We start from the raw sequence: 72,089 nt of genomic DNA on the forward strand, positions 1-72,089 counted from the left end.
GCGGTAGGAGTCTTTCGGAGAGGAATCAACCTTTGTGATTACCCACCGGAAAAGTTTGTGAGGGTTTGGAGACCACCCCATGGTCTACCACTAGTGGTTGAGAAACGCCTTCATGGTGTTGTCTCGAAGGGAGAATAGGGTGAGCCTTCATGGCATTGGTGTGCCTTCGTGGTAACATCCACCTCTCTAACGGTGACGTAGCTTCCCTCCAGGGAAGTGAACATCGGCATACATCCTCGTCTCCCGGAGTTGCAGTTATCCCTAACCCTAACTCTCTACTTGTGGTTACTTGTCTCTTAGCACTTACTTCATCACTTTGTATTTGCCTAGTTACTACTTGTGTTACCTGCTTAGTACTTAGTAATTCACTTGCAATTGTTAGGCTCACTTTCACATTCCGCATTATTGCCTAAAAATTGTTAAGTAACAATTAAAATTTGTAGTTGTACCTATTCACCCCCCCCCCCTCTAGGTCCAACTTTATCCTTTCAGCAGGGCGCCTGTCAAGTGGGCGAAGCACGGTGTCGACAGAGCGCAGATCGACGGAGGGGAGCTACGGCGCACCCCTACCTGGAGCGCCAAATGTCGGATGTGGGGTTCCAGCAAACCCTTAAGGTTCGAACACTGGGGTGCACGCGAAGTCTTTTCCTCCCACAATCTACGCCCTAGCTCGCTAAGATCTCGCAGACGAACTCGACCAACTCGCAACACAGAAAGACACAAGATTTATACTAGTTCGGTCCACCGTTGTGGTGTAACACCCTACTCCAGTGTGGTGGTGGTGGATTGCCTCCAGGGCTGATGATGAACAATACAGGGGGTTGAGGTGTTGTTGTGCTTGGCTAACTTTTGTGGTTCTGGGTGGTCTAAAAATGATCTCCCTGCCTATGGTGGCAGCTAGTCCTATTTATAGAGGCCTTGGTCCTCTTCCCAAATATTGAGCGGGAAGGGAGCCAACAACGGCGGGAAAATTTGAAGGGGGACAGCTAGTACAAGCTATCCTGACAAAGGCAGTCTCCGGCTGCGAAAGGCTCTGGTGGTGCTGCCATCTTGGGCTCCACGATGACGTCCGTCTTGCCGTCCTTCTGGTCCTGGTCCTATCGCACCGATATGGCAACCTTTGCCTGATGCCTCGGTACTCCTCTCCTGCGTAGACCTCCCTAGCACCAAAGAGGAAACAAGGACGCTGCACGCGCTGGCGCCCGCCTGGTGTCGATCGTTATTGCTCACGTCATGAGAGCCTCGTGAGGTTTGCCTTGCCTTGATATCTCCGCTCCTCGTGAGCCTGCCCGACTAGGCCACTCCAGAGGAGGTCTTGTGTCATCCGCCTCGCGAGGCCTGGCCCCTCGCGAGGGTCTTGGATGCCTTGTTGACGAATATGGGCCATACGACCTGCTGGCTTAGACACGTAGCGGGCGGCAGGCAGGCATGTCTGGGGACCCCCGTTCCCAAAACGCTGACAAAAGGGTCCTCCCAAGGGGCCGAGAGCTTGTGCTGGCCAGCTGTTCGCTGGATCAGTCGGAGCACATGGTCCCCCTCTCGGAAGGATCATGGCCTGACCTTCCGGCTATGGTAGCGACGCAGGCCCTGCTGGTAGATGGTGGAACGGCTGAGTGCCATCAGGCGGCCCTCTTCCAGCAGGTTGGCGCTGTCTTCTCGCACCTCTTTCGCCTCCGCCTCCATGTACATGGTGACGCGAGGCGAGTTAAACTCGATGTCAGTTGGGATGACGGCCTTGGCCGCGTATATGAGGAAGAAGGGAGTGAAGCCGGTTGCTTTGTTCGGCATGGTCCGGAGACTCTACAGGACGGCCGGCAGCTCTTCGACCCAACATCCGGCTGAGCGCTCTAGCGGCTCGACCAGTCGGGACAATTCCGGATAGGATGAGGCCGTTTGCTCGCTCCACCTGGCCGTTTGACCGCGGATGGGCAACAGAGGCTAAGTCCAGAGAGAAGCCCTGCGTCGCGTAGAAACTGGACAAGGCGCCTTTGGCAAAGTTGGTGCCATTGTCGGTGATGATGCTGTGTGGTACGCCATACCAGACGGTGATGTCCGTGATGAAAGTCACAGCAGTCGGACCATTCAACTTTTTGATTGGCTTTGCTTCAATCGACTTGGTGAATTTGTCCACGGCGACGAGCAGATGGGTCAAGCCGCCGCGTGCCGTCTTCAATGGACCCACCATGTCCAACCCCCAGACGGCGAATGGCCAAGTGAGGGGGATGGTCTTGAGTGCAGAAGCCGGCAAGTGTTGCTTGGAGCTGAAGCCTTGGCATCCGTTGCACTTCTTGACTAAATCATTGGCAGCGTCCAAAGCAGTCGGCCAGAAGAACCCGTGGCAGAAAGCTTTGGCGACAAGGATCTGGAGGCCGCGTGGTGGCCGCACTCGACTTGATGAATATCTCTGAGGATTGCTTTGCCTTTCTCTGGCTCTATGCAACACTGGAACACGCCAGTCACACTGTGCCTGACAAGCTCTCTGTTCACTATTGTGTATGCTGCTGCTCGGTATTGCACATGTCGGGCCAAGGTGTCGTCGGCTGGTAGCTCTCTTCTCACCAGGAAGTTGAGGATGGGCTGCACCCATGATGGTGCTTCTACCACTGTCTTCACGGCCACTTGTACTAGGGTGGTTGGGTTTGGAGGCGGCAGGTTGGAGTCGGCCACCGCTGGCTGTGATACATCTCCAACATATCTATAATTTTTGATTGCTCCATGCTATATTATCTACTGTTTTGGACATTATTGGGCTTTATTATCCACTTTTATATTATTTTTGGGACTAACCTATTAACCGGAGGCCCAGCCCAGAATTGGTGTTTTTTGCCTGTTTTAGGGTTTCGAAAGAATGGAATATCAAACGGAGTCCAAACGGAATGAAACCTTCAGGAACTTGATTTTCTCAATGGACAAGACCCAGGAGACTTGGACCCTACATCAAGACACAAAAGAGGAGGCCACGAGGTAGGGGCGCGCCTACCCCCCCCCCCCTCCCAGGAGCGCCCTCCACCCTCATGGGCCCCCTGTTGCTCCACTGACGTACTCCTTCCTATATATACCTACGTACCGCCAAACGATCAGATACGGAGCCAAAAACCTAATTCCACCGCTGCAACTTTCTGTATCCACGAGATCCCATCTTGGGGCCTATTCCGGATCTCCGCCGGAGGGGGCATCGATCATGGAGGGATTCTACATCAACACCATAGCCCCTCCGATGAAGTGTGAGTAGTTTACCTCAGACCTACGGGTCCATAGTTATTAGCTAGATGGCTTCTTCTCTCTTTTTGGTTCTCAATACAATGTTCTCCCACCTCTTTTGGAGAACTATTCGATGTAATCTTCTTTTTGTGGTGTGTTTATTGAGATCGATGAATTGTGGGTTTATGATCAAGTCTATCTATGAACAATATTTGAATCTTCTCTGAATTCTTTTATGTATGATTGGTTATCTTTGCTAGTCTCTTCGAATTATCAATTTGGTTTGGCCTACTAGATTGATCTTTCTTGCAGTGGGAGAAGTGCTTAGCTTTGGGTTCAATCTTGCGGTGTCCTTTCCCTGTGACAGTAGGGGCAGCAAGGCACATATTGTATTATTGGCATTGAGGATAACAAGATGGGGTTTTCATCATATTGCATGAGTTTATCCCTCTACATCATCTCATCTTGCTTAAGGCGTTACTCTGTTTTTAACTTAATACTATAGATGCATGCTGGATAGCAGTCGATGAGTGGAGTAATAGTAGTAGATGCAGGCAGGAGTCGGTCTACTTGTATCGGACGTGATGCCTATATACATGATCATACCTAGATATTCTCATAACTATGCTCAATTCTGTCAATTGCTCAATAGTAATTTGTTCACCCACCGTAGAATACTTATGCTCTCGAGAGAAGCCAGTAGTGAAACCTATGGCCCCCAGGTCTATCTTTATCATATTGATCTCCTACTACTTAGTTATTTCATTTGCTTTTTTACTTTGCCTTTATTTTACTTTTGATCTTTATCACAAAAATACCAAAAATATTATCTTATCATATCTATTAGATCTCACTCTTGTAAGTGGCCGTGTAGGGATTGTCAACCCCTATTCGTGTTGGTTGCAAGAATTTATTTGTTTTGTGCATGTATGAGGGACTCGCGCGTAGCCTCCTATTGGATTGATACCTTGGTTCTCAAAAACTGAGGGAAATACTTACGCTACTTTGCTGCATCATCCTTCCTCTTCGGGCAAACCAACGCAGTGCTCAAGAGGTAGCAAGAAGGATTTCTGGCGCCGTTGCCGGGGAGGTCTACGCAAAAGTCAACATACCAAGTACCCATCACATACCCTTATCTCCCGTATTACATTATTTGCCATTTGCCTCTCGTTTTCCTCTCCCCCACTTCACCCTTGTCGTTTTAGTCGCCCTCTCTCTCTCTCTATCCTCCATCTCTTTCTCTATTTGCCTCTTTTTTCCCGCTTTGTTTTTTGTTTGCTTGTGTGTTAGTTTGCTTGCTTGTCACGATGGCTGAAGATAATACTAAATTATGTGACTTCACCAATACCAACAACAATGATTTTATTAGCACTCCGATTGCTCCTCTTACCGATGCTGAATCTTTTGAAATTAATACTGCTTCGCTGGATCTTGTGATGGAAGATCCGTTTTCCGACCTTCCTAGTGAAGATGCCGCTACCCATCTAAATAGCTTCGTTGATTTGTGTGATATGCAAAAGAAGAAAGATGTGGATAATTATATCGTTAAATTGAAGCTATTTCCTTTTTCACTTAGAGATCATGCTAAAGCTTGGTTTTCGTCTTTGCCTAAAAATAGTATTGATTCATGGAATAAGTGCAAAGATGCTTTTATCTCTAAGTATTTTCCTCCCGCTAAGATCATCTCTCTTTGAAACGATATTATGAATTTTAAGCAACATGATCATGAACATGTTGCACAAGCTTGGGAGAGAATGAAACTAATGATACGTAATTGCCCTACTCATGGTTTAAATTTGTGGATGATTATACAAAATATTTATGCCGGATTGAATTTTGCTTCTAGAAATATATATAGAAATCACTTTATGGAAATCACTTTATGGAAATCACATTAGGAGAAGCTACTAAACTCCTAGATAATATTATGGTTAATTATTCTCAATGGCATACTGAAAGATCTACTAATAAAAAGGTGCATGTGATAGAAGAAATTAACGTTTTGAGTGGAAAGATGGATAAAATTATGAAATTATTTTCTAATAAGAGTGTTTCTTCTGATCCTAATGACATGCCCTTGTCTACTTTGATTGAGAATAATAATGAGTCTATGGATGTGAATTTTGTTGGTAGGAACAATTTTGGTAACAACGCGTATAGAGGAAATTTTAATCCTAGGCCTTATCCTAGTAATCCCTCTAATAATTATGGTAATTCCTACAACAATTCTTATGGAAATTATAATTAGATACCCTCTGATTTTGAATCTAATATTAAAGAATGTATTACTTTGCAAAAGAATTGTAATGCTTTGATTGAAGAAAAATTGCTTAAGATTGATGAGTTGGCTAGGAACGTTGATAGAATTTCTCGTGATGTTGATTCTTTGAAACTTAGATCTATTCCACCTAAGAATGATATCAACGAGTCTCTCAAAGCCATGAGAGTTTCCATTGATGAGTGCAAAGAAAGAACCGAGGATGCGTGCTAAGAAATTAGATGCCTTTATAAGAGTGTGTTCTTCTAGCTCATATGAAAATAATGATGAAGATCTAAAAGTTATTGATGTGTCCCCTATTAAATCTATGTTTTGCAATATGAATCTTGATAATGATGGGACTGAATATGATCCATCTTTACCTAGAAGGCGTCCCAAGAATTCGGAATTTTTTGATCTTGATGCTAAAATTGATAAAAGTGGGATTGAAGAAATTGAAACCCTAGATGTTGCTAAATCCACTATTATGGATTTCAAGGAGTTTAACTATGAAAATTGCCCTTTGATTCATTGTATTTCATTGTTGCATTCCATGCTAAATTCTCCTCATGCTTATAGTCAAAATAAAGCGTTTACTAAACATATCGTTGATGCCTTGATGCAATCTTATGAAGAAAAACTTGAATTGGAAGTTTTTATCCCTAGAAAGCTTTATGATGAGTGGGAACCAACTATTAAAATTAAAATTAAAGATCATGAATGCTATGCTTTATGTGATTTGGGTGCTAGTGTTTCCACGATTCCAAAGACTTTGTGTGATTTGTTGGGTTCCGTGATTTTGATGGTTGCTCTTTAAACTTGCACCTCACGGATTCCACTATTAAGAAACCTATGGGAAGAATTATTGATGTTATTATTATTGAAAATAGAAATTATGTGCCTGTAGATTTTATTGTTCTTGACATAGATTGCAATCCTTCATGTCCTATTATTATTGGTAGACCTTTCCTTAGAACGATTGGTGCAATTATTGATATGATGGAAGGAAATATTAGATTCCAATTTCCATTAAGGAAAGGCATGGAACACTTTCCTAGAAAGAAAATTAAATTACCTTATGAATCTATTATTGGAGCCACTTATGGATTGCCTACCAAAGATGGCAATACCTAGATCTATCCTTGCTTGTTATACCTAGCTAGGGGCGTTAAATGATACCGCTTGTTGGGAGGCAACCCAATTTTATTTTTATTCCTTGCTTTTTGCTCCTATTTAGTAATAAACAATTTATCTAGCCTCTGTTTTGATTGTGTTTTTTGTGTTTAATTAGTGTTTGTGCCAAGTAGAACCGTCGGGAAGACTTGGGGAAAGTCTTGTTGATCTTGCTGTAAAAAACAGAAACTTTAGCGCTCACGAGAACTACTGCCATTTTTATTTGGAAAGTGCTATTGTAACGCCCCAAGACCATTGCGCCAGGTGTCTTCCAGTTATTCGCTGTTGCTGCCTTGTCAGTTGTTTGTGCGTCATGCATTTCATATCATGTCATCATGTGCATCGCATTTGCATAGGTGTTGGTCTCATGCATCCGAGCATTTCCCCGTTGTTCGTTTTGCAATCCGACACTCCTATGTCCTCCGGTGCCCTCCTTTTGCCTCTTTTCGTGTGCGGGTGTTCAACACTCTTGTATTGGACCGAGATTTTCCACGCGGCCTTGGTTCGCCACTAGTAGACCGCCTGTCAAGTTTCGTGCCATTTGGAGTCCGTTTGATACTCCAACGGTTAACGGGGAACCATAAAGGCCTCGTGTGTGTTGCAGCCCAACACCCCTCCAAAGTGGCCCCAAACCCATCCAAACCCCCTCCATCCTCTCGGTCGTTCGATCACGATCGCGTGGCTGAAAACCGCACCTCATTTGGACTCTCGTAGCTCCCTCTACCTATAAATAGGTCCTCCCCTCCATTTTTTCGCGGATGAACCCTAGCCCTCTCCCTCCTCGCGCCGCTGGACATGTCCGCCCGGCGGCCGGACATGTCCACCACAGCCCAGCCACGTCGCCCGACCTATCACCGCGTGCCATGTCACCCTGGCGGGCGCTCCCGGCCAACCGGAGCGCGCCACGTCGCCTCCGCCGCGCCGCACTTCGCCGCGGGCCCGCCAAGCCCATACGAGGCTCACTCGGGCCCGGACGCCGCCGCCGCTCGCCCGCGCGAGCTCGGATCTGTTACACTGCCGCCTGCGCGCATCGGCGACCGTGCCCACTCGCCGGAATCGCCGTCCGCCCCCCGCGCCGCCTCATCCACTCCCACCGGCGCTCGCCGCGTCCCCACCGCCCGACGCACCGCCACACGCGCAATGCTCCACTGCCGGCCGCCGCTCTGCCGCGCTGGCTCTGCCGCCACCACTACGCTGCCCCATGCCTAGCTCCCCGCCGCCTCGCCGTGCCTCCCGCGCGCCGCCTCCGTCCGCTCGCCGCCCGGCGACCCCCGCGGTCCGTCCCGTCCGAATCCACCACGAGGTGGATGATATCCACCAATCTGCCCATCCAAACGCTGGCCCCATCCCCGGATCTCTCCATCCCGGTATCTCCTCGTCTGCCCGTTGACTTTTGCCCTAGGTGCTATTTCACTAAGTCCCTGAAAACTCACATACTGGTGCTATGTTTGACCTGCCATACCTCTTCATCCGTAGCTCCGTTTTGCATTTATGATATATTGAAATCTTCATCATGAGCTGCTCTACATTTCATTCCATCATGCCATGCTTGTTTGAGTCCATCTTGATGCCCTAATGACTGTTGCAAGAGTGCTTCATAATGTTAGTTCCTGATTCTTAGCAGATCCTGAGCATTTGTCATTTTTGCCATGATTGTTGTAATGCTATATTTTATGTATTGTGTGAAGTGGCTATTGTAACCCAACTCTTTATCCCTCTCTTATTCAGTACATGGAATGTGTAAAGATTACCCCTCTTGCGACATGCCTACTATGCGGTTATGCCTCTAGGTCGTGCTCCGATACGTGGGAGATATAGCCGCATCGTGGGTGTTACAGCTATTTAGTTAATTCTTTTTGCAAATGATTAATAGATAAATTCCTCACGTCCAACAATTTATTTGAGAATTTTTGGGGGTCCAGATCTTGCGCTAGCTACAGATTACTACAGACTATTCTGTTTTTGACAGATTCTGTTTTTCGTGTGTTGTTTGCTTATTTTGATGAATCTATGGCTAGTAAAATAGTTTATAAACCATACAGAAGTTGGAATACAGTAGGTATAACACCAATATAAACAAATAATTAGTTCATTACAGTACCTTGAAGTGGTCTTTTGTTTTCTTTCGCTAACAGAGCTCACGAGATTTTCTACTTTGAGTTTTGTGTTGTGAAGTTTTCAAGTTTTGGGTAAAGATTTGATGGATTATGGAACAAGGAGTGGCAAGAGCCTAAGCTTGGGGATGCCCATGGCACCCCCAAGATAATCTAAGGACACCTAAAAGCCAAAGCTTGGGGATGCCTCGGAAGGCATCCGCTCTTTCGTCTACTTCTATCGGTAACTTTACTTGGAGCTATATTTTTATTCGCCACATGATATGTGTTTTGCTTGGAGCGTCTTGTATGATTTGAGTCTTTACCTTTTAGTTTACCACAATCATCCTTGTTGTACACACCTTTTGAGAGAGCCATACATGATTTGGAATTTGCTAGTATACTCTATGTGCTTCGCTTATATCTTTTGAGTTATATAGTTTTGCTCTGGTACTTCACTTATATCTTTTAGAGCACGGTGATGGATTTGTTTTATAGAAACAATTGATCTCTCATGCTTCACTTAGATTATTTTGAGAGTCTTAAATAGCATGGTAATTTGCTTAAAATCCTAATATGCTAGGTATTCAAGATTAGTAAAATTTTCTTATGAGTGTTTTGAATACTAAGAGAAGTTTGATGCTTGATGGTTGTTTTGAGATATGGAGGTAATAATATCAAAGCCGGCTAGTTGAGTAGTTGTGAAATTGAGAAATGCTTGTGTTGAAGTTTGGAAGTCCCGTAGCATGCACGTATGGTAAACGATATGTAACAAATTTGAAACATGAGGTGTTATTTGATTGTCCTCCTTATGAGTGGCGGTCGGGGACAAGCGATGGTCTTTTCCTACCAATCTATCCCCCTAGGAGCATGCGCGTAGTGCCGAGGTTTTTGATGACTTGTACATTTTTGCAATAAGTATGTGAGTTCTTTATGACTAATGTTGAGTCCATGGATTATACACACTCTCACCCTTCCATCCTTGCTAGCCTCTTCGGTACCGTCCATTGCCCTTTCTCACATCGAGAGTTGGCGCAAACTTCGCCGGTACATCCAAACCCCGTGATATGATACGCTCTTTCGCACATAAACCTCCTTATATCTTCCTCAAAACAGCCACCATACCTACCTATTATGGCATTTCCATAGCCATTCCGAGATATATTGTCATGCAACTTTCCACCATTCCGTTTATCATGACACATTCATTATTGTCATATTGCTTAGGATGATCATGTAGTTGACATAGTATTTGTGGCAAAGCCACCATTCATAATTCTTTCATACATGTCACTCTTGGTCCATTGCATATCCCGGTACACCGCCGGAGGCATTCATATAGAGTCATCTTTTGTTCTAGTATCGAGTTGTAATCATTGAGTTGTAAATAAATAGAAGTGTGATGATCATCATTTTCTAGAGCATTGTCCCAAGTGAGGAATTAAAAAAAGAAAGAGAAAGGCCATAAAAAATGAAAAAAAGAGAAGGCCCAAAAAAAAGAGAGAAAAAGAGAGAAGAGACAATGTTACTATCCTTTGCCACACTTGTGCTTCAAAGTAACACCATAATCTTCATGATAGAGAGTCTCTTGTTTTGTCACTTTCATATACTAGTGGGAATTTTCATTGTAGAACTTGGCTTGTATATTCCAACAATGGGCCTCCTCAAGTGCCCTACGTCTTCATGAGCAAGCAAGTTGGATGCACACCCACTTAGTTTCTTTTGTTGAGCTTTCATACATTTATAGCTCTAGTGCATCTATTGCATGGCAATCCCTACACCTTGCATTAACATCAATCGGCGGGCATCTCCATAGCCCATTGATTAGCCTCGTTGATGTGAGACTTTCTCCTTTTTGTCTTCTCCACATAACCACCCTCATTATATTCTATTCCACCCATAGTGTTACGTCCATGGCTCGCGCTCATATATGGCGTGAAAGTTTATAGGTTTGAGATTACTAAAGTATGAAACAGTTGCTTGGCTTGTCATCGGGGTTGTGCATGATGAGAGCATTCTTGTGTGACGAAAATGGAGCATGACTAAACTATATGATTTTGTAGGGATGAACTTTCTTTGGCCATGTTATTTTGAGAAGACATAATTGCTTAGTTAGTATGCTTGAAGTATTATTATTTTTATGTCAATATGAACTTTTGTCTTGAATCTTTTGGATATGAATATTCATACCACAATTAAGACGAATTACATTAAAATTATGCCAAGTAGCACTCCGCATCAAAAATTCTATTTTTATCATTTACCTACTCGAGGACGAGCAGGAATTATGCTTGGGGATGCTTGATACGTCTCCAACGTATCTATAATTTTTGATTGCTCCATGCTATATTATCTACTGTTTTGGACATTATTGGGCTTTATTATCCACTTTTATATTATTTTTGGGACTAACCTATTAACTGGAGGCCCAGCCCAGAATTGCTGTTTTTTGCCTGTTTTAGGGTTCCGAAGCAAAGGAATATCAAACGGAGTCCAAACGGAATGAAACCTACGGGAACGTGATTTTCTCAACGCACAAGACCCAGGAAACTTGGACCCTACTTCAAGACACAAAAGAGGAGGCCACGAGGTAGGGGGGCGCGCCTACGCCCCCCCAGGCGCGCCCTCCACCCTCGTGGGCCCCCTGTTGCTCCACCGACGTACTCCTTCTTCCTATATATACCTACGTACCCCCAAACAATCAGATACGGAGCCAAAAAGCAAATTCCACCACCGCAACTTTCTGTATCCACGAGATCCCATCTTGGGGCCTGTTCCGGAGCTCCGCCGGAGGGGGCGTCGATCACGGAGGGCTTCTACATCCACACCATAGCCCCTCCGATGAAGTGTGAGTAGTTTACCTCAGACCTACGGGTCCATAGTTATTAGCTAGATGGATTCTTCTCTCTTTTTGGATCTCAATACAATGTTCTCCCCCTCTCTTGTGGAGAACTATTCGATGTAATCTTCTTTTTGCAGTGTGTTTGTTGAGACCGATGAATTGTGGGTTTATGATCAAGTCTATCTATGAACAATATTTGAATCTTCTCTAAATTCTTTTATGTATGATTTGTTATCTTTGCAAGTCTCTTCGAATTATCAGTTTGGTTTGCCCTACTAGATTGATCTTTCTTGCAATGGGAGAAGTGCTTAGCTTTGGGTTCAATCTTGAAGTGTCCTTTCCAAGTGACAGTAGGGGCAGCAAGGCACGTATTGTATTGTTGCCATCGAGGATAACAAGATGGGGTTTTCATCATATTGCACGAGTTTGTCCCTCTACATCATGTCATCTTGCTTAAGGAGTTACTCTATTTTTAACTTAATACTCTAGATGCATGCTGGATAGCAGTCGATGAGTGGACTCATAGTAGTAGATGCAGGCAGGAGGCAGCCTACTTTTCTCAGATGTGATGCCTATATACATGATCATACCTAGATATTCTCATAACTATGCTCCATTCCGTCAATTGCTCAACAGTAATTTGTTCACCCACCGTAGAATATTTATGCTCTCAAGAGAAGCCACTAGTGAAACCTATGGCCCCCGGGTCTATCCTTATCATATTAATCTCCTACTACTTAGTTATTTCCTTTGCCTTTTACTTTTCCTTTATTTTACTTTGCATCTTTATCACAAAAATACAAAAAATATTACCTTATCATATCTATCAGATCTCACTCTCGTAAGTGGCCATGTAGGGATTGACAACCCCTATTCGCGTTGGTTGCGAGGATTTATTTGTTTTGTCCAGGTACGAGGGACTCGTGCGTAGCCTCCTACTGGATTGATACCTTTGTTCTCAAAAACTGAGGGAAATACTTACGCTACTTTGCTGCATCATCCCTTCCTCTTCGGGGAAAACCAACGCAGTGCTCAAGAGGTAGCAGGCTGCATCGTTGAAGTCCCCGGGCCGGATGTGATTGCTGCAGCCCCCGTGCCAGGTTTTGAAGTCCCCGTGCTGGGTGGGACTACTGCAGTCCCCACGCCGCCTGCCAAAGTGCCCGGGCCGGCTACTGCAGCTCCCGGGCCAGGTGCGACTGCTGCAGTCCCCGAGGCGGATCCGATTGTTCCGGGAGCACCATACATGAAGATGGACTCTGATTCCAGTGAAGGCTTGACAGACGGCTTGCGCATGCACTAGAGGGAGATGCCGGCTGACATGGCCTACTGAGTGGAGCCGATTCGCACCAGGGCATCTACTTGCTTGTTGTCGGCCCATGGCACATGAAGGATCTCGCACCCGTCAAAGTACCCACTGATCTATTGGATGAGGAAGCGGTAACTTGCCTTGTTTGCATCCTTGGTCTCCCAGTCGCCAAACGACTTCTGGACTACCAAGTCTGAGTCGCCGTAACACAGCACTCGGTGGATGCCAATCTCTTTGGCCAGTCGGAGCCCGTGGACGAGTGCCTCATACTCGGCCACATTGTTGGAGGTGCCAAAGTGAATTTGCAACATGCACTTGAGCTTGTCGCCTTTAGGAGAGGTGAGGAGGACGCCGGCTCCCAGACCGGTGCGCATATTTGAGCCATCAAAGTGCATCCACCAATGAGTGGAATCCGGTGCTCGCGGCAGGTACTGGGTCTAGGCCCAGTAGACAAGGAAGTTGGCCAGTGCTTGGGATTTGGTGGCGGTGTGAGGCTGGTAGAGGATGGTGTAGGGAGCCAGCTCGATGGCCCACTTTGCCACCCGACCTGATGCATCTCCGTTGCCTATGATCTCAGAAAGTGGGTCGATGCAGACGACTGTGATGGAGTGCTCCTGGAAATACTGCTTGAGCTTCTTGGCGGCAAAGTACGTGTCGTAGCACATCTTCTGGTAGTGGGGGTAATTCAGCTTGGAGGTTGACTATGCCTCGCTCAAGTATAGTAGACAGGCCTCTGGACCGGCTATGCTATGCCATCTTCTGGGCATTTGACAATAATGACGGTGCTAACCACTCGGCTAGTGGTGGCGATGTAGAGGAGCATGGGCTCTTTGGCAGCCAGAGCCGCCAGGACATGCGGCGTGGTCAACATCTTCTTGAGTTGGAGGAAAGCCTCGTCAGCCTTGCCGTTCCACTCGAAGCAAGTTGTTTTCTTCATTAGCTGGTATAGGGGCAGAGCCTTCTCGCCCAGCCGACTGATGAAGAGGCTGAGAGATGCCAAGCACCCGGTGAATTTCTAGACGTCTCGCAGCCGGGTAGGTCTCTGCATCCGCTCGATGGCCTTGATCTTCACGGGGTTGCACTTGATGTCGTGTTCAGAGACAAGGAAACCAAGGAGCTGGCCCGATGGGACTCCGAAGACACACTTCTCTGGGTTGAGCTTGATTTGAAAATGATGCATATTATGAAAGGTCTCCTTGAGATCCTCCAGGAGGGTGCCGCGCTTCTCCGTCTTCACCACAATATCGTCCACATAGACGTGGGCATTTCTACCGAGTTGCTTGAGGAGGCACTTCTGCATGCAACGCTGAAACATGGCACCGGTGTTTCTCAAGCCGAATGTCATGGTCAGGTAGCAAAATGCTTCGAATGGTGTGATGAAGGCGGTCTTCAGTCGATCGGCCAAGTTCAGCTTGATCTGGTGTTAACCAGAGAAGGCATCCAAAAAAGACAATAGCTCGCATCCGGCTGTGGAGTCAATCACTTGGTCTATTCGAGGCAGGGCAAAAGAGATCTTTGGGGCAGGCTTTCTTGAGACTGGTGTGATCAATGTCGGTGCGCCACTTGTTGTTCTTCTTCAATACAAGGACCGGGATGGCAAGCCACTCCAGGTAGAACACTTCCATGATGAAGCCGGCTGCCAGCAGCTGGGCTATCTCTTCACCGACAATCCTTCTCTTCTTTTCTGATAGGGGTGGAGGGGTTGCTGGACCAGCTTCACATCTGACCTGACATGTAGCTTGTGCTCGACGAAATCCGCCGGAACACCTGGCAAGTCTTTCATACACCATGCAAAGATGTCCAGATTCTCATGGAGGAAATCGATGAGCTCACTTTCCTATTTGCTGTCGAGGTTAGCCCCTATGACAGCGTGCCTCTCCGGGCGCTCCGGGTCCAAGGGGATATTCTTGGTTTTTTTGGCCGGCTGGAAGGAGCCCTGGGCTTCTGACTCGTTGGGGTCTGGTGAGAGGTCCGGCTGCTTGCCGGCCATGGCCACAACCCGGTCAAGGAGCCGCTTCTCAGCAGCAATCACAAGGGACTCGGCCAGCCGGCTGTTGGCGGCGGCGCATGCGGCCGACTTCTGGTAGTCGTCGGTGATGACATTGATGCCCTTGGGACCCGACATCTTCATCTTGAGGTAGGCATAGTGAGGCACCTCCATGAACTTGGCGAGCGCTGGCCGACCCAAGAGAGCATGGTAGGGGCTCTCCAGGTCGACCATCTTGAACCAAATCGGCTCACAGCAGAAGTGATCTTTGCCTCCAAAAAGGACTTCTATCTTGATCTTGCCGATTGCTGAGCAGGAAAAGCCAGGTACAATGCCGTGGAAGACGGTCCGACTTGGCTGTAGCTGCTTCTCCTTGATGCACAACTTCTCCAGGGTGTCGCAGTAGAGGATGTTGATGCTGCTACCACCGTCTATCAGGATTCCGGAGAAGCGACAGGCTCGCCTCTCTATTGAAAAGGCGGCATCCAGCACCATAGCATAGGAACCCGAAGAAGGCATCACCTCCGGCTGGTCGGCGCGGCTCCAGCTGATGGGCCTCCCAGACCAGTGCCTGAACTTTGGGACTTCAGAGGCGACAACATTCACCTCACGGTGCTGCTGCCGCCGGCTGTGCCTGTCGTCAGCCATGTTGGAGAAGATGATGTAGGCCCCATGCTCTTCGGGGAATTCATCTTGGATTGCACCGACTGGGCGGGCCGTCGGCTGCTAACAAGGCGGAGCCGGCGGACCGGCAGTCCTTCACCCTTGGCAATGCGGGTGAGCCAGTCGCACATCCGGCTGGTGTGGTTGGACGGCTTCGCGCCACTGTGGAACTTGCAGGGAGCGTCAAGCGTTTGCTCGAAGGAGAAGGTGGGCAACCAAGCAGGCTTGCCACCCTTCTGACACTTGGGGCCGGGCTGCCCCTACGGCTGCTGATCTTCAACTGTTGCTACTTGTCGGCTGGTGGAAGCCGGCTGTGGGGCCTTGTGCTTGTTGTCGTTCGACGGCTGGCGCAGACTGGAATTGCCAGCCGGCATATGAGGAGCAGGATGGATCACCTTTCCAGACGCAACCACCCGGAGTTCCGACTTCATGGATGAGTCAGCAGTGGCGTACTTATCTGCTATGATCAGCAGCTCATCGAGTGTTGCTGGCTCGTCGTAGAGGAGTCAGTGCTTGAGTAAGGTGGCCTACCGGCACCTAGCAGTGAAGTGCTCTATGGCTTGCACTTCATGCACCCCTTCACAAGAGTTGCGCCGTTTAACCCACCGCGTCAAGTAGTCGCAGGTGGACTCGGTCGGGCCTTAGACGCACAGAGAGAGCTGGCAAGGCTTGGGTAACCGCTTGTAGGTGCTGGTGAATTTGCGGATGAAGACATCATCGAAGTCCAACCAGCTGTTGACGCTGTAGGGCTTGAGGCTGTTTAGCCATTGCCTGGGTGCCTTACGTCGCGGGCCACCAGGCCCTGCACCAGGCCCTGATGAGCGCATGGCGGCATCCAGGCGCGGCCCCAGGAGGGACCCCCTGAGCTTGCCTCGCCTGGGGGCGTCACAGTTGTGGTAGGACGGGCGGTGCTGCGGGGCCCGTTGATGACGTCGAGTCCCCCGGGCGCTCCGAGGGGTGTTTTGTCACGGCGGTATCCGGCGCGCACCCCCGCCACAACCTGCGGCATGGGCAGGGTGCAGAAGGGCGCCGCGCCCTTGCAGGTGGCATCGAGCAGCTCGGCGAACCTCTCCAGCAGGGCGTCGCAGCCGCCCTCCGCCAACCTGCAATGCAGCAGCTCCCATGCCATGATGAGTGCAGCTCGCATGTTCGCCTGCTCCCGGCGAGTGTGTGGTGCCATTGCTGCGGTGTAGCTCGAAGATCGTGTGGTGCCGCGAGCATGTCGCAGCATGAGGGCAGACGGCACCGGGCGACGCCGCCCGTGTCTGATGGCGTTGGGCGGCGTGTGGGCCGCCAAGAGCGCTGAGTGGAGATCTTCTTGGGCGAATGGCACTGCCCGGGCAGGACAAGTAGCCCCGTGCTCGATATGAGCCCTTGTATTGTCAGCCATGGGGACCACAGGACGATGGCAGATCGATTGGAAGAGGAGAGGCTCTGATGCACCCCTACCTGGCGCGCCAAATGTTGGATTTCGGGTTCCGTAGACCCTTGAGAGGTTCAAACTCTGGGGTGCGTGCGAAGAACTCGTCCTCCTCAGTATGCCCGCTCGCTAATCTCATGACCTAGCTCGACAAACCGAATCAGAAAGAGACATGACAGTTTACCCAGGTTCGGGCCTTTATGGTGGATTGGCCTCGAGGGGCTGAGGATGAACTAGTACAGTGGAGAACAACCTCAGGAGGAGAGGTGTTCTTGTGCTCGATGAGCTGGCGGGTGTGAGGATGATCTAAATCATCTGTCCCCCTCTATGGTGGTGGCTAGGTCCTATTGTCCTGCAAAAGTCTTTGGTGGTGATGCCACGGTGGGCTCAGCGATGACCTCTGTCCTGCCGTCCTGGCGGTCTTGGTCTTGTTGCATCAGAATGGAACCTTTGCTTGATTCCTCGGGACTCCGCACCTGCTCTTACCTCCTTAGCACCAAAGAGGAAACTGCTACACTGCGCCCGCCGGCGCCCGCCTGGCCTTGGTCGTCATGGCTCACATCATCTGAACCTCGCGAGGTGAACCTTGCATAGAAATCTCCGCTCCTAGGGAGCCAGCCTGAGGAGGCCACCCCCCCGCGGAAATCTCGGTGTCGCCCGCCTCGCGAGGGTCTTGAGTTGTTGATGTTGAAGCTAGGTCATACCAGGCCGTCGATGGAGCCACACCGCGGACCGTAGGCAGGCAAGTCTGGGTACCCCTGTTCCCAGAACATCGGCAATTTTGATGGACTACGGAATAAGGAGTGGCAAGAGCCTAAGCTTGGGGATGCCCATGGCACCGCAAGGTAATATTCAAGGAATACCCAAGCATCTAAGCTTGGGGATGCCCCGGATATGGCATCCCCTCTTTCATCTCCGTCCATCGGTAAATTTACTTGAGGCTATATTTTTATTCACCACATGATATGAGTTTTGCTTGGAGCGTCATTTTATTTTAGTATAATTTCCTTACTGCTATTTAGAATAATGTTTTACATCTTTTAGTTCAATAAAAAGGTCAAGTATATCCTTTACCATGCTTATTTTGCAAGTCCATATGTTGATGTTTTAAAGACTGAAAGTGTGTTGTTACGTTTTGAATATTGGTGAATAGTCAGAACATGATAAAATCTTGAAATTTTTACAAAATGTGTAACAACAAATTATCTACAGTGTGGTAATTTTTCAAAACTTTTGGAGTTAAAGAAGTATGATTCCTCTTGCATTCTTTACAGACTATCCTGTTTAGACAGATTGTTGTTATGATTGCATTGTTTGCATATGTTTTCTTGTTTAATGATTCTATTTGAGGATAGGAGTGTTAAATATGCATAGGCATTTAGTATGCAATGTCAAATTATAATTTTAGTGATTTTCTACAGTAGAGGATGATAAGGTTTAGCATGGATTTATACTGATTTATCTCATGAGTTCTTGTTGAGTTTTGTGTGGATGAAGTTTTTTAGAATTATGGAAACCGTGATATGAGATGAATTAAGGAGACACAAAAGCTCAAGCTTGGGGATTCCCAAGGCATCCCTATTTAATATTCCAAGAAGTATCAAGCATCTAAGCTCGCGGATGCCCAGACAGGCATCCCACATTTCTTCTTCAACAACTATCGGTCAGTTTTGGTTGAGCTTAAGTTTTTGCTTCTTCACATGATATGTGCTATCCTTGCAATGTCATTTCATTTTACTTTGCTTTCTATTTGAATAAAGTACTTAAGATCTGAAATTCTAAAATATTAGAGAGTCTTCACATAGTTACATAATTATTCGACTACTCATCGATCTTCACTTATATCTTTTGGACTAGTTTGCCATTTTCTCTAGTGCTCCACTTATATATCTTTTTAGAGCATGACGGTAGTTTTATTTTGAAGAAATTGATGAACTCTCATGCTCCACTTATATTATTTTAAGAGTCTTAAACAGCATGGTAATTTGCTTGGGTTATGAATTTAGTTCTAATATGATGGGCATCCAAGAGGGGTATAATAAAAACTTTCATATAAAGTGCATTGAATACTATGAGAAGTTTGATTCCTTATGATTGTTTTCAGATATGAAGTTGGTGATATTAGAGTCATGCTAGTGAGTAATTGTGAACTTTAGAAATACTTGTGTTAAAGTTTGTGATTCCCGTAGCATGCATGTATGGTGAACCGTTATGTGATGAAGTCGGAGCATGATTTATTTATTGATTGTCTTCCTTATGAGTGGTCGTCGGGGACGAGCGATGGTCTTTTCCTACCAATATATTCCCCTAGGAGCATGCGCGTAGTACTTTTTTCGATGACTAATAGATTTTTTCAATAAGTATGCGAGTTCTTTATGACTAATGTTGAGTCCATGGATTATACGCACTCTCACCCTTCCACCATTGCTAGCCTCTCTAGTGCCAGGCATCCTTTGCTGGTACCATACACCCACCATATACCTTCCTCAAAATAGCCACAATACCTACCTATTATGCCATTTCCACATCCATTCCGAGATATATTGCCATGCAACTTCCACCATTGAGTTTATTATGACACACTCAATTATTGTCATATTGCTTTGCATGATCATGTTGTTGACATCGTATTTGTGGCAAAGCCATCGTTCATCATTTTTTATACATGTTGCTCTTGATTCATTGCACATCCCGGTACATCGCCAGAGACATTCATATAGAGTCATATTTTGTTCTAAGTATCGAGTTGTAATTCTTGTGTTGTAAGTAAATAAAAGTGTGATGATCATCATTATTAGAGCATTGTCCCAGTGAGGAAAGGATGATGGAGACTATGATTCCCCCACAGGTCGGGATGAGACTCCGGACGAAAAATAAAAAAAAAGAGGCCCAAAAAAAAGAAGAGGGCCCAAAAAATAAAAAAATAAAAAAATGAGAGAAAAGAGAGAAGGGGCAATGCTACTATCCTTTTACCACACTTGTGATTTAAAGTAGCACCATGATCTTCATGATAGAGAGTCTCCTATATTGTCACTTTCATATACTAGTGGGAATTTTTATTATATAACTTGGCATGTATATTGCAATGATGGGCTTCCTAAAAATGCCCTAGGTCTTCATGAGCAAACAAGTTGGATGCACACCCACTTAGTTTTCTTTTTGATCTTTCATAAACTTATAGCTCTAGTGCATCCATTGCATGGCAATCCCTACTCAATCACATTGATATCTATTGACGGGCATCTCCATAGCCTGTTGATACGCCTAGTTGATGTGAGACTATCTCCTTCTTTTTGTCTTCTCCACAACCACCGTCTATTCCACCAATAGTCACTACAAAAAATACACTTCCGTGATGATACATGTTTGCCACAGTAGGTCACGTTTTCTGTCATGCATGTACATCCATGACAAATTTATGACAAAATCAAGATAGTCATACCTGTGCTGTCGTAGAAGTGTTCCATGACATTACCAAAATTATCATCACGGAAGTGTCCACTTCCATGACGATAAATCGCGCATCACAGAAGTGCTTTCGTCAAGGGTGACCGAAACATGGCGTCCACCATAACGGAACGCCATTAAGCTATCGGGTCCGGTTTTGGATCCAATAACCCATTAACAGCCCCGACCAATGGGGATTTTCCACGGGTAAAATCATCATTGGCTGGAAGAAACACATGTCGGCTCACCGTTGGGACAGATGTCATCCACTCATTGGACCCAAAGTGCCTATGATACGTCGACACGTGGCACGGCCCAACAGAGGACCATTCCTGTGAAAAGGCCATCCCGCTTGACTTGGTCAAATGGTGGCGGGCATACCCACAGCAAGCCTATTAATGACATGTTCGCATATAGCCCATTTACAGCCCGCTAACCTAGGGCCCGTTTACGGCCTATCCGAATTAGGCCCAGTAGAGTCATCTGGGCCGTCCAATATAATTCCAGCACATTTTAACTTCCATCCCATGTATGGCCCATGACGTCTTTCGGCCCATATGAGGCCCTTATTACTCTCGGCCCATTAATGGACTGTGGTAAAATTGGCCCGTAATGAACACTGTATCACTTGATACCCATTAACGACACGTGCTAAAACTGGCCCATAATGAACAGTGTATCACTTTATGCCCATTAACGGCCCATTATTCCGTTGGGCCGTTTCCAGCCCATGTTATCTTTCGGCCTTCTTGGGGCCCCTTTATTCTTGGGCTCATTTCCACATTCGTTTACTTACGGCCCGTTACTGTCATTTTCTGCTTGTAGGCCAAATTCAGCCCGTGGTTACAGTCGGCCCGTTTGTGGCCCATTAATATGTTGGGCCGTTTTCATAGCGTCATCAAAATACGGTCGATTAACGACGGCCCATTATGGTCGGCCCATGAACGATTTCATCTCTAGGCCATTTATGGCCATAGTGCGGTCTATTATTGGCCCATGTTTGGCTAACCGATCATATGGCGCGTAGAAGGCCCATTGATGATACGACCCATAGAAGGCCCATTGTGTCCATGACCCGTATAAGGCCCATTGTTTCTATGCCACGTGGAAGGCCTATTGTTTCTACGGCCCGTAGGAGGCCCATGTTAACTACAGTCGGTGGGCATCAAAGTTTGCCATCAGTGCAAATATAGGGAACACCCTACACTATACAAAAATGGCTTGCTGTTTTCTTCAGCCGGTGGCTGCACATTAAGAACAAATTTTGTATCACACCAAAACAAATTACAACTATAAAACAAAAGGAAGGTTGGCATAAAAGTTAACTGTCTAGCAGATAAATGCACCACTAGAAGTTCAGAAGCTCAGTTCATTTGACCTAACTATTACGTTTTCATGCTGTATTGTCCGATGGAGCACCATAACCTTCGCCTTCAGTTCTCCTAGGCTCCTGAACAACATAGCAAATGTCTGATAGTATGGTTTCAAAACCATGCATGTCTTGACAACATCGAACAATGTCTCTCCTTGTTAGGGAATGGACTTGTGTCTGGAGCGCAGATACAACATTGTTTTGAGCTTGAATATCTTGATCATGAGGCAGTTTGGACGAGATTACCTTAACAACCTAGCCAGTATTACGCAGGAATGTGCTTTTGGCATTGTTAGTGGAGAGGTACTGACCCACTGCAGCAACATTTGACATTGCGGTTATAGTTGCCTCGCCACCTTCTGAAGGTGGCGGTTCCACCATTTTTTCCATAGCTCGCTGAAAAGTTGTGGTTTTACATTTGTAGTACCAGAACAGAAGATATTAAGGAGGCAGCAAAACCAAACAAGATAGCTTTTGTCTATATACAGAACTTATTCTGGTGAACCCATGTAAAATAATAGTTGTATTTTATTGCAAAGTACATAATAAAACCAGGTTCCAAACATATGACCATGTACCATCGCTAATGTATTGTCTATTTCTTCACATTGTATTGAGGGCTAAGGATAAAGATACGAAGTTTATAATACAGTAAGCATAGTATGACATCATTCATATCACAAAACAATTGAGAACAGACAAACATGCAATTATAACGTTGTGTGGGCAAGTCCAGCACGGAACTAGATTACAGGTCAAGATCAAGGGAACATCACTCCTCTCTTTTAAACCTTGTAAGGTGCAATGATACATTAAGACAATTGTGTATAAAATTTAAAAGAGTAATAGACATTGGCTGAACACCATGCAGTTCAAGGCACAAGTCAGAGTAAGTAGTAGTTAAAAGGCATGAGGATTAAGAACTTACAACAGTGGCTTTGACTGGTGTAGTCATGCCCTTCTTCTTGCTGGTGTGACAGTCCTTGAAGATTTCCACAGCATTTGGTTCAAGTACCTTTTGTTCCTTGCAGGCTTTCCTCTGCATTTGGAACAAGTCAATATAGATCTGATAATATGGTACAACGAAAAGAGTGAAACAACAACTAATTACAAGAGCCTCGCAGTGTGCAATATAGCTACGAGATCATGTCGTCTGTTGGAATTTCACTTTCGTATGGTTGGCCTTGTTCTTTGAACAGTTCACCTACAAGAAGATAGATTTGTGTGGCACATGCGTAAATAGGACTTCAACATGTGATCTTATCACACATATAATGTACCTGATACTTCGGATCGGACCAATGTTTAACGAGGCCTCTCCAGTCTTCATCAGATATATTTTTCACTGGAGATGTTTGGGCAAGTTCACTATTAGCCTTGCCTTCAAAGTGAGTTTTCCTCAAGTTATACCGATACTGTCACAGAGCAGACTTGAAAACATGGGTGCAAGATTATCTGGTTGCATCATCTTGGCTATCCAACTTGAACCTCATCTGTTGAAAATTATGGGAGTCTCATTATCAGCAACCTAGAGAGTATTGGACAGAGCAAGACGATATTACTAGTTTCCATACATAACCATACTTACAGATAAATGGTCGAGGAAGGTGTTGAACTGGGTTTCGTCTTTGTCATTCCTGTACTGAATCCATGTTGGGAGGATACATACATGACACCTAACAACAACCACTGCCTCTGATACTAACTTGGTTGACTCTGTAGCATCACGTGGCCTTTTTAAACCTTCCTCAAAATAGATCTTCATTCTTCCTCCTCTAGATTTAGTTAACCTATCGAGCATTATCCCTGATGTTTGTTTCCTCTTGCGCCTAGGTGCTAGTCCAACAACAAACATATGAAGTGTTAGTGTCAATCAAGCTGTGAGACTACATATAAATAAGCATGCAACTGTAACTTGACTCCAACAAATACCTTCTTGCTGTTGAAGCTCACAAAGTTCATCTGATCTTGCCAACTCATCTTGTGTCAAGAGTGCTTCGGAAGTAGTGTCAGGTGGCAAGGGAGCTTGGGAATGTGCTGCTAGCTAAGTTGACCAATGAGTAAATCATGTAGCTGGTGGTAGTGTGGAAGGTGTTGCTACAACTAGGGTTGTCTCTGCTTGTTTGGTGCAGCTATTTGTTTCTGTTTGGCTTGTTCTGCAGCTCGTGTAGCACGGGATACCATGTCGGTACAATATTCCGTTGGACTTTGACCTTGTATTGCACCATCAGTACCAGCAGAATCTGCAGGATTGTTCTGCTTCCTTCCTCTTTCTCTATGCCATGTTAAGTCAAGCCGACAAGAAAAACGAATAACAATTTAGTTCTTCAAAACAAAAGTACTTTGATGTAAGAACATGGTGTGATAGACAGATATTGTATGTTCTAGAAACAGAAACACGTGTCTTAGTCACAAGTATAATGTGTAAAGTAAGAAGATGAAATTCAACAAAATTAGAAGCAAAACAAGCTAGACATCATACATGACATGCAACCACATATAACAGTGCCAAGTTAGAGGCAGCACCTGTGATGGTGCACTAGGGGAGACGTGCTCATCACCAACACAGCTACGTTGAGTTTCTATGCATGTGTTGTCTTGGAAATCATCTTGGGGGGATAGAGGAGTAGAATCTGTAGAAGCCCTCCATTTGGAAGGAGCACCTTCATCCGCTGCCTTGCTAACTTCCTTCCGCTTTATTGATTTTGAATTGCCAAGTAAAACCGACAAGAAAAAGCAATAAAATTCACTCTTTAGAACTCATTCATGCATGATACTGACAATCACTACTTTGATGTAAGGCAAACACATGATTCCAGGATGGAATAATACGAAAAATAGGACAGGATGGCATATTCACAACTGTTTGTGTAAACTAAGTAGAAACCATTTCACCAAATAAGAAGCAATGCAATCTAGACACCACATGAAAGATGCAGCCAATATGACTCTGCCAAGTTAAAAGTGTCCCATCATAAATGGCATTTCAACAAATTAGAAGCAGCCGCATGCTATAAATCATATCAAAGATGCAACTAATATCACACTGCATATACTGAAGGTGTCTCGTCATATTGATTTATGCGGGATACAAAAAAACAATAGTTTTATGTGAGGTCATGCTTAATAGACAGATATACTATGTACTAAATACAAGAAGGCATGTCACATTAATAGGTATAATGTATAAGCTAAGCAGAATATCACATGCAGTTTAACCAGATTGGAAAAATTACAATCTAGACACCATATGCAACATGCAACCACATATCATGCTGCCAAGTTAGAGCAAGCACCTGCGATGCTAGTGTAGGGGAAATGCGTTAATCAAATATAGAGATACGTTCACTATCTTCATCTAGCCTTGCTGTTTCTTGAGAATCATGTCGAGAGGCTGACGCTGCATTCTTTAAATGAGGAGTAATCCACTTGCCTGACTACCTCATCATAAGTGATTGATGAGGGATACACAAGAACATTAGTTTGATGTAAGAACATGGTTAATACACAGATGTACTAGTATGTACCAAAAACAGAAAGGCATGTCATATTCAAAGGTATAATGTGTAAGCTAAGCAGATGCAATTTAACCAAATTGGAAGCAATACAAGCTAGACATCCGGCTGGAGTGGTGAGCATGATCATCTAGGACCGGAGGGCCTGGTGGGAGGCAGGCTAATTCACCACCATCGTGGCTTTTTAGTTAGCTTCCATGTGATGCCTCTCTTTGCTTGCCTTGTCACTGGCTCAGCCAGTGCCTTGGCTAGCTATTTGTCTTCTGGTGCTCATGTGATGGTTCATGTAAAAAATATCTTTCCTTATCTTAATAAAGACTGACTTTGGCTTTATGAATACAAGCTAGACACCATATGGAACATGCAACCACATATGACACCGCGAAGTTAAAGCAAGCACCTGGGATGGTGGTTCATTGCGAGCGAGGTCATCAACTCCAGAGCTACGTTTACCATCTCCTTCTGCTAAAACTACACCTATTATAAGGCTGAAACGTGTCTGGCCTATCCGCGTACGACGCTGGAGCGACTTCTCTCTTTTCTTTTTTGCTTCTCTCATAGCAGCAGAGTCTGAAATGCCCTTGCATAAAAACACAATAGTGAGAGTATGGGTGAAGTGTGTGCAGAACTAGTACAATATAAAAGTAGCAGATAGCAGGTGGCTGGAAAATAAATGACAGGAGACATATGATAGCTCTACAACATTGCATGGCAAACAAAATTAGATTCTACTCAATATGATTTTGTAATATATGAGCACAGGAAATGCAGGTACTCCTCCACCACACAACCACATGTGGTCATATCAAGATAACAGTCGACTGAAAATAAATAGGTCAGTCGATTTTTTTAATGAACCGTCCAATCTATAAGGAAAGGAAAAATGGCCTTCGTCTACCTCCCGCGAGTCACTGTTGACGATCTTTCTCGAACCGCCAGCGACCACCGGCCTAGACCCCTGCCTCCACCGCCCCACCCTCCCCTCGACCTCACACCACCGCCATACTTGGCAGCGCCCCCAGGCCATCCCTTTAATCCCGGACGACCTCCAGATCGGGCGCCAGTAGCTCTAGGCCCCACACGCCCCTAAGATAAACACCGAGGCGCTGCTTCCCCGGCGTAATAGGCGGACTAGCGCCAGTTACACTGGGGAATGCTTCCGTTAATTGGGAATCAACTGACCAGGAATTGAAATTCAGGGGGGCGACGGACCTCTAGCTAAGGTGAAATAGTATATGAGGAGAAACCTTGTGCATGGCGAGTTACTAGGAACATCTAGTATCAAGAAGAAGCGGTCAACTAGTGTCTTCTATGGGATAAATACCGTGCAAGCAGACACGTAAGATTTGCACGAATAAGGGAAGAGGTGTACCATTTTCGGTCGCCGGTTTGGTCGCCTCCACATGTCGCGTTGACCTTCTTCTTTTTGCTGAGGAAACCAATGTTCTGGAGGAGGTGTTGACACACGAACACGTCACGTGTACCCTCGACGCCGGGGGTGATGCACCGCAGCTCACGTCGAAGGAGACCCGACCGACAACGCGATACGCAAGACAGTCGACGGGCGCTTTTGCAGACCCGAAAACCCCACACGCCCGGGAGGGACCCCGTCAGGGAGTGCAGTGGATATGGGCTTCCCTAGGTCGATTCGCTCGCCCCTAGAGCCTCGGGATTCGCAGCTCTCAAACACGAAGAACAACGAAGAACGAGAAAGAAAAACGGTGGAGAGATAAAACGTAGATGAAAAAGTAGTATATTGATTTGTTCGATTGTGTGTTGTTCAATCGGCCGTCACCCCCAACATATATAAGAGGCGGCTAGACTTCCCGTACAAGTAAAGGATTCATCTAGGCTTTCCTTACAAGAAAAATTACATCAATTCACGTCCTAGAGTCCTAATTCTATTCCAACTCGGATTCGGTCTGAATCTGGCCCAAACTCTGTCTTCCTTCTTGCGCGGGCCGCCGGGCTTGCATATGATCTCTGATCGAGACGGCCCAAATATCAAACTTCTGCGCCTCGACGATACGAACAACTCTCATGTCGATCATTTTTTAAAATAAGGCCATCTTGAATACTTTTCGAGGTCATCTTTATCTTCCAGTCGGACTCGGTTTTGCAGTAGACTGAATTATCCAAGTCTCGTAGTGAATTTGTAGGCTATATATTATCTCTGATGATGATGACTCCAAAATCAAAATTTACCGTCTTGATGATACGCACAACTTCTGTATTGAACACTTCTTCATCTAAGGTTATTTTGATAAACTTTCGAGCACATGTTCAATTTCACTCGGACTTGAGCTCATCCACTCGGATATTAGATACTTTCACTCGGATCGTCCGATTGGACTTTTTCACTCGGAAGACAATCTTTCACTCGGATGACTATATTTCCACTCGGAAGGCACTATCTTATTCAATCGGCAAGTTTTCGTCCCGATGGTAATCTTTTCACTCGGAATATTTTCACCTGGACGACAATTTCACTCGGATGATCATATTTTCACTCGGATGACTATATTTCCACTTGGATAATAATAAGTTCATCCGGTCAGCAAACTTTCATTCGACCGTAAACTTTCACTTGACTGTAAACTTTTCACTCGGATTTCCGACTGAAAACATAGCCCGATCTTGATTTGTCTCTCCAGGCCTCATATGATCTCGGATTGAGACGAATTATATATGAAAATCGATCGGCTCAACGAGACGAAACTTTTTCATGTTGAAGGTTTTTCGATTCAAGACCGTATTGATGGCCGAATTACTCGCGCAACCTATCAGACAAGTGTCTGGCACCTCGCGCCATATTTCTGTTGAGGTTCAGTCTACAGTATATTGCCTCTAACTTTTGCATATGAACTCGGATTGAGACGATTTATATATCAAAATCGATTGCCTCGACGAGACGAAGACAATTCCTTAAGAGTGCTACTTCATCCGAGGTCAGCTTGAAGACGTGATTGGCCAAAAACCACTCGGAACATTGAACTATGCCACTCGGAGTATAGTTTCGGTCCGTAAGATAAAGTCGAATGAATATAACCGAAACATCAAAGTGGTTACACTCGGTGACGTGAATATTTTTATGCTGAAAACTCATTCGCTCGAGACCATCTTCATTGCAATCTATATCTTGCCAAAATCAGGTGTCAACAGGAGGGTGCAGGCTTGGACGAACTCATGGCCAAATTGTCGACTGTGTTGCCATGGCCGTATGTCGGTGGAGGGGAAGCAGATCCGAGGTGGCGAAGGATGACGTAGCAGGAACAGCTCCGGTGCGGTGGAGGGTGGCGAAGTTGGAGCGGCAGCAGTAAGGCGCAGGACGGCGTGGTTGAACTGGCTCGGGTATAGATGGCTCGGCCTTGGCTTCAACTACTAGCCGTGGAGGGCGTTGCAGCTGAGGTTGCGGTGGACGACGACGTCAGGGTATCGGCTCCGGCGTGATGGAGGAGGGCGGCGGTTGATGGGCGGAATGGTGTGGAGGACATAGGACGCCGGGGTTTCGCCGCTGGTAGAGAGGTAGTTTTTGCACCCACAGAGTATGAATGGGGAATCGGACGGGTGGGCGGGGAGAGGGGGAGAACCATGTTTCGGTCTGGGACACGCTTGTTTTTAGCTTTTTTGAACAGAAGATGGGACGCGCTTGTTTGAAATTTGGGGAAAGTACAAACTTTGCCCCCTCTTAAATTTCGGACCTACTGTGGTAGGGGTAGGATGGTAATCCCAGGGGTCCCAAATAGTGGGCCAGAGCGATTTCGGCCGCGCGCATGTGTGCTTAGGCGACCATTGTGTATGAATGTTTTTCAGAGGCAGTTGCGTGGCGTCTAGATGAAGCTACAAACCAACCCCGGTTTAGACCTTTGGACGCCAGGCCGGTAGGTTTCACGGGTCGGAGTTATTAGAAAAGTAATTTCCTTGTACTACCAAACATTGGTCGCACACGGTTTCGGGCGAGTAGATGCTCTTTTGGCACTTCGTTCGAAATTTTGAAACACAAGCATTCACGTTTATAGTACTCTTGAACTTTGGGGATTGACCTAAATAGACAACGTTAAATTTGACCTTGTATGTTTGAAAACCTCATTAAATTATCCGCTTCTTTTTGAAAGTTTGACACTTCAAAATCCTACGATTATTTCGGAATGGAGGAGCTAAATTAGAATCTATTTTGAACATGACTACATATGCTATTATGTACAAAATCAGAGCAAAGATTGGTGACCCCATAATTTAGGTATGATTTACAAATGCCATGATATCAAATTCAAATAATTGAATGGAATTCATGTTGAATTCGATTTCTTTAAACCACCTTAAGTTGAATTTAAATGTATGCTAGTTCATAGGTAGCTATTTATAATGTTCATTGTGTAACTTTCGTATGTATAATGTGCTTTACACACACAACATGAACTATACTCACCTTTATATTCGATTGGTAAAGCGATGCATTGTCTGGAGTTCAAAATATTAACTATGTGGATCAATTGTGTCAAATAATAACATAGACATGCTCAAATTCGATAGAATTTAGATGTCTGATGGATCAATGACCATTCCTTATGCAAATTGCAAATATCATGATCCCATCCTAATATTTGGATACTATTTATATCTTTAATCAATGCGTACAGCAGTCTTGTACGTGTAGTTTCACTCTCCATCGGTGGTCTCTCACACATGCTCACACACTCTCTCCCGAGGTGTCTTTCGCGCACACATGCTCTCGATATAACCCTCCCTCCCTCTCGTAACCATTTACGACTGTTTTTACTAACCTTTATAACAAGCACTCTTCCTCTCGCAAGCATACACATGCACAATCCCCATCAAGCCTTTCTATATACATAGACCTGCCTATGTGTCTGCTGTACGCACATCAACTTTAGGCATGTCTCTCACGCATTGTCTCACACCTCTCTTCCTAACCGACGAGTATGATTCTAGCAGAGCATTCTATAGGATGACCCTTAAAGTTAGGTTGGATGAATAGTAATAGCAAACTGCCAGGATAATGTCCTCTAAAAATAAGAAACTTCCCCCGCCATCTGCGTGGCAAAATCACCTCCTTTTTACTAATCTTGATTCTATAATTTTTTAGATCAATATAACCGAGATTTGTATAGATAGAACACAGGAGCAAAACCAAGTGGTACGGTTAAGGGCATCCAAAATGTCTAGCCAAATGTGAAAATAGCTTTTGGCATCATGGGAACCATTGTGGACGGTGTTGCCAAAGCCAAAAGATGGAACCGAAGCTCCCTGATTGATTGATTAAGGAATAGAAAAATGCAACGTCTCTCCTCTTTCTCCCATGCTTGGATGCATGTACATCATAGAGGACAGAGTCTACTCCCCTGTCCCTTCTATCACAAATCACAAAGCAGTGAGGCGTCAAATCAAAAAGCACGGATGAAGCAACCATCATTTCACTCTTCACCGACTACTCTTCTCCATCGTCTTCTTCGAGAAACCATCTCACCGCACTAAGCTGGACGGACGACACTATTGTGTACGAGTAGTACTAGTACATTTACGCGTCCTTTGGTTCAACGGACTTCCTGGATGCAAATAAGGCGGTTGTCTCGGCTTGCAAGCAGCACTTGCGAACAACTTACCGTGGTCTGCCTCAATGGTGTTCTCTGTCGAACGCACTTCGCCAAACCACAACGTTCGAGATACCGTAGACGTCAACGCAATGGGGAAGGAAGTCAAATATAGTTACTACCTCCATTTTTTTGTACACAAGGCTAGTATATCAAAATTACAATTTGCAAAAAGCCACTAACACTAATCGAGGCAAAATTGATGGGGTTTGCCTCGTACTAGCAACCAAGGACATTAATATCCCGTGCATGCATGCGGAAGTGAGAAGGTTGGTTTGCATGGCGCTGCATTAATCAAGTGATGAGGAGTGAGATGGTTAGCTCTTTGGGGTTTGGAGAAAAAATACGGATTAATTGACACGTGAAACGAGGATTTGTATAGATTAATCTCGCGAAGGAAAACCCCGCCTTTCTTTTTAACACTATTACTCCTAGTACGTAGTACTACGTACTTATCCTGTTTGGGTCTAGGCCTTGCATTGCCATACTTCGCCACACATTTTTGCCAAGCTTGCCTAAAGTTTTCAAAATTAAAAGGAGGTACATGTGCGCACGGCTGTCGCAGTCGCACCGCACCCTCACACGGTCGCTCCTGCATGTTGTGGTTTCACCGCACCCTCACATGCACAGTCGCTCCTGCATGTCGCAAACCGAACCAAGGGAATGCACCCTCACGGACATGTGCTATCGCATGTGAACAAACCAAACTCAGGCATCCTACCGCTGACACATAATTTTCGTTCATAGAATATGTTTATCCAACCGCATGTTGGGGAGTACCCGTACGGCCCGTGCGGTGGTCTGTTGGGGAAGAAGAAGAGGTGAGGAAGAAGGGTTAGGAGACGTAGGATATTCATCCAACCGCCTGAAATGGTAGACTAACCCAAGTCAGGCAACGTGCATAACAATATATGTTTTTACACAGCAAAAGATCCATAAAAACAACAACATAAAGAAAAACTATCACTGCTCGCGGAACGAGATGGCCTCATCGCCTTTGGCTACCAGCACGAACCAGCCGTAGCTGCTGACGTGTGTCTCCGCACCGTGGTTGTCCTCGGCCTCCAGCTACTCGTTCACGCGGAGTGTGCAGGCGCTCTACACGGACGAGAGCACCGCCCGGTTCAAGTCGAGGACGTCCGGTTCCGCCTTCAGGAGGGCCTTGATGGCAGTGGCATCCACGCGCTCCGCGTCGAGTCGAGCCTCCGCCGCCCGGTTCGAGCCCAGGACATCCGGTTCCGCCTACAGGAGGGCCTCGATGAGAGCCGCATCCGCACGCTCCGCGTCGAGTTGAGCCTCTGCTGCCCGGTTCAAGTCCAGGACTTCCGGTTCCGCCTGAAGGAGGGCCTCGATGGCAGCGGCATCCGCATGCTCCGCCTTAAGTTGAGCCTCTGCCACCCGGTTCACATCCACGACATCTGGTTCCGCCCGCAGGAGAGCCTCGATCTCAGCAGCATGCGCGCGCTCCGCGTCGAGTTGAGCCTCTTCCTCCCGGACCTCCATTAGTATCGCCAGGTTGAACCGCTGGTTCGCCTGCACCATGGGGGACTCGGACGCCGGCACGAAGTCGATGTCCATCGTCTCATACCCAACGGGGGCCTTCTGCGCCGCGACCTCCGCCATGAACATTGGATCGGCTTCCTCCTCCTCGTAGCTTGGCTCCAGAGAACTCGGGGATTGGCTCGCCGCAAACCAAGCTTGGGAACGGAGGTCTCTGGCGCCGACCACCGCCGCGATTTCTGCGCGGCGCGCCGATGTCAACATCTTGTAGTACGTGATCTTGCGGTGCACCATAGCTTTCCGGCGAACTAGGGGATGCTTGATGCGGGCTAGGGGATCGAAAGGTGGGGGAAGGGGCTGGAGATTAGGTGTGGTTTTAGGGCAGTGGCTGGCGTAGGCTGAGCAGCGAAGGTTCTGGTGTGAATAGTGGTTCCAGTGACGACCGGTCAATCGGTTTTGACTGTACATCGCTCTTGTCGCGTTCGCGTTGCAGCCCGGCATGCTGGACCCTCCATGTCGCTCACCGAATGGAACGCACTTCATCTTGCGTTTTCGCTCGCTTGTGGGACCGCAGTTGAGAACAAACTGACGTCCCTCCCCCTCCCCCGCCCGCATCATTTTATGTGGAGTAAATAAAAACAGAGGGGGTACACTACGGATGAGGATCCCCTGACGTGGCTGAACCCATTGAGTAACTGACATGCGGGGCCTAGCAAGCATGGGGTCCGCCAGTAAGTGACCGAAAAGGAGGGTAAGGTAGGGATACGTATGTGAAAGGAGCTTCCAATGATATAATTTTCACATTATACATCTCATGCACTATTAATCTTGTTAATAGTCAAATGCGGTTTTGAAAAATGCATTAGAACATGGTTAATAATATAGCCAGTCGATGGCTATAAGGAAGTGCCATGTCATCTATAGCCATCATCTATTATGTGCACTCCTACAGTAGTGTGGGCTATAAGGTTGGCTATTTCCCGCAAAAAATTTATAAGGTTGGGTATTGTATTATTACTTTTTTCCATCTCCTCTCCATCTCTTTCTTCATATTTATTGTATGTATTTAACTAGGAATGCGTATATAGCTAGGCTCTTGCATGAGAGCTCACTCCCCTTACTTTTTCACATCTCTCTCCTCCACATAGGCCCTATATAAATGGAAGGAGGGAGTACAACTATGAGCACTACATACTATAGTACAGATGTTGTCAGTACTCCACTAGTACTATTGGACACGGAGCTTAAAAAAGTTACTATTGGACTGGCTATACGTGGCGAAATCCTAGTAGGAAGAGCATGCGCAACAACAAGCACATTCACGTAGTTGAAAACAAATTGGAAACCATCTCGAGTACAAATCTAGAAGTACGTACGAATCTAAAAATATTGATTGGGTGTTGTTGAATGTTGATACTTTTTTATCAAAGTAGAGATACTTTGACTAAACATAAAACTTATATGTAAACTAGAAAGGATAGGAGGGAGAATATTTTACGTTCAAAAACGAAACGAACATTGAATACCCTTTATATATGATTTGCGGATGCTATGATCACCGGTTCAAAATTTTGAATCCTCCTTTGGTATCACACATGCCCCCACTCGTTCTCTCTTGAGTTCATCTCGGGGTCTGGAGATCGATTGAAAGAGGATTAGGGTGGGTACAATACGTTCGTTTTACTTATGAATGTATAATATACTCCCTCTGATCCCCACAGAGCCCCACACGGGTCATTTCTATCATGGAAATAGACCAAACCTTTATCTCCTTGCGCGACACACAATTGATCTCTGCACATCAATCGAGCTCGTCAACATGTGTCGGGGCATGAACCGAATGGGATGTCAAAACTAAGACGTGAAGCGACACGTAGTGGAGGCAAAGTGAAACTTCAAACGAACCATTTTTTTGTATGCATGTTGGACAAATTACAAATAAACATTGGAAATACAAGCATGTTCTAGGCCCACATGCGAATGATACCCGGCGGAATGTTCAAATGAGGCATGCGGGAGGATGGACTCGACCGGAGGGTGACATGATCGATGGAGAAGAGGGTTGGAGAGGAATGAGAAATAAGCAAACGCCACATTATTATACTTGAACGGCTCAAATAAACAATAAGTTGTCTCGCTTGGCCTACATAGTGAAAGGCCTAATGTGCAACGCGGAGCACTGACGCTCGAATATGGCTGGGAAAACAGGGAAACCGACATGTGGGGCACACCTATCGGGACGACATAGCGCAAACTAGTCCTATGGAGGAGCTGGCCCATGACCTCCTTGCCACCGGCAACCATTCATGTGGGTCGTGGGGGCCAACAACATGGCGCAGCTCCAGCACCGCCTCTGGACACGCCGACCGCGGTGAGAGACACGGTCGTCTTGCTTTTCCAATGACATACGTCGATCGCATGTGAGAAAAGGGCATCTCCAACGTTGCCACGACCGTAGCTGACTACCCTGGCACACCAAAAACCCTTATCCCTCGCGCCGTCGTGCGGTGCGTTCCCAGGCCCTAGTGATCTGTGCCTCTTTTGAGCATGATCAGTAAGGATGTTTTGTTGATAATGTTGTGCTCTATCCATCCATGTCTTTGTTTGCAATTATGGAGCACCCTGGCTTGAGTCAATTGAGCTCTACTTTTGCTATAAAATGTTCCTGGAAGATTGTGAACATGTTTAGCAATTTTGCCAAGCTTGTTGTTGTTGATCCGTGCATGCTATGTTGTTGTTCTTGCCATGTCTAGCTTCTATGCCATGTCTATTTGCTGGGTGTATGCTTAGATTATCATGCAATTCCTCGTAGTGAGTGCATCGAGCTCGTAAACATGCCTATTTGTTAATCTGTTTTGCATGCTCCAGTTTTTTCACTAAGTCTGAATCTGTTTATGTTTTTGCAATTATATTTTTCTGATCCCTCTTGGCTCATGGTCACTAAGGGACTTTTGTTATATGCTTAGAGTAGCTTCATGCCATGCCTTGCTTTGCCATGATATGTTCCTGTAGCCTATAGTTATCATGCTCTAAACATTGCTTCCTAATGATAAATTCCTGACATGCTGTTAATTTCACCAAGTCTGAAACCAGTAATCTTTTGCACTTTTTCCATGATTGTTTGAACCATAGTGAGTTAATTAGCCGTAGCTCAGTGTTCATCTTTTGTCAAGCATCATGAGTGGATCCCTGCCATGTATTTTGTTTCCATGTTTGAGTGATGTAGCATATTTATCTTGATGCATTTAGAAGGCTACTTGCTCTTTATCGTAGACCGGTGTCGTAATTGTTTTGCTTGTCATTTCCAAACCGTGCATCCGATTCCGGTGATCTTTAAATCTTTTTCGACCAAAATCAACTCACCTTTCCAGTCGCACTCTTGGTTTTACAAGTTGAGGCCAGGTTCAATCATTCCTTTGCAAATCATGCATATGCGTCCCATATCACATGCTGCATGTCATACCATGTTTGCATCATGTGCTTGAGCATTGCACGTGGTTGATTGTGTTCCTTTTGCTTGTTGTTCTTGTTTGGGTAGAGCCAGGAGACGAGTACGTAAATGAGGGGCCCTTTGAGTTCGCTTACGAGGATCAAGGCAACTCTAAGAACTTTGCAGGCAAGATGACCATACCCTCGAAATCACCTCTATCTTTGCTTGCTAGATGCTCGCTCTTTTGCTATGCCTATGCTATGATACCTACCACTTGCTTATAATGCCTCCCATATTGCCATGTCAAACCTCTAACCCACCATGTCCTAGCAAACCGTTGTTTGGCTATGTTACCACTTTGCTCAGCCCCTCTTATAGTGTTGCTAGTTGCAGGTGAAGATTGGAGATCGTTCCTTGTTGGAACTTGTTTATTGTTGGGATATCACCATATTATCTTGTTTATCTTAATGCACCTATATACTTGGTAAAGGGTGGAAGGCTCGGCCTTATGCCTGGTGCTTTGTTCCACTCTTGCCGCCCTAGTTTCCGTCATATCAGTGTTATGTTCCTGGATTTTGCGTTCCTTACACGGTTGGGTTATAATGGGAACCCCTTGATAGTTTGCCTTGAATAAAACTCCTCCAGCAATGCCCAACCTTGGTTTTTACCATTCGCCACCTAGCCTATTTTTCCCTTGGGTTTCCAGAGCCCAAGGGTCATCTTTATTTAAACCCCCCTGGGCCAGTGCTCCTCTGAGTGTTGGTCCGAACTGGGCAGCCTGCGGGGCCACCTCGGGGAAACTCGAGGGTTGGTTTTACTCGTAGCTTGACCTATCTGAGTGTGCCCTGAGAACGAGATATGTGCAGCTCCTATCGGGATTTGTCGGCACAATCGGGCGGTATTGCTGGGCTTGTTTTACCTTTGTCGAGGATGTCTTGTAACCGGGATGCCGAGTCTGATCGGATTGTCTTGGGAGAAGGAATATCCTTCGTTGACCGTGAGAGCTTGTGATGGGCTAAGTTGGGACTCCCATGTAGGGATTTGAACTTTCGAAAGTCGTGCCCGCGGTTATGGGCAGATGGGAATTTGTTAATGCCCGGTTGTAGATAATCTGAAACTTAACTTAATTAAAATGCACCAACCGCGTGTGTAACCGTGATGGTCTCTTCTCGGCGGACTCCGAGAAGCGAACACGGTGTTGGGGTAATGCTTGGCGTAGGTTATTTTAGGATCACTTCTTGATCATAGTTGTTTGATCGTGCTTTTGCCTTCTCTTCTCGCTCTCATTTGCATATGTTAGCCACCATATATGCTAGTCGCTTGCTGCAGCTCCACGCCATACCTTTGCCTTTCCTATAAGCTTAAATAGTCTTGATCGCGAGGGTGTGAGATTGTTGAGTCCCCGTGACTCACAGATTCCTTCCAAACCAGATGCAGGGACTAATGATACCGGTCCATATGATATGACCGAGCTCAAGTGGGAGTTCGATGAAGACTCTCGTTGTTACTATGTGTCTTTTCCAGATGATCAGTAGAGGTGCCCAGTTGGGGTGATCGGGGACTTTGTCGCATTTGGGGGTTGATCTTTATTTTGGTTCCGTAGTCGGACCTTGAGTGTATTGGATGAATGTAATGAGTGTAAGCCAACTATGTACGTTTCCCCTTTATTTATGTACATGGGTTGTTTGCGAAGATTACCTCACTTGCGACATTGCTTTCAATGCGGTTATGCCTCTAAGTCGTGCTTCGACACGTGGGAGATATAGCCGCATCGAGGGCGTTACACTACCCTCGCACACCAAAAACCCTCATCCCTCGCGCCGTCGTGCGGTGCATTCCCAGCCGGTGCCAGCTGCCCGCATTCATGTCCATACGTATGCCGTCATTAAGAGGCTTGGTGCCCGAGGAACCAACTCCGGTGACTTAATGACGCACCAGGACGCTTGGGCTCACCGGAATGTGCTACTTAAAGCGGCAACGCCCAGATAACCTCCACACCATAGCGCATCGTCCTCCTACCTGGCACCACACCTGCCATGCCCGCAAGCATGAACGCTTTGCGGGAGAGCTTGTCTTCGGGGATGGAGCTCGAGGTCGCCGCCCTCACTCAAGTCGCCGCACAAGCGGTCGCCACGCTGGCGCCCGACGACGCGAGCACCGTCAGCCACGCGTCCTACTTGCCGCCGTCCAATGTACGGCACCGCCGAGGTTGGGGACTCCTCAGAGGATGAGTAGGGCATGGGAGGCGGCAGGGCATGGTGTGCCAACTGGCCGGTCCGTCTCCCGTGTTCTACTTTTCCTCGCCGGAGACCGCACCTTCACTTCACGGGTCTTGAACCCCGCCCCCGTACATGGAGATCGCAGATGGAGGACATCGGTCGCCGCCGTAGAATAGGTTTAGGGTCGGGTTTCTTTTATTTTTTTGTCCTATAAAAGTTCGAAATGTAATGAAAATCTGCCGTGTTTGCATTAATCTCAGCCGGTGTATATGAACTTTCACAATAATATAGTATATTTTAGGAGTACTAGCAAGACGCCCGTGCGTTGCACGGAAGATCAAGATCTTGTGGGAGAAAAGGATGAACGAGGGAAGGCCTTATCTACAAATGCACATTAACGCATTTCACATCTTTCTACATCTACGGGAAACTACAAAAGGGTTAACGTAAATTGCCTCTCTCTCTCCACCCCTTATTTTCATGGTGGTGGGCCCCTCCCTCCCCCCAATCTGCAATCAACAGCTCACACGTTTCACATTATGTTAATTACGTAATTGGGACTACGTAGGTGTAGCATTGCTCGTCCTAAAAATCCAACTAAGCCAACCTCCCAGCATATCGTGCGGGAAAAGACCCGGCCGCGCCGCTTTAGTCGGGATTACCAGATTACTAGTAGTAGTATCGATGGATCACGTGAAGCAACAAGTTTTTTTAGGGGGCGAAGCACCTAGTTTAAAAGGAAAAAAGGCGGTACACTTACAGCACCCGTGTCACGGTCGCATTGCACCCCACACACGTTCGGTCCTACACACGGCTCACGCAAACGGAACGTGCTTCGGCTTGCCTCTTCACTGACACGTGGGACTGCACTTGGAGAAACCGACCATGCGCCAAACTCCCCCCGCCCACCGTGCAAAAATCCTCCCCCACCCAAAAATTCCCCCCAAATCCTAGATTCAACCGCCCTTCGGTCAACTAGCCAATAATATTCCCCAAACCCCCCGCCCCCCATCCCCCTCCACTCCATTCGCTCTACCAAAGTCGTCCTCCCCGCCACGCCGATACTTTGATGCCGCGGTTCCTCGAGGGGACGCATGGTGATCTTCTCGCTCCCACAGTACGCTTTCGTAGACTATCGTCCTCTAGCCGCGCCGCCACCCCTAGTGACGTTCTTGTGAAGGCGCACGACGGTCAGCGCCGCCACCGTTGGCGATGTTCGTGTGGAGACGCACGGTGGTCAGCTTCTCCCACGGTACGCGCATTCTAGACTGAGGCCCCGTGCATGTCGGTGTAGCGTTGAATGTTAGCTGATAGACGCTGTTAATCTCACTGTTTACCAAAGTAGTTTACAGTCAATATGCTCTGCTTAAGAAGCTTCCTTGCCCTATGCTGCACTCAATCTGCTTAGCTGAGATGGCATGCCAAGGCCAATTAGTTGCTAATATATCCTGCCATATATTTATTGTGACGTAGATTGCCATGGTCTAGTAGCCAATCTGTTAGGTGAAATAGCTCTACACCGTTTTATACTCGATCTATGTTGCTGCGATGGCCTTCGATAGTTTGATGGCTGTGTGCTCGGCCTCATTGACTACTAAAACAGCTTTCCATGATTTAGGACTCAAATCTGCTTCCTAAATTAGCTTTACATATATTTCGTTACTTAGATCTGCTCGTCCAAATATCTTGCCATAGCTTTACACATCGACCTAGGTATTTTCTTCTGGACTTCATAAAAAAAGCATATATGTTTTTCTTGTAATATCTAGTAGAAGAACTAATTTGTATGTCTAACAGATGGACAATACTTGGATAACTTCTGCTTGAAGATTCTCCACTTCATATGTCGAGGGGGTTGAAAACTTTATGAACTTTATCAGAGCTGAGTACGGTGGTCGGAAATCAGATGTGCTCTGCCCATGTAGCAGTTGTATGAATTCAGTTACACGACCCCATTCAACTGTGCAAAATCATCTACACTTGTATGGGATGTCGGTAACATATACTTGGTGGGTTCACGATGGTGAAGCTGTGAACATCAATGTCATTGACTACGTGGAAGCAACACATCACCATCTTGATCTGCTTGATCCTCAGGCGGAAGAGGAGGAGGAGGAGGTGGTGGCGGAGCTAGTGAGTTTGACCAACATTGAAACAATGCTACTAAATTCTCGTGCATTCTGTGAACTTTCACCTGCAGAAGAAATACGGTGGGCCCGCATGTTGTAACAATGCAACATGGCTGTCACCCCAGGAAATAAGCTGTCAGTATTCTCAGCTATGGTCACCTTTCTTCAGGTGAAGACATCTGAGCGGATGACCAAGAAATCATTCGATGCGATGTTGGCTGCTTTCCGCAAAGCTTTCCCAGATGCGTTTGAGCTGCAACACACCTACAGTAAAATGAAGAATTTCATTTGTGCAGTTGGAATTGGATATGATATGATCCATGTTTGTAAGAATAATTGTGTTCTGTTTCGGAAGGATTATGCCAACTTAAGTGAATGCTCGAAATGCAAATCATCAATATGGAAAGATGGCGATGCTGTGAAGAGGATGCCTCATAATGTTTTGAGACATTTTGCAATTACACCAAGATTGTAGAGGTTGTTTCATGATGAAACAAGAGAGTATAGAGATCAGAATGTAATAAGCCATCCATCACATGGTAGTGAGTGGAAAAGCTTCAATCAGAAGCACGAAAAGTTTGCTGCTGACCCGAGAAACATTAGACTTGGCTTAGCTTCAGATGGATTTAACCCATTTGGCCACCAGAGCGCCACATATAGCATGTGGCCAGTGCTTGTTATCCCTTACAACATTCCTCCAAATGTCTGCACCAAAGAATCAAACTACATGATGGCCTTGCTCATCCCAGGTCCAAAAAGTCTTGGAAAGGATTTTGATTTGTTCATGGAGCCTCTTGTGGAGGAACTTCAATAGCTATGGAGGGGTGTTCTCACTCGAGACCTATATAGCAGCCCACCAACTGATTTCTTTCTACATGCTGTTATAATTTGGTGCATCCATGATTATCCGGCTTTTGGCACTATGTTAGGGCGAATGACACATGGTTACAATGCATGTGTTCGCTGTGACAGGAATCCGCTGTCATACGCAATACTTAGCAAGATCTGTTACATTGGACACTGCCATTTCCTTGCCAAGGACAAGCCGCATCCTAGAAAATATCGAAGACATGTGTTCAATGCAAAGCATGAAAATCGTGATGCGCCAAAGAGGCTCACTGCCGATGAGTTGCAAGTGGAATTAGAGAAGGTCATGCATATTATACCAGGCAACCATCCTGATAATGGTAGCGGGAAAAGGAAGCATGGCAGGGAAGAAGAGAGATTATTGTTTACCCGCAGGTCCACTTTGTGGGACATGGCGTATTCGAAAGATTTGGATCTGCGGCATAATCTTGATGTGATCCACATCAAGAAAAATATATGTGACAGCACTATCGGCACACTTCTTAATACTGAAGGCAAGATGAAAGATACCTTAAAATCTAGGATTGATTTGACACATGTGGGTATCAGACAGGATTTGCAGGTGCAAGATGAAGGTAAACCACGGCATATGGCACCAGATTTGTACGTCTTGGACATGGTAAAAAGAAAAGAATTTTGTGAGGTCCTGTCACGTGTGAGATTCCCACATGGATTTGCTTCCAACCCTGAAAGGAGACTCAGTGCAGATGGAAACAAGGTACAAGGGTTGAAAACTCATGACTGCCATGTCCTACTTCAAAGGGTTTTACCTGTTATCCTTAGAGGATTGGGCCGCCCTGACTTATACAGAGCAGTTGTAGAGTTGGGAAAATTCTTCAAGGAACTCTGCAGTAGAAATATCAGGATAGATGCTTTGGAGCGTCTTAGAGACAAGATACCAACTATCCTATGCGACCTTGAGAAGATATATTCTCCAGCCTTCTTTGGTGTGATGGTGCATTTGGCTGTTCATCTACCTGATGAGGCACTACTTAGAGGTCCAGTAGAGTATGGCTGGATGTACCCTATTGAAAGGCGGCTAGGCACTTTCAAGGGCTATGTTAGGAATAGAGCTAGACCCGAGGGTTGCATTGTAGAGGCCTACGTTGCTACAGAAGCGTTGACATTCTTCTCAAAATACATTGAAACAACTGATCAGCTTAGCAAAGAGGTGGATGAAGACAATCCCGGGCTCAATGTTTTCAATTATTCTGTTCGAGTTACAGGGAAGAGTCGACAAGAGGACAAACCTAAATATTTGGACAAAATGGTTTGGTATGTGTTGAATAACTGTCCTGAGATACCACCTTATATCAAGTAAGTGCTAAGTACTGCAGCTTATACATCGTAATATACTAAACTTGCAACACATTCTTATATATTTAGATGTTTGACGCGATCACCACTACTAGGAAAAGGGCTATAGATGGAAATGACACTAAGGGCACACCAGACAAGTGGTGCGCTATTAGTATATACTAATGGCGCACCACCTTCTGATGCGCCATTAGTGTTGAAACTACTAATGGCGCACCCTGACCACGGTGCGCCATTAGTACCAATTTTTTTTGAACTAGTGCGCCTGTCCAAACATACTAATGGCGCATCCCCTGATGGTGCGCCATTACTAGTTGTAACTAGTAATGGCGCACCATCCAGAAGGTGCGCCACTAATGTTATTTTTTTATTATTGCTTTTATTCCTTTTTTGCAAAAGTTCTAATGGCGCACCGCCAGGGGGTGCGCCATTAGTAACCTGGATTACTAATGGCGCATTTGTTGCTGGTGCGCCATTACTAAGTGGGCAGCAACAAGATATTTTGGACAGCCTCTCCTCCCACACTCACTTTCTCCCCACTTCATTCTCTCCACCGCCTCCTCCTTGTCTCGGGTGCCTCCTCTTTTTCACCTCATTTCCACCATAGATTCATTCAAATTAAGTGGTTAAGTTACCTTGTTTTGCTAGGTAAGTAAGGGGGGAAGCTATATTTATGTTGTTCTCCCTACAACAATGTGCACATGCACTTTTTATGGCCTAGCTAGATCTATGTATGTTCGTGGTGTTGCATATGTTTGTGGTGTTGCATATGTGTTTGTGTTTGGAGGTTTACCGGTATTTGAAATGCGATAGTTGCCAATATTTTGCCGGAATGTTGATTCATTTCCGTTTCGGCGAGAATTTTGGCATTAAGCATTCTTTTTGGTCCTATTTTTAGGGAAAGTCATGCCAAATTTTTTCTTGGTTCTAAAATATCGTTTTGCTCTACCCCGCAGGCGACCATGGTCCGCACGATGACCGAAGGCATCGTGAATAGGTTTTTGAGGTCCGCGAAGGCCGAGATGCTTCAAAAGAACGAGACGGAGATAAGATGTCCGTGTCGAAGATGCAAGCTGAATAGTCTTATTGCGGACCCGGATTCCGGGTAGGTGTAGGACCACCTGCTCTTGCATGGTTTCATGGATGGCTATCGGTGGCAAGGTGATGAAGATGACTACGAAGTCGTCCATGGGGGCCGGGCAAGAAATGAGGAAGGGCAGCAAGACAACCACCGCGGCTCGGGGGGGCGAGAAGACGAAGAATCCCCAGGAGATGATCACGACGGTGATGATGTACACAGTCATCATGTAGAAGATGCAGGACATGATGATGATGCCGGCGGAGCAGACGACGTTGGACCATCGATGGGCTGGGTGCAGGACCCTCATATTCAAGAGCTGCTTCTCAAGCAGACGGATAACGCAAGAGCTGCCGCCCGAGAGAAAGCCAAGATGGATCAACTTGAGTTAGACGCGGTTACTCCGTTGTATGAAGGATGCAGGCCCGAGGATACCCGCCTGAAAGTAACGCTCATGGCTCTGGAGATGAAGGTAAAACACAAAATGACCGACGCATGCTTCGACGAGAACATGTCATTCTGGCACGAACGTCTTCCCAAGGGGAACAAGTGCCCGACCAGTTTGGAGGAGGCGAAGAAAATTGTGTGTCCTCTGGATTTACCGCACGTGAAATACCATGTGTGCATGAACAATTGCATCATTTATCGGGACGAGCACGCGGAGTCTACAATATGTCCGGTGTGCGGTGTCACTCGATACAAGAAGAGGAAGAAAGCTCCTCGAAAAGTGGTGTGGTACTTTCGATCACTCCTCGTCTGCAACGGTATTTCGCAGATCCTAAGGTAGCAAAGCTCCTGCGTTGGCTCGCGGATAGGGAGGAGAAGAAGCGAGAAGATGACGCAAATGATCCGGAGATAGATAAAAAAGACAAGATGCTGAGTCACCCTAAGGTTGCGAGCCAGTGGCAAGCATTGAACTTCGAATACCCAGAATTTGGGAACGATCCAAGGAACATCGTGCTGGGCGCGAGCACCGATGGAGTCAATCCATTTGGCAGCCAGAGAAGCACACATAGCACCTGGCCTGTGTTTGTGTGGATGTACAACCTTCCCCCCTGGTTGTGCATGAAGAGGAAGTACATTCACATGAGTATGCTAATTGAAGGGCCGAAACAACCAGGGAACGACATCAATCTGTATCTGGGGCTGCTGAAAGAGGAGCTTGACACGCTGTGGAAAACGCCAGCCAATACGTGGGACGCCGCAGAGAAAGAATATTTCCCTATGAGAGCCGCACTGCTCACGACGGTGCACGACTATCTCGGTTACGGATATCTTGCGGGGCAGGTAGTCCACGGATTTTCTGGATGCGTAAGGTGCATGGATGACACAACGTATCGCCAGCTAGATAGAGATCCTGGGTCTTCGAAAACCGTGTTCATGGGACATCGAAGGTGGCTTCGCGATGATGACCCGTGGAGGAAATGCAAGGATCTGTTCGATGGTGAAACCGAACCCCGAAAACGCCCGTGTACGAGGAGCGGCGAGGAAATAGACAAGCTGTTGAAAAATTGGAAAGACTGCCCACTGCCGGGAAAGAAGCAAAAGGCGCCAGAGCCGGGAAAGAAGCGAAAGGCGCCAGAGCCGCTGCTGAAGGTATGGAAAACGAGGTCTGTTTTCTGGGACTTGCCGTACTGGAAGATCCACCGTGTGCCTCACAGCCTTGATGTCATGCATATCACGAAGAACGTGTGCGAGAGTCTGCTTGGTACCCTGCTCAACATGCCAGAGAGGACCAAAGATGGGCCGAAAGCAAGGGCAGACTTGAAATCAATGGGCATCAGGCAGGAGCTTCACGCTATATATGATGATGATGATGATGATGATGATGATGATGATGATGATGGTGATGAGGCGAAGCAGGACACAGAAAGTCGTCGCAAAGGCAAAAAGGCCAAGAAGACCGGAAATGACTACCCTCCCGCGTGCTTCACTCTAAGTCAGGAGGAGATCGAGCAGTTTTTCACCTGCCTCCTAGGAGTAAAACTTCCTTACGGTTACGCGGGGAAGATAAGCAGATACCTAGACCCAGCGAAGCAGAAGTTCAGCGGGATGAAGTCTCACGACTGTCACGTGCTGATGACGCAGATACTTCCAGTTGCAATCCGTGGGATCATGGACGCGCACGTCCGTGAAACGCTATTTGGCCTATGCAACTTCTTCGACGTCATCTCTCGGAAGTCGATTGGCGTGAGGCAACTCAGAAGGCTACAGGAAGAGATCGTGGTGATACTATGCGAGCTTGAGATGTACTTCCCGCCCGCATTCTTCGACGTTATGGTGCATCTGCTGGTCCATATAGTGGAGGATATCATCCAACTCGGGCCGACGTTCCTGCACAGCATGATGCTGTTCGAAAGGATGAATGGTGTCATCAAAGGATACGTTCGCAACATGTCACGTCCATAAGTAAGCATAGCCAGGGGCTTTCTGACCGAAGAGTGCATCTCCTACTGCACGAATTATCTAGGCATCGAGAACCTCGTTGGTCTGCCTGTCAACAGGCACCTCGGCAGGCTCGCTGGATGGGGTCACCGTGAGGGTCGCCGGGAAATGCATGTCGACTTCGAGGGTCGACTCACCGACTTTGAAAGAGCAAACCTAGTCGCGCTACAACACATAGACGTGGTCGATCCTTGGGTGGTAGAGCACAAAACCTTTATTAAGAAGACGTACAATGACCGAGGCCAATAGAGGACGGACGGAGATATACTCAAAGAGCACAACTCATGTTTCACGCGTTGGTTCAAGCAGAAGCTTCTGTCGTACCCTTTACATGAGGATTCTTCCACGGAAGAACAACTCATATTCGCCTTGTCACAGGGCGCCGAGCACAACCTGATGACCTATGAGGCGTACGATATCAACGGCTACACATTCTACACCAAGGCCAAGGACATGAAGAGTGATGGTTATCAGAACTCCGGGGGTAACGATGGAATCCTACACCGGTAACGACAAGGACAGATACTACGGAAGGATCGAGGAGATCTGGGAGCTAAGCTACGCTGGAGAGAAGGTCCCGATGTTCCGTGTTAGATGGGCCAAGAACGTCATAAAAGAAGACCGGTATTTCACCACCATGGTTATACCCGAAGCCAAATCCAAGACCGCGGGCGCAAACGTCACCGCGAAAAATGAGCCATGGGTACTGGCTTCCCAAGTGGACCAATGCTTCTTCATTACCGACCCGCCAAAGCCCAGTCGTGTTGTCGTGAGGAGAGGCAAAAGGAAGATCATCGGAATGGATGGAGTAGCCAATGAGCAAGACTTCGACAAGTACGGCGACCCGAGGATTGAACATGACGACGATGATGAAGTAGCAGCATACACCACAAGAAGAAGCAGGACCACCCTACCTAAAGGACGTCCGTTCCACAGAAGAACTCCATATGCAAAAAAGAAGGGCAAGAAGATTGTGAACAGATAGCTAGCTAAGATCGATTGTATTTAAATCGTAGCCTTCATTTCTCGATTGTATTTCATGGGTACTTTTTGAACTATCATGAATATTTTTAAATTTCATGGACACTCGATCTCGATCCCGGCCCCCTCCATCTCGATCGCTATCCCACCTCGCCAGATCCGGTCCCCCTCGCCGCCGAGCACCCCCCAGTCCACCGGCTGCCGCCGCCGACCCCCCGCACCCTCGATTCCCCTACTCAACCGCCGCCGCCGACCCCCCGCACCCCGCGCACCGTCTTATAAAAAAATAAGTATCAAACAGCTTTTTAAATGCTACTGTCTTATAAAAAAATATTACTGTTATTATTTAAACAAGTTTGAACATATTTAAACACAAATAAGTATGAAACAGCTTTTTAAATGCTAAAAAAAATTGTGGAGCCTGGGAGTCGAACCCAGGACCTCCTGGTGTGAGAACTGGCTGCTGACCAGTCGAGCTAGTAGAGGGGACTTGATGTGGATCAGTTCTGGTGGTACATAACCTGTTGGCTTGAGTTGAAATAAAAAAAATACTAATGGCGCACCACGGTGAGGTGCGCCATTAGTATGGACATGCTAATGGCGCACCACGGTGAGGTGCGCCATTAGTATTGTGCCCGATCCCCCTTCCCTCTCCCCCTTCGCCCGATCCCCCCTTTCCCTATCCCCCTCGCCAGTTCCCTCTCCCTCTCGATCCACCGCCGCCACCGCCGCTGCCCTGACCCTCCCCCTCGCCCTCGCCCTCGCCCTCTCCCTCCCTCGCCCTCTCCTCGCCTTCCCTCTCCCTCGCCCTCTCCCTCTCCCTAGATCCCCTTCCCCTCTCCTCTCCCGACGCCGCGGCCACGCCGCCTCGACGCTGCCCCGCCGCCCCGACGCCGCCTCGACGCCGCCCCGCCACCCCGACGCCGCCCCGACGCCGCCTCGACCCCGCCCCGACGCCGCCTCGGTCATCCAGCCTCGTCTCCACCGTCACCGGCGACAGCTTAGCCCGACTACAGACGTGGTACGCTCTTCCTCCTCTTCTGTTCTTCCCCTTTTCTCTGGGCACATGGTCATTGAGTAAAATCTGAGTAGATTAGGCCATAAATTGGATTACGAGCATAGTTTAGTCAAGAAAATGCTTCGGGGCCAATGTTCATTCAATTCTTCAGATAAACAGGGCATGTATCTTCAGTTTTTGCACTTATAAAATTATATGAGGTGAGAATATATTCAATGATGAATCTGATGGTATTGATTTGAATTTGTATATGTTAATGTTTTTCTCTTTAATCTTGGGCAAAGTTTGACTTCAAACAACTCTAATATGTGGAGTAAATAAAAACGGAGGGAGTACTAGGTTGTATTTAAGTGTGTTCGTAAGAATAATCATGTCATCAGCCAACAAACTGTGGGAAGGATATTTTGTGGCCAGTGGCGTCTCCCCTAAACATGTATCTTCCCATAATCTAGTCGTGTTACCGCCAAAATCTTCAGCACATCTCTAGTCATGGTTCCTCTGTTGAATCTCCATTTGGTTCGTTCACCAATTGCTAACTGTATGCATGTATGACTAAGTAGTGAAGAAAGAATTTGTTTGGTCGTGCAAGGTATTTGCAGCAAATGATTAAACTGGGCGAACTTGAAGGGGGTAAAGCCATGGGATATCAATTAGTAGATCTTTGTGTTTTTTCAGCAATGTTTTGCAAGAGAGAGAGTAATTATGTTTTACAAGTTGTTGGCCTGTTATTTTTATCTATTGTTACGGGATTTCTAGTCTAAGTAATGGCGGTAAGCATCGTGGTGATATTTTTATTATTGGTTGCTTCCGTTAACACATCGTGGCAACGGAAGGACCGGCGCCCGATCGTGGTCCGCACCCTCAAGGAGGAACTTACTGAAGTGGACTCTCACGGGAATCCAATGGCGCCCGAACGAATAGTCAAGGGGTACTCGCTTCAGCTCGGGTGCATTGTCCGGAGCACCGTCTCGATCAACACCGAGAACCTGAGGCATCCTGACCGAGGGAATTTGCGCCACCTCCTCTTCACGAAGCTGCACGAACGATACAAGTTCCCCGCTGAATTTGAGAACACAAGCCTCAAAGGGAATAAAGTGAACGATGCTGCCCTCACGAAGATGAGCAAGGCCCTGTCTACTTGGAAAAGCAATGTGAAGAGAATGATCGAGAAAGGTGAGAGTTATCAGAAGATCAAGGAGAAAAATCCTTCGATCACCGAAGATGACTACAACGACTTCAAGATCAATTGCTCGAGCACCGCAAGCTCCCAATCAAGTGAGTGGGGGAAACAAATGCGGGAGCTGAACATAGGGGAACACACACTCGGTCCCGGCGGTTACAGAGTGGCGGAGCCTATATGGGACAAGGAGGAGGCGGACCGTGCCGAGCAAGGCCTACCGCCCCTCTTCGATAAATACGGTGACAAGCAGACCAGGAACTTTGTTAGGGCCCGGTACAAGAAGGACCCGAAAACAAAGGAGCTTACCACGGATCCGAAGACCAGGCAGCTTGAGCTTGTTCTGGTAAGGAATACACCCCCGCGTAATTAGCTCCATATGGTTGCATTCTAATTAATGAAGCCAAATTTCTAAATGGTTCACATTCCTTCCGCAGGCGACTGAAAGCAGTAGCGCGGGGTCGACTAAGAGCAACCCTTGGGACACCACTCTAAATAGGGGGTTGAATGTAATGAAGAACAAGGATAAGCTCAGTAAGCCGACGTCAGCTGGTCGTGTGGCCGACAAAGACTTGTCGACAAAATGGGGGTCATACTATACCGCTGGTGTGCGGAAGGAGAAAAAGACCAGCTCGGAAAGCCAGGCGCGAGAGGTTCAAGAACTCAAGGCACAGGTGGCGCAGATTCCGGAGATTGTCCAAGAGCAAGTGGAACAACGACTCGGAGCGACGATCACCGCCCTTGTGCCTACCTTGATCTCGGGGTTGAGTGCGTGGATTGCTGCCGATTCCTAGCTTCACGGCCAGCAACTCGCATAATGCGATGGCGGGGCCATTGGTGCCTCCGGCGGAGGCGGCATTGGTGTCTCCGACGCCGGCACGGGAGCTTAATGCACCCGGGTGTACGCCGGCCGGCACCTCTTCAGCAAGCGGCCCCTCCGTCAACTGCACGCCCGCCGTTGGCGGTGCCTCGACATTAGCCGAGCTCGACGCCATCATCACGGTAACTAATTAAGCCTCTCTCGGCCGAGGACTTCATCTCCTTGCCTTTGACTGGGCATCCCTGACGCCCTACATGTTTTCGCAGGGCGCCGCCGACGTTCCGTGCACTCTCCTCCACTTCGTGAACAATGAGTTGGTCGATGTCGCCAAGGGCAAAATCGTTCAACCGGGCAACCCCTTGTTCCACGGTACCCAGATGCCACCCAACTTGTTTAGGGTTCAACTGGTTCGGGTGCTGCCAGGCTGCGACGACTTGTTACCTCCGATTCGACCTGTCGGGGCCGACGATGAAGACGTGATGACCCTCAGCGCCTGCCTGAGCTGGCCCCTGCTTTGGCCGAAGAGCCAGATTCGTTTGGGGGCGGGGGACACCACCCCAAAGACAACACCGCCAGTCGTGCTGGCGCCAAGTCGGCCCCATGGCAAGACCGCCGTAACGGTGCCGGACATCCCTATGCCACTGGATCCAAACATGCATATGGCACAGGATCAGAACGACGACGACGACGATGATGATACATTTGGCAACGTCGATCAGTACTTTGCCGAGCATGGGTACGATAGCGACTTCATGGGGCCTCCTTCTCAAGAACCAAACCCAACAAAAGACGTGTGCGATCTAGCTCGTACCGCGGAGAAGCCAAGTTGCAACAGGCGCCGTCTGGCGTTCAGCTCTCAGGAGACGCCTCCAGCTGCCGACTTCACCGAGCCTCAGATAGGCGAGGTGCGAAATATTATCAGCCCCAACACACTCAAGAAGGCGGTCTGTGAGCAGAACTCGGTCCCATTACAGGAGAAGAAGAAGGCACGCAAAAGAAAGACTAAGAAGGGTGCGAGCCAGCCGGCACCGAGTACGATCCGTGCTCAGGACGGGCCACCTTCACCGCAGGATATCTCGAGGAGGGTGCATGTGGCGGGTAGGGCGATGCTACCGACAAATATGCTCAATGCTGCAACCGGTGCTATGCGGAGTCTGCATGACAGTGTTCTTGCTTTGGAGAAGCGGCGTCTCAGGGAGAAGGATGTGGCATACCCGGTTTTCGCGGCCAAGGTGCCAGAGGGCAAGGGCTTTGTGGATAACTCCATCGGGCGTACGATCGTCCTGCGTTTTGATGACATCCACGCTATGTTGAACCTTCATCCACTGCACTACACCTTCGTTCGGCTATTTTCGCTGAGTATGGAGATGCGGATCATTCGCGACAAGACCCCGGACATCGTGATAGTCGACCCCTTCTACATGCGTGCCAAGATCTTGGGCAGCGCTGGGGACCGGCAAGTCGCGAGTTCTTACCTCGAAGGCGTCATTCTGGCAAACCAAGATAAGGATAACTTCCTCGTGCCTTACTTTCCCGAGTAAGTCCTCCCCTCAACCGGCCCGTAACATATGAATTCTTACATTTCGATCGTTTTTCTTTTAACATTCCGTGTTTTCTGCAGTGACACACGTTGCACGCTCATCCTCCTAAGCCCCAAATATTCCATGGCCACGTATTTCGACCCGGACCGTTAGTCGAACGTAGACTACACAAATGTCAAGAAGGTTCTTGATGATGTTCTCCCCGGCTACGCCCAATCTAGAGGCACCTTCACCAGGCCTATTCGTAAGTACGGCAAGCACGTGTTCTCCCACAATACGACGTTCTGCTGCGTCAAGCAGCCGCCTGGCGGTCAGAAGGGTGCCTACTACGCCATCCATCACATGCGGGCGATTGTACGGGACCATCATCAAGTTCTGCTACCGAGTAAACTCAAAGATTGGGCCGCGAGCGTGTCGGCAATCCAGGACGCGGACCTCCGACAAGAATTCTTTCGCATCCAGTCGGAGTTTGCGGAAATCATCCATCAAGATGTCCTTCGTACCTCGGGGCAGTTCTACCTCAGAAATCAACCGTCCAACAGTGACATCAACACAATGCTACAAATGCAGGATGACAACGCCCGTTCTTTCATGACTCCCACGATAGACGGCGGCTTCATCCAGGCTCCGGTCCCTTGAGTCGAGTTGTCTAGTTCTGAAACATCGATTGGCTCATGTTGTAATTAAACTTTAATGAACTTGTAGTATGTCTCTTTGGTTTCGAGAGTCGTTCAACTTAGATGTAATCGATGCTATTAATGTCTTGCTTTTCTCTTCCGATCGTTCTGTTGCATAATTATATATTGCTTATGTATTGTCTGTGAATTGGTACTAACGTTTCGTTTGGCTAGTGCATAGCGATGCCGACGTATGTCGTGTACAAGGGTAAGGTTCCCGGAGTCTACGATGACTGGGAGGAGTGTCGGAGACAGGTTCACCGATTCAGCGGTAACAGTTACAAAGGGTACACCACTAGGGCCGAGGCCGAATCTAGATACGCCCGCTATCTAGCGGGAGAGGGGAGGGAGCGTTGGAGGAACCGGATGAAGACGAGTTTCATCGTGATGATGCTCATCGTGATGACCGCAACTCTCTTCTATGTGATGGTAGTTTAGATGATCGATATCGACTTGTAATGTGAAGACAAACTCGCTACTCGCGGTCTCGAGACTTGTAATATAATGTTCTATCTTTGTTCGGTCTTTTTAATTCGGAGACTAATATGATGAATTGTATTCGGAGACTAATATGATGAATTGTATTCAATGACTAATCTTCTATTGTATTCGATGAATCTGTTGTTGATGTGTGCTGTCTATATTTTGTCAAACTATACATTTTGTAACCTGTGCAAAAAACAGAAAATAAAAAGATAAAAAAAACCTAATATTCATACTAATGGCGCATCACAGGAGAGTGCGCCATTAGTATGACAGTGCATACTAATGGCGCATCACTGGGTAGTGCGCCATTAGTATGCCGCGGTTACTAATGGCGCATCAAGAGGTGGTGCGCCATTAGTATGCCAAAGCACCTGGGTATACATGGCCCCTGGGAGGCATACTAATGGCGCACCCTGGCCTATACTAATGGCGCACCCGAGGTGCGCCATTAGTATACCAGATACTAATGGCGCACCAGGTGGTGCGCCATTAGTAAAAATTACTAATGGCGTGCTATTAATGGCGCACCACAGATGCGCCACTAATAGCCATACTAGGTGCACCATTAGTAGGGGTTTTTCTAGTAGTGCACTATGTTGTGCAGCATCTACAAAAAGGAGTTACTGCTGCAAAATCCAAGAAACATTGACAAACTGGTTATGGCAGGATTTGTGAAATGGTTCAATAGCCATGTAAGCTTTTGAATTGCACTATCAGTTTTTTTAATATATTGAGTACATAAGATGACCAGCTTGTCTATTTCCTAACCATAGGTTAAGAAGATGCGGGAGGATGGGCAGGCACTTGATGATGCCCTTTACTCACTAGCAATGGGTCCTGATACACGGGTAAGACATTATGAATCTTGCGTTGTTGGAGATGTGCGCTACAACACCCTTGCACGAGACGAAGGCAGGAAGACACAAAATAGTGCCATCATGAGCACAGATATGTATGACAAAGAGACAACTGAAATGTATGCTAACATAACAGACATTGTTCGGTTGCAGTATATCTCCATTTTCAAGGATCATCGATGTGTGGTTCTGTTGTGCTTTCGTTGGTATAACTTCTTTTCTAGGATCACAAAACCCAGAGCTGATGATTATTTCAAATCCATCAATGTCAAGGCGGCATACCAGACCAACGAGCCTTTTATTTTAGCAAATCAAGAAACACCAATATTTTCTTGGAAGACACATTTGCACGTAACGATGACTGGAGAGTATTGCAAAGGTTTGAGCAGAGGAATTCGTTTAATGAGGTTGCACAACAAGATGATGCTTACGCTACTCCTGATGTACAAGATAACACATATGTTCCTAATATCTTTGAGAACCATCACGTCAATGACGCAGAAGGAAAGATTGCCTGTGGTGCTGTGGACATACAAGAGTTGATCAAGAAGAAGCCAATGTTCGAGGATGTTGAGAATGAAGAAGATGACACTATGGGGAATTACGATTCAGACTAATACACATGGCGAAGATGTTGACGCTGCTGCTACGGATGATGATTACATTGCTTTTGTCGTATTTGCCTGTCGGAAGACGTTTTTTATCTACTATGTGAAATTGTTTTTGCTATGACAACTGAAACCTTATGAACATGTTGTTTAGTATTTTCCTGTGAGAACATCACTTGTTATGTATGTTGATTGGCGTTTGGTGATTGTGTGACGACTAAAACATGATGACATTGTTGTTTAGTTGTACTCATATTTGTCTATGAAACTTGAATTTGATGACATAGTTTGCTGTTGGACTACAATTTGCTCGACGTCTTCGAAAGAGAACAACGCTGACCCGACAGGGCCTATGCTAATTTATTTATTTATTACCAAAAGGGCCTCTGCTATTTATTTATTTATGAGAAAAAGGGGATACCCCATGATTTCCATTAATAGAAATCATTAGATGTTCACAACACTACGCCCAGCCTGCTACACAGGTTTCATTCATTACTAGTTTCAGCAAAGTGCTCATGTCATAGCCACTGAATACATCACGAGTGCTACATACACTGCAAATAAAGAGACAATCATCCTACAAAGCACATAGATTTTACCCATTATCTTCACAAGCTCTTTCATCTCCTCATTGCTGTCAAGGCCGTTCAACAACTGTTGCTTGGCCATGATCAGAGGAACTACATCTTTAACCTTCTACTCTCCATCTTCCTCTTCTGCCATTCCTTCAGTTACTTGTCCAACACTCCAACATGCTGGTATTGGGATTCCTCGGCTAACCAAATAATCAGTGTAGTTGCACTCCCCCACATCAGCAACTTCCCAGAAATACGAATCACACGAATCTTCCCTTTTCTGCATGAATCAAATAGGAAGATCATCAACCAAACTATTAAAAAAATCAGCAACTGAAATCAGCAGAACGACACTTAAACATATTATTACCCCATGATTCGGGCATTTGTAGAAGACTCTCTGTGACGCGACGGATGACTCTGCGTGATTTGCGATGCGACGGATGACTCTGCATGATTGTGGTTGAGACGCGACGGATGACTCTGCGTGACTTATTCCGTCAGGGTTGAGGATTGTGGTTGAGACGCGACGGATGACTCTGTGTGATTTGCAGCAGTGGCACCACACCAACGGCAGCAGGTTGCGATGAGTAACCAGCTGCGGTGCACGTGTCGGTGGGGGTGTGATGAGACCCACAGGCAATGGTACGGGTGGTGACTTGGCCCATATTTGGTTGTTGCCTGCTGAAGAGCAGGTGGACGAGCAGCCAGCGGACATGGTTGTTGTGGCCAGATCTTCTAATGCTAGGCAGAGTAAGTAGAGAAGAGGGCAAGCGAACGTTGGATATGTCAGTTTCATTACTTGCGGAGTAGCATAACACGATATATAGTCATAGTCTAGGTTTGGATTCGAATCAGCTACAGGAGCACGTCTCTCTTGTTTCTAAAACTCAGCAACGCCTCTTTACTGGCACACTAGCTTGTTCTGTATGCCTTCTCAAGTCTTTGGTTCCTCCACCTGACATCTGGGACACACCGGAAGGGCCTCTGTATTTCTCGAAAAAAACGTGCCCCCCGCTAATAGGTCGGACCCACCAGCTATCTTCGCACGCAAGGAAGTGCCTCCTTATTACGCACAAAAAAAAGAATACTCCCCTGCCAGCTGGAACCCAGCATCATGGCAGGCTGACTTATGGGCCTACCAAGTTGACGGGGACGGAGGGCTTTGTCAACTTAGTCAATATGAACGATTCTAGCTCCAGTTACCGTACGATGTTCATCCAACGGAAGTAGTGCTTCTTCAACCTCTGGTCTTCTTGCTCCAGCCGCCCAAACCAGTGCCGGTCGTGCCGCATGCTCCTGCCTCCCGTGGCCGGCTGCGATGCCACGGAGGCCTCACCGCCTCTACTACTCCCACCCCTGGCCAGGGCATCCCTCTACTCACCCACACCCCCTGTTATTCTACGGCAACGGCAGCCTCACACCATAGCCGAACCAGTGAAACCTCGTACTCCTCTCCGCGTGGGCATCCACTGTCGCCTCTTCCCCGGCTCCGCATCGTCCCCTTCCTAGGCATCCCCGTCATCCACTACCTTGGTGCTCTCGGCGCGGCGTGGTCAATGTGGTCAACGACCGACTTCCATCAGAAGAGTACTGTACGTGGAGAGGCTGACACCTGGGTCCACTGCCGCAGCTGGGTCCGCGGACATAGCCCAGTTTTTTTGTGATTTGCCAACTAAGTCGCTTTGTCAGGCCTGTTGGGCTGCAAATCTTTCAAGACGAGGAGAGCTTTATTCGGCTGGCCGAGAAAATGGCCTATCAGTAATGAGAAATGGGATATACATTTTTAAAACACATCAAACCAGCAATTAGTTTCAAATTTCTTTTTTTTTCATTTCGAGATTTTAAATTGCATTGATTTTTATGCATGGACAATTTGTTGGATTTTATATTGATATATATTTATTTTTATAATCTGTTTGAATGTGACTCGAAATTTTGGGATTAAAAACAGTTCGGACCGCACCGAAATATGCAAAAATTTGTATAAGTTTTCAACCGTGGCGAGAATATGGGTTGTAATGCTAACAAAAAGAATATGGGCTCCAAAAAAACCTTAAGAATTAGCAAATGGGATGTATGATGTTTTCCACAGATTTGAGGATTTCCTTAAAAAAGGTTTAAGCATAAGCAGTGACTGTTGGATGTCCATCCAATGGTCGTCGTGCTTCTTCAATCTCTGCTATTCCTGCTCTAGCCGCTCAAACAAGCGCCGACGGGACTTCCTGCCCTCTCCTCCCCGCGGCTAGCTGTACTGCTGCGCAGGCCTCACCACCGCACTGTACTCCCATCGCTGTCCTAGCCATCCCTCTACTCACCCACACCTGCTGTTATTCTCCGGCAACGGCAGACAAACCAGTAAACCCTCATACAGTCATACTCCACTCCGCATGGGAAACAACTTCTGAGTCTTCCCTACCTTTGTGTCATTCCCTTCATAGGCCTCGCCGTCGTCCACCGCCCTGGTGCTCTCGGCGCGGCCTGGTCATCGTGGTCAATGACCGACATGCATCTGAAGTGGACTGTACATGGAGAGGCTGACAGTTGGGTCCATGGCCGCATGCAAGAAAATACCTTGTTATTACGTGCAAAATAATGATTCATCCACCTGACATCTGGGAACCACCGAAAGGGCCTCTGTATTTCGTGAAAAAACGTTACCGCCGCTGACAGCTTGGACCCACCAGCTATATCTTCGCACGTAAGGAAATGCCTCCTTATTACACAAAAAAAATACTCCCCCTACTAGCTGGGACCCAGTATAGTGGCAGGCTGACTTGTGGGCCTACTAAGTTTACGGGGACAGAGGGCTTTATCAACTTAGTCAATATGCATGATTCTAGCTCTAGTGACCATGCGATGTCCATCCAACGGCCGTAGTGCTTCTTCAACCTCTGTTCTTCTTGCAACAGCCGCCCAAACCAGTGCTGGTCGTGCCTCGTGCTCCTTCCTCCCATGGCCGGCAGCGATCCGGCGGAGGCCTCACTGCCCCTACTACTCCCACCGCTGGCCAGGCCATCCCTCTACTCACCCACACCTCCTGTTATTCTGCGGCGACGGCAGCCTCACACCGCAACAAACCAGTGAACCCTCATACTCCTCTACGCGTGAGAATCCACTGCCGCGTCTTCCCCGGCTCCATGTCGTCCCCTTCCTAGGCCTCACCATCGTCCACCGCCCTGGTGCTCTCGGCGCGGCATGGTCAACGTGGTCAAGGAACGACTTCCATTGGAAGAGTACTATACGTGGAGAGGCTGACAGCTGGGTCCATGGCTGCCGTGATACGCCCAATTTGCATCATGCTTCTATATCAATATTTATTGCATTATGGGCTGTTATTACACATTGTGTCACAATACTTATGCCTATTCTCTCTTATTTTACAGGGTTTACATAAAGAGGGAGAATGTCAACAGCTGGGATTCTGGGCTGGAAAAGGAGCAAATATTAGAGAACTATTCTGCACAACTCCAAAAGTCCTGAAACTTCACCGATGACATTTTCAGAATATATAATAAATACTGAGTGCAAGAAGTTCACCAGGGGGGCCACACCCTGCCCACGAGGGTCGGGGGACGCGCCCTACCCCCTGGGCGTGCCCCCTACCTCGTGGGCCCCCTGGTGGCCCTCCGATGGCCATCTTCTGCTATATGGAGTCTTTGAATGAGGAAAAAATCATAATCCATCTTCCCGGACGAGACTCCGCCGCCACGAGGCGGAACCTTGGCGGAACCAATCTAGGGCTCTGGCGGAGCTGTTCTGCCGGGGAAACTTCCCTCCGGGAGGGGGAAATCATCGCCATCATCATGAACAACGCTCCTCTCATCGGGAGAGGGCAATCTCCATCAAAATCTTCACTAACACCATCCCCTCTCAAAACCCTAGTTCATCTCTTATATCCAATTCTTGTCTCTAAGCCCGGGATTGGTACCTGTGGGTTGCTAGTAGTGTTAATTACTCCTTGTAGTTGATGCTAGTTGGTTTATTTGGTGGAAGATCATATGTTCAGATCCTATATGCATATTAATACCCCTATGATTATGAACATGAATATGCTTTGTGAGTAGTTACGTTTGTTCCTGAGGACATGGGAGAAGTCTTGCTATTAGCAGGCATGCGAATTTGGTATTCGTTCGATATTTTGATGAGATGTATGTTGTCTCTCCTCTAGTGGTGTTATGTGAACGTCGACTACACGACACTTCACCATTATTTGGGCCTAGAGGAAGGCATTGGGAAGTAATAAGTTGATGATGGGTTGCTAGAGTGACAGAAGCTTAAACCCTAGTTTATGCGTTGCTTCGTAAGGGGCTGATTTGGATCCATATGTTTCATGCTATGGTTAGGTTTACTTTAATACTTTTGTTGTAGTTGCGGATGCTTGCAATAGAGGTTAATAATAAGTGGGATGCTTGTCCAAGTAAGGGCAGTACCCAAGCACCGGTCCACCCACATACCAAATTATCAAAGTACCGAACGCGAATCATATGAATGTGATGAAAACTAGCTTGATGATATTCACATGTGTCCTCGGGAGCGCTTTACATCATATAAGAGTTTTTCCAGGCTTGTCCTTTGCTACAAAAAGGATTGGGCCACCTTGCTGCACTTTATTTACTTTTGTTACTTGTTACTCGTTACAAATTATGCTATCACAAAACTATCTGTTACCTATTGTTTCAGTGCTTGCAGAGAATACATTGCTGAAAACCGCTTATCATTTCCTTCTGCTCCTCGTTGGGTTCGACACTCTTAATTATCGAAAGCACCACGATAGATCCCCTATACTTGTGGGTCATCGAGACTGTTTTCTGGTGCCGTTGTCGAGGAGTGAAGCGCCTTTGGTTGGTTGAATTTGGTAAGAAAAAATTTATATAGTGTGCTAAAATTTACTGTCACTTGTTACTATGGAAAGTAATACTCTGAGGGGCTTGTTCGTGGTATCTTCACCCCGACCAGTAGAGGAAAGAGTTGCTCCTCAACCTACTGAACCTACTGAAAATGAAAATGTCTTCTTTGAAATTCCTTCGGGTATGATAGAAAAACTGATAGCTAATCGTTTTGCAGGAGACGGAACAACGCACCCTGATGAGCACCTAATATATGTGGATGAAGTTTGTGGATTATTTAAGCTTGCAGGTGTACCCGGAGATGTTATTAATAAGAAGGTCTTCCCTTTATCTTTGAAGGAAGATTCATTGACATGGTATAGGCTATGTGATGATACGGGGTCATGGAACTACAAACGACTGAAATTGGAATTTCATCAGAAGTTTTATCCTATGCATCTTGTTCATCGTGATCGCAATTATATATATAATTTTTGGCCCCACGAAGGTGAAAGCATCGCTCAAGCTTGGGGTAGGCTTAAATCAATGTTATATTCATGCCCCAATCATGAGCTCTCGAGAGAAATGATTATTCAAAATTTATATGCTTGGCTTTCTGATAACAATGGCACCATGCTCGATACTTCTTGTGTTGGGTCTTTTATGACGAAGACTATTGAATTCAAATGGGATTTATTGGAAAGAATTAAACGCAACTCTGAATATTGGGACCTCGACGAAGGTAAGGAGTCAGGTATGACACCTAAATTTGATTGCGTTAAATCTTTTATGGATACCGATGTTTTTCATAAATTTAGCACTAAATATGGACTTGACTCTGAGATATTAGCTTCTTTCTGTGAATCTTTTGATACTCATGTTGATCTCCCTAGGGAGAAGTGGTCTGACTATCATCCTCCCATATAAGTAAAATTAGCTTCACCTATTAAAGTTGAAGAAAAGACTGTCACTTATAATGATCCTATTGTTCCTACTGCTTATGTTGAGAAACCACCTTTTCCTATTAGAACAAAGGATCATGCTAAAGCTTCAACTATGGTTCGTAAAAGCAATATTAGAACATATACACCTCCTGAGCAAGTTAAAGTTGAACCTAAGATTGCTATTGTTAAAGATCTCTTGGCTGATAATATTGATGGGCATGTTATTTATTTCTGTGATGAAACTGCTAGAATTGCTAAACCTTGTGCTAAATATAAACCTAGACCTGTGGTAGGCATGCCTGTTATTTCTGTTAAAATAGGAGATCATTGTTATCATGGCTTATGTGATATGGGTGCTAGTGCTAGTGCAATACCTATTGACCTATATAGAGAAATTATGCATGATATTGCACCTGTTGAGTTAGAAGATATTGATGTCACAATTAAACTTGCCAATAGAGATACTATCTCACCAATGGGAATTGTTAGAGATGTTGAAGTCTTGTGTGGGAAAACTAAATATCCTGCTAATTTTCTTGTTGTTGGTTCCCCACAAGATAGCTTTTGTCCCATTATATTTGGTAGACCCTTCTTGAACACAGTTAATGCTCAGATAGATTGCAAAAAGGATGTTGTTACTATTGGTTTAGGTGATATGTCTCATGAATTTAATTTCTCTAAATTTCATAGGCAACACCGTGAAGAGGAATTGCCTAGTAAAGATGAAATTATTGGTCTTGCTTCTATTGTTGTACCTCCTAGTTATCCTTTAGAACAATATTTGCTAGACCATGAAATTGATATGTTTATGAATGAAAGAAGGGAAATAGATGAAGTAATCTTTAAACAGGAACCCATCCGGAAACACAATTTGCCTGTTGAAATCCTAGGGGATCCTCCTCCACCCAAGGGTGATCCCGTCTTTGAGCTTAAACCGTTACCCGATACTCTTAAATATGCTTATCTTGATGAGAAAAAGATATATCATGTTATTATTAGTGCTAACATTTCAGAGCATGAAGAAGAGAGATTACTGAAAACTCTGAAGAAGCACCGTGCTGCTATTGGATATACTCTTGATGATCTTAAGGGCATTAGTCCCACTCTATGCCAACACAAAATAAATTTGGAGGAAGATGCCAAACCAGTTCGTGATCATCAACGACGGCTGAATCCTAAGATGAAGGAAGTGGTAAGAAAGGAAAAACTAAAGCTTCTTGAGGCATGTATAATTTATCCCGTTGCTGGTAGTCAATGGGTAAGTCATGTCCATTGTGTCCCTAAGAAGGGAGGTATTACTGTCGTTCCTAATGATAAAGATGAGTTGATCCCGCAAAGAATTATTATAGATAAAGCTACTAAAAAAGATCATTACCCCTTACCTTTTATCGATCAAATGCTAGAAAGATTATCCAAACATACTTATTTTTGCTTTCTAGATGGTTATTCTGGTTTCTCTCAAATACCCGTGCCAGCCAATGATCAATTAAAGACTACTTTTACTTGCCCTTTTGGTACTTTTTCTTATAGACGTATGCCTTTTGGTTTATGTAATGCACCTGCTACCTTTGAAAGATGCGTGATGACTATATTCTCTGACTTTTGTGAAAAGATTTGTGAGGTGTTCGTGGATGATTTTTCCGTCTATGGATCCTCTTTTGATGACTGCGTAAGCAACATTGACCGAGTTTTGCAGAGATGTGAAGAAATTAATCTTGTCTTGAATTGGGAAAAGTGCCACTTTGTGGTTAATGAAGGTATTGTCTTGGGGTAGAAAGTTTCTGAAAGAGGCATTGAGGTTGATAAAGTCAAGGTTGATGCTATTGAAAAGATGACATGTCCCAAGGACATCAAAGGTATAAGAAGTTTCCTTGGTCACGCCGGTTTTTATAGGAGGTTCATTAAGGACTTCTCAAAAATTTCTCGGCCTCTGACTAATTTATTACAAAAAGATATACCATTTTGTTTTTGATCATGATTGTGTAGAAGCATTTGAAGTACTTAAGAAAGCATTGATCTCTGCACCTATTGTCCAGCCACCTGATTGGAATTTACCCTTTGAAATTATGTGTGATGCTAGTGATTATGCTGTAAGTGCTGTCCTAGGGCAAAGAGTTGATAAGAAATTAAATGTTATTCAATATGCTAGTAAAACTCTACCCAATGCTCAGAGAAATTATGCTACTACCGAAAAAGAATTCTTAGCAGTTGTATTGGCTTGTGATAAGTTCAGACCTTATATTGTAGATTCTAAAGTAATTATTCACATGGATCATGCTGCTATTAAATATCTTATGGAAAAGAAAGATGCTAAACCTAGACTTATTAGATGGGTTCTCTTGCTACAAGAATTTGAATTGCATATTATTGATAGAAAGGGAGCTGAGAACCCCGTTGCAGATAACTTGTCTAGGTTGGAAAATGTTCTTGATGACCCACTACCTATTGATGATAGATTTCCCGATGAACAATTAAATGTCATAAATGCTTCTCGTATCGCTCCATGGTATGCTGATTATGCTAATTATATTGTTGCTACATTTATACCACCTAGTTTCACATACCAGCAAAAGAAAAGTTCTTTTATGATTTGAGACATTACTTTTGGGATGACCCACATCTTTATAAAGAAGGAGTAGATGGTGTTATTACACGTTGTGTACCTGAGCATGAACAGGAACAGATCCTACGCAAGTGTCACTCCGAGGCTTATGGAGGACACCATGCTGGACATAGAACTGCACATAAGGTATTGCAATCCGGTTTTATTGGCCTACTCTCTTCAAGGATGCCCGTAAGTTTGTCTTATCTTGTGATGAATGTCAAAGAATTGGTGATATTAGTAGACGTCAAGAAATGCCTATGAATTATTCACTTGTTATTGAACCATTTGATGTTTGATGTCATAAATGCCTATGAATTATTCACTTGTTTCCTGATGAACAATTAGTAGACGTCAAGAAATGCCTATGAATTATTCACTTGTTAGAGGCAGGAAAATGTTATTGATGACCCACTACCTATTGATGACAGATTATATGGGACTTTTTCCTGCCTCTAATGGATATACACATATTTTAGTTGTTGTTGATTACGTTACTAAGTGGGTAGAAGCTATTCCAACTAGTAGTGCTAATCATAACACTTCTATTAAAATGCTTAAAGAAGTTGTTTTTCCGAGTTTTGGAGTCCCTAGATATTTAATGACAGATGGTGGTTCACATTTTATTCATGGTGCTTTCTGTAAAATGCTTACTAAGTATGATGTTAATCATAGAATTGCATCTCCTTATCACCCACAATCTAGTGGTCAAGTAGAATTGAGTAATAGAGAATTAAAATTAATTTTGCAAAAGACTGTTAATAGATCTAGAAAGATTTGGTCCAAGAAACTTGATGATGCATTATGGGCCTATAGAACTGCATATAAAAATCCTCTGGGTATGTCTCCGTATAAAATGGTTTATGGAAAAGCATGTCACTTACCTCTCGAACAAGAACATAAGGTTATTGGGCTATTAAAGAGCTCAATTATGATTTCAAACTTGCCGGTCAGAAGATGTTATTTGACATTAGCTCACTTGATGAATGGAGAACCTAAGCCTATGAGAATGCCAAATAATTTAAAGGAAAAGTTAAAAGATGGCATGAGAAAATAATACAAAAGCATGAGTTTAATGTAGGTGATTATGTATTGCTATACAACTCTTGTTTAAGATTTTTTGGAGGAAAACTTCTCTCTAAATGGGATGGTCCTTACGTTGTCGAGGAGGTCTATCGTTCCGGTGCCATAAAAATCAACAACTTTGAAGGCACAAATCCGAAGGTGGTGTACGGTCAAAGAATTAAACATTATATCTCAGGTAATCCTATAAATGTTGAACCAATATTATTGAAACCATAACCCCGGAGGAATACACAAGGGACACTTTCCGGAACGTTTCAGACTCCGAAAAGGAATAGGTATGTGGTACGGTAAGTAAACCGACTCCAAAACAGTTCTAATGGCAATTTTCTTCCATTTTGGAATATTTAGAAAAATAGAAAATAAGAAGCAGTCCGGGAAGGCCACGAGGGCTCCACGAGGGTGCAGGGCGCGCCCTACCCCCTGGGAGCGCCCCCTACCTCGTGGGCACCTCGTGTGCTCTTCGGACTCCATTTTCTTACATGTTACGTATTTTGGTCGGTAAAAATTCATTATATAATCTCCCGGAGGTTTTGACCACCGTATCATGCAAATATCTCCTACCTTTGTTTCGAGCTGTCCTGTTGCAGATTTGAGCAACATGTCGTTCCAAGATTCGAAAGGAGAGAGCTATGTGGCTGATTACCTTGCGGATCCTAAAGTCTACGGGGATGTGGAGCATTGTGGTTGGACTACGGAGGAAGAAGAGGACTATGAACCTAAGGGAAAGGAGGAAACGAGCTCAGATGAAGATGAAGTCCCACTACCTCAACCTGGGGACATGCATGTGGAGTTCAAATAGTCAAGCCTACCTGATAGAGTAAAGAAACCTAAGATCGAGTTTATCCCTTTTCGCCACTTGTAGGAAAACAAGCGGGAGGTATGCAAAAAGATACTGAGCCTGGAGTAGGAGATCGAGGACCTAAGGCACCAAAATTCTGTCCTTGAGCGCAAATTAAGGAAGAAGCCTACGACATCAACAAAACCATCACCTTCTTCACCAACAAAGAAGACCTAAGTATCTGGTATGGGCACTCCCCTTGGGAACTGCCAAGCTTGGGGGAGTGCCCCGGTATCGTATCATCATCACTTTTATCTTTACCATTTTTCTTAGTTCGATCCTTTTGGTAATATCTTGATCTAGTAGAATAAGGTTTTAGTATGATCTAGTTGTGAGTTTTGCTTTATGATCCTTCTTTGTAATCGAGTCCGTGAGCTATATATAATAAAGATTAGTGTCGAGTCAAGAGCTTGATTATTTTGCCATGATCTTTAGTGAATAAAAGAAAAGAGAACGAATAAAAAGAAACAAAGAGATCATATGGATCTTATGGAGAGTAATGAGCTCACATATAAAGAGTGTGATGAATAAAAGTTGTTGAGAGTTGACAAACATAGTTTTGGTCATCGTTGCAATTAATAGGAAGTAATAAAGAAATAGAGGTCTTCACATATAAATATACTATCTTAGACATCTTTTATGATTGTTAGCTCTCGACAAAATATGACATGCTAAAGAGTTGACGTTGGACAAGGAAGACAGCGTAATGGGTTATGTTTTCTTACATCTGAGATAAATTATATTGTCATGGATCATCCAACATGATTGAGCTTGCCTTTCCCTCTCATGCTAGCCAAATTCATCACACCAAGTAGAGGTACTACTTGTGCTTCCAAACACCATTAAACCAGTTTTGCCATGAGAGTCCACCATATATACCTATAGATTGAGTAAGATCCTTCAAGTAAGTTGTCATCGGTGCAAGCAATAAAAATTGCTCTCTAAATATGTATGATTGATTGGTGTGGAGGAAATAAGCTTTTATACGATTGTGTGGTATGGAAGAAATAAAAGTGATAGACTGCATAATAAACGTCCATATCACAAGTGGCAATATAATGTGACGTTCTTTCGCATTAAGATTCTGTACATCCAACCATAAAAGTGCATCACAACCTCTGCTTCCCTCTACGAAGGGCCTATCTTTTACTTGTATCCCCCACCTTACAAAAGAGTCATTGTCGGTGTCAAAACCGGCGGATCTCGGGTAGGGGGTCCCGAACTGTGCGTCTAGGACGGATGGTAACATGAGGCAGGGGACACAATGTTTTACCCAGGTTCAGGCCCTCTTGATGGAGGTAAAACCCTACGTCCTGCTTGATTAAGATTGATGATATGGGTAGTACAAGAGTAGATATACCACGAGATCGGATAGGCTAAACCCTAGAACCTAGCCTATGGTATGATTGTATATTGTGGTTGTTGTCCTACGGACTAAAACCCTTCAGTTTATATAGACACCGGAGAGGGTTAGGGTTACACAAGGTCGGTTACAAAGGAGGAGATATCCATATCCGTATTGCCTAGCTTGCCTCCAAGCCAAGTAGAGTCCCATCCGGACACGAGACGAAGTCTTCAATCTTGTATCTTCATAGTCTAACAGTCCGGCCGAAGGATATAGTCCGGCTGTCCGGAGACTCCCCAATAAAGGACTCCCTCAGTAGCCCCCGAACCAGGCTTCAATGACGATGAGTCCGGCGCGCAGTATTGTTTTCGGCATTGCAAGGCGGGTTCCTCTCCAAATTCCGTGTACCTGTCGAAATAGTGTCCGGCCTCTTGTGAATGTTGCACTCCTTGGCTTCCATGCCGAATAATGTCCACTTTCCATGTGTCGAGCGTGTGAAGAGCCAGGGTGTTTTTACATTTATCCCCCTAGCTGTGTGAATGAGCTGCCTATTAAAAAGACAAGGATTCATATCCAAATCACATCATCCTCCCTTGGCGAGCCTTCATCGGAGCGCATTCGACAGAGATCCATTCCATTGTGGCCGGTCGACGCAGCTCCTCCTCTCGCTCCCCTAGCCCCAAGCCTGGAGATTGGGAGAGATGTTCCGTCCCGCACAGCAAATTAGTGATGCTTCAAACCAAGGGATTTCTTCCCCCAGCGTACATGGTCCCGGTTCGAGCCAGGTTCGCCACCTATAATGGCGGAGAGCAAGCGGCGAGCCTTCCCAATCCCTCCAAGGGAGAGCGGGTATGCCTTGTCCCTTATTTGGTAAGAGGGCTCGGATTTCCAATTCATCCGTTTCTCCGGGGCTCCTGGAGTTCTACGGCCTCTAGTTGCACAACCTTACGCCTGCCTCCATGCTGCATATCGCGGGATTCGTAGCCCTTTGCAAGTTGTTTTTGGGCTGTGAGGCTCATTTCGCTCTGTGGAAGAAGCTGTTCTGCCTTGTGCCCCATTCTCAGAAGGGATCAATATATCAAGTGGGCGGAGCCGAAGTGTGGCGTATTGCCGGGACCGGATACCTGTCCGGAACCCCAAAGAAGACATCCGAAGACTGGCCTTCAGAATGGTTTTATATAGAAGACGTCCCCCTCTCAGATCCTATTAGAATCGGCCTTCCTAAGTTCGACAACGCCCCTTTGAAGAAGCGCCGAAGCTGGCATCCATGGAGCTCCCTGGAGGAAGATGACAGGGACGTTCTTTACCTGATGAGACGGATAAATTTTTTAGCTCGGTCCGGATTGACTATGATCGAGGTCATGGCCATATGTATTATGCAGGGGGTGCAACCGCTTCAATATAGAGGCCACCCCATGTGGGATTTCAATGGGGAGGATGACGCCACCCGCCACGGCCGTAAAGGGCCGAGATCGGTTGCTGATCTAATAAAGATCTTATCCACTTTGTACAAGGGAGAAGAGGAGGAATTCCTTCGTGTCAACCCGCAGGGCGGATTTTCTATGTACAAACCTCCGAGCTTGGTAAGCGGAGACTTTTTCTCGCCCATCCGTTTCGTATTCCCGTAGTTAAGTATTCAGTCTAGCGATTTCAGCGCAGGAGCTGCGCCAGGCTGTAAGGCAGATAAACTACCCCCTCCACAACCCGAGGACCCTAGACGGTCTCTTGACCCGGCCTCCCAGGAGGATCCGGACATATCTGTGGAGCTGATTGATGGGGTATTTTACCAATTGAGTAATGACAACGCTTTGGTGGCCATTACGGTCGATTACCCTGGGCTACTTCCAGCCTCACACGTGACTGAGACGAAGTCCCAGTACTTCGAAAAGGGATCTGTCCTTGCGTGTTTTTGATTGCCGTATAATAGCTGTGTTTTGTAGGGGAGGTCCTTGAGGCAGAAGGCCGAGCCTGCGGCGACTAGCCAACAAGGGGCCACGAGGCCAGGCAGGCTGAAAAGACCCGCAGTCCAAATTGAGACACTGGCGCTGTCTTTATTAAAAGACATTATTCTCAGAGGCATATTAACGCCCATGCCTTCTTTTCAGGAAAAATAGAACTCGCCGGACTATACCCGGAGAGGCTACTAATCGTGCCTTCACCATCCAGGCTCCAACGCCGGATTCGGAGGCGGGAACGAATACGAGGAGTGCGCTGGGTGCTCCTCCGACAGAGGATGCGGATAAACTGTCCGCCACCAATTCCGAGGTGGAAAGTGCCATGAACCACAGGCGTCGCCGGACTATTCTTCATGATGCTTGTTTCTCCCAAGAGGCATTGGATGCCTTCAACTCGGGAGATGTGTACCTCCATGCCGCTCAAAATGGTCTAGCCAGAGCCACGGAGCAGTATGTAAAAGACGTACGGGTGAAAAAATTTGGTGATTATATATATCAGTAGCCCCTGAGACTTGAAATAGTTAGAATTACCGATTTAAGGATCATTTGTTATGCAGGTTCTTACGGAAAACAATACTCAACTATCCCAGGAGCTGGAAGAGTGCAGAGCCCAACTTCAGGCCCCACTAGCCGCGGTGGGGGAGCCCAAAGACACCCCCTCTAGTAATATATCCTTCGAATGATAAGTGTCATATAGGATGCGGCGTATATGCAGATCTGACAATAAAATTGTAGATGACGCTGGAGTAAATCCGGATAAGCAACAGCTCCTACGCCAGCTGAAGGCTGGTGAGAGCGTGCTTACGAGGGTGAGGCAGGAGAAGAATGATCTCCTAGATGCCAACACCAAGATGGGCGTGGAACTAAAAGATGTTCGTGCCCAACTGTCAGACTCTGTTCAGGAGAATCGGCGGCTTCAACGCGGCATATTTAGTAAGTGCTTGAACGAACTTTGAAAAAGAGTTCGGCGAGGAAGCTGGCTGACAGAGTTATGTCTATAGGTATGCTAACAGGTCGTCCTGCCGAGGAAATGCCCGGTTCAACGGGTGACCTTCTTCCCGAGCTCTCACACCTGCACGAAAGAGTTCGGCAGGTGATGCAAGGTGTCGCCCAGGCCTTGTGGCCATCCGTGTCCATACCCGAAGGCCTTGGAGAGCTTGTAGAAAAGCTGAAGGGAGCGCGGCGGCGCTTCCGATTATGGAAGATATCGGCCTGCCGTCAGGGCGCCAGTGAAGCCTGGGCAATGGTGAAGACACGGTACACGAAGGCTGACCCGAACCACATGGCCAAAGTCGGACCTGTGGGGCCTGATGGGAAGGAGATCCCTGTGAGCTTAGTGTACAGCCAAGTAGAATTGGCCGCAAAGTATTCCCAACAGGACTGTAGACTAGACGGCCTATTGGATGGTATTGAAGAGGAATTCAACCAGTCAAATTGACTATGTAATTTAAAGTGACATGTATAATACCTTCTAGCCAGATTGTAGATCGTTTCTCATGGCGGACCTTTCTGCTTCAACCTCGGGACCCGACGGTCCGGAGTGTATCCGAATACCCTCTCGGTTATGTAAGAACCGAGGCATGCGTGGAGACCAGGCGTAGGGGTCATTAGTGCTTTATCAGACAAGTTCCCAACTAGTTATGTAATATTACATGGGTAGTAAGAAACATCTTCCAGGGAGAATAGTTCCGTTAAGGGTTCCTTTCCCTGGGTAAGCATGCCCTAAAGTGCATGTCCGGACTGCGATAAGAAGCGCAGAAAAAGCATCTGGAGGCAGATATGGATAATAAATAAAAGTCATCTTTTGTTCACCGGCCGAATATTCCCTTAAGAACGCTAGCTTTCGGCTTCACCCAGTCTGAGGTACACATCCGGCTGACCCGGCGGTAACAATCGTAGAGGTGCTCCCCTTATGCCCTAGCCGAATTGACGGGAACGTAGGGCATAAATACAAGAGCCAGGCAACCCAGCTTGGCCAAAACTTAAGTCATATCGATGCATATAATGGTGAAAAAAGGTACATGCGGAAGTATAACACATGTGGGCGTGTGGCCCACATAAATAATTTAAGCTTCTGTGAAAGAAGCCCCCAGGTATGGAGAGTGCGGCTAGCGCATCTGTAATGTACAAGTGAGGCACAAGGTGACCCTTGAAGGCCTAGAGAATTAATAAGAAAAAGAAAGAAAGGGAAACAAGATAGATGATGCATATGTAAAAAATGGACAAAGGGAGGGGACTAACATAGAGTCCGGTGCTAGGCGTAGAATCTTCGAAGCCTGGCTGCGTTCCATGGGTTCGGCTCGAGTCGGCTAGTCGATGCATCCCGCAGTTGGTATGCTCCACCAGTCAAAACTTGGACGATAATGAAGGGACCTTCCCATTTGGGCTCGAGCTTCTTCTTTTTCTTATCCGGCAGTCGTAGAACTAGTTCGCCAAGGTTATAAGTTTTGGTCCGTACTTCTCTGCTTTGGTATCTGCGAGCCTGTTGCTAGTAAAATGCGGAACGGGCTTTGGCTATGTCATGCTCTTCCTCCAAGGTGTCCAGACTGTCCTGCCGATCGAGCTCGGCTTCTCTTTCTTCGTACATGCGCACTCGAGGTGAGTCATGAATTATGTCACAGGGAAAGATTGCCTCTGCACCGTACACCATAAAAAATGGTGTATATCCGGTACTACGATTCGGCGTGGTCCGCAGCCCCCAGAGTACGGAGTCGAGCTCCTCTACCTAGTGCGTGTCAGACTCCTTTAAGGAACGCACTAGTCTTGGTTTAATGCCTCTCATTATAAGACCGTTTGCTCGTTCGACTTGACCGTTCGTTTGTGGGTGATAGACTGAAGCATAATCGAGCTTGATGCCCATTTTGCTGCACCAGAGTTTTACCTCGTAGGCCGTGAAGTTCGTGCTGTTATCAGTGATGATGTTGTGGGGGACGCCGTAACGGTGTACAACCCCGGATATGAAATCTATCACCGGTCCGGATTCGGCTGTTTTAACCGTTTTAGCCTCCATCCATTTGGTGAATTTATCCACCATGACCAATAAGTATTTTTTTTCTTGTGGGTTCCCCCTATAATGGGTCCAACCATGTCAAGCCCCCAGACCACGAAGGGCCATGTAATGGGGATTGTTTGGAGGGCGGTGGGTGGCATGTGGCTTTGATTTGCAAAGAGCTGGCAACCGGCGCAACGTTGGACCAAGTCCTGTGCATCTGCCTGGGTCGTTGGCCAATAGAATCATGTACTGACGGCCTTGCTTACAAGAGCCCGGGCTGCGGCGTGATGACCGCCGAGTCCGGCGTGAATTTTTGCCAAAAGGTTCCGCCCTTCCTCTTCGGAGATGCACCTTAGAAGGACTCGGGTAGTGCTTTTCTTGTACAATTCTCCCTCATGGACCCTTTAGGCCTTGGATCGCTGGACTATGCAGCATGCCTTATTTTGGTCTTCCAGAAGTTCCTGTCTGGTTAGGTAGGCCAAGAATGGTTCTGTCCATGGGGCAATAATGGCCATTATTTCGTGGGCTGAATGTGTTATTTCGGTGGCAGAGCCTCCGATTGTGTCAAAGAGTTCGGTATCGTGTATTTTGGCCGGGTCCGGACTATTGTTATCGGTGTCCCATTCCCATTCTACGGATGGCTTGAAGAGCCTTTCAAGAAATTTGTTGGGAGGGACCGCGTTGCGTTTTGCACCGATGTGGGCGAGGATATCTGCCGCCTGATTGTTTTCCCAAGTCACATGGTTAAATTGGAGCCCCTCGAACCGAGCTAACATTTTTAGGACGGCATTGCGATAAGCTGCCATTTTCGGATCCTTGGCATCAAAGTCTCCATTTATTTGGGATATCGCGAGGTTCAAATCCCTGTGTACCTCTAGGCGT

The sequence above is a fragment of the Triticum aestivum genome, chromosome 5A (genome assembly GCF_018294505.1).
Source record: "Triticum aestivum cultivar Chinese Spring chromosome 5A, IWGSC CS RefSeq v2.1, whole genome shotgun sequence".
In the NCBI taxonomy this organism is placed as follows: domain Eukaryota; kingdom Viridiplantae; phylum Streptophyta; class Magnoliopsida; order Poales; family Poaceae; genus Triticum; species Triticum aestivum.